This window comes from Mastomys coucha, unplaced genomic scaffold (assembly GCF_008632895.1).
Source record: "Mastomys coucha isolate ucsf_1 unplaced genomic scaffold, UCSF_Mcou_1 pScaffold8, whole genome shotgun sequence".
NCBI lineage: Eukaryota > Metazoa > Chordata > Mammalia > Rodentia > Muridae > Mastomys > Mastomys coucha.
The window spans coordinates 23,711,869-23,783,957 of NW_022196914.1; the positions used below are offsets into that span (position 1 = coordinate 23,711,869).

The 72,089-nt window shown below is 41.7% G+C and overlaps 1 long non-coding RNA gene and 2 pseudogenes across 1 annotated transcript; 1 reads left to right on the forward strand and 2 right to left on the reverse strand.

Annotated features, from left to right (window-relative positions):
* Positions 1-6,007: 6,007 nt before the first annotated feature.
* On the reverse strand, positions 6,008-6,375 carry LOC116083763 (annotated as a pseudogene).
* A 27,638-nt stretch (positions 6,376-34,013) lies between these two features.
* On the forward strand, positions 34,014-34,489 carry LOC116083416 (annotated as a pseudogene).
* A 4,035-nt stretch (positions 34,490-38,524) lies between these two features.
* On the reverse strand, positions 38,525-55,444 carry LOC116083501. Its single transcript, XR_004115751.1, has 4 exons — positions 55,386-55,444; positions 52,525-52,600; positions 47,392-47,576; positions 38,525-38,579 (listed from the first exon to the last, which is right to left on the reverse strand). It is a non-coding gene; the product is annotated as an uncharacterized LOC116083501 (long non-coding RNA).
* Positions 55,445-72,089: the final 16,645 nt, after the last annotated feature.

Here is a 72,089-nt window from a genome sequence, read left to right on the forward strand (position 1 = left end):
TATGTTTCCCTTTCTCTTTTTTCCTCAGCCCAATTGCTTTTCTCCCAACACAATAAGATATTTAATCCTTTTCCTAAGTTCTGTGACAGATATTTGTAAACATTATGCTTCTAAGAAGAGTTCTTTGGCATTTAAAATAAATTATTCTATAAGATATTTATTTCTTTGTATGTGCAAGTGTTGTATTCACAGTCAATTATGTCTGCTATGTCATGGGATGTTTGTATAATATATATTTTTAATTTTACTTTTTAATTATAAATAAATAAATATATATTTCATCAAATATATAAATATATAGTCCTTTAAATACATAAATATATAAATAAAATATATATAAATAAAATAATAATTTTATATTTTATGCTATTTGTACTGTAGAAAAATAACCTTTTTCTAACAAATGTCTAACTTCATTTTTATTTTATTTTTTACTATCACAATTTATTAAATATTTTCTTTATTTACATTTCAAATGTTATTATCCCCTTTCCTGATTTCCCCTATTAAAACCCGCTATCTCTTGCCCCCTCCCCCTTCTCACCAACCCACCCACTCCTAATTCCCTATCCTGACATTCCTATACACTGGGGCATCAAGCCTTCACAGGACCAAAGGCCTCTCCTCTTACTGATATCCCACAAGGCCATTCTCTGCTACATATGCAGCTGGAGTCATGGATCCTCCCCATGTGTACTCTTTAGTTGGTGGTTTAGTCCCTGGGAGCTCTGGGGGTACTGGTTGGTTCGTATTGTTGTTCCTTCTATGGAGTCCCAAACCCCTTCAGCTTCTTTCTCTAGCTCCTCCTTTGGGGACCTTGTGCTCAGTCCAATGGTTGGCTGAGAACATCCACCTCTGTATTTGTCAGGCTCTGGCAGAGCCTCTCAAGAGACAGTTATATCAGGCTCCTGTCAGCAAGCACTTGTTGGCATCCACAATAGTGTCTGGGTTTGGTAACTGTATATGGGATGGATCCCCAGGTGAGGCAGTCTCTGGATGGCCTTTCCTTCCGTCTCTGCTCCACACTTTGTCTCTGTAACTCCTTCCATGGGTATTTTGTTCCCCCTTTTAAGAAGGACTGAAGCATCCACACTTTGGCCTTCCTTCTCCTTGAGCTTCATGTGGTTTGTGAATTATCTTGGGTATTCCAAGTTTCTGGACTAATATCCACTTATAATGTGTGTTCTTTTGTGATTGGGTTACATCTCTCAGGATGATATTTTCTAATTCTATCTATCTACCTAAGAATTTCATGAATTTACTCCATTGTGTAAATGTTCCACATTTTCTGAATCCATTCCTCTGTTGAGGGGTATCTGGGTTCTTTCCAGCTTCTAGCTATTATAAATAAGGCTGCTATGAACATAGTGGAGCTTGTGTCCTTATTACATGTTGGAGCATCTTCTGGGTATATGTCCAGGAGTGATATAGCTGGGTCCTCACGTAGTACTATGTCCAATTTTCTGAAGAACTGCCAGACTGATTTCCAGAGTGGTTGTATCCATTGCAATCCCACCAGCAATGGAGGAGTGTTTAGCGGACAGTTAAGCCAGCACCATTTGTTGAAAATGCTATCATTTTTCCACTGGATGGTTTTAGCTCATTTGTTAAAGACCAAGTGACCATAGGTGTGTGGGTTCATTTCTGGGTCCTCAATTCTATTCCATTGATATACTTGCCTGTCACTGTACAAATACTGTTAGCATGTAAAAGAATGCAAATTGATCCATTCTTACCTCCTTGTACAAAGCTCAAGTCCAAGTGGATCAAGGACCTCCACATAAAACCAGATACAGTGAAACTAATAGAAGAGAAAGTGGGGAAGAGCCTTGAATACATGGGCACAGGGGAAATTTTCCTGAACAGAACAGTTTTTATCACAATTGCTCTGTAGTACAGCTTGAGATCAGGGATGGTGATTCCACCAGAAGTTATTTTATTGTTGAATAAAGAATTATCAACTATCCTAGGTATTTTGTTATTCCAGATGAATTTGCAAATTGCTCTTTCCTGTGAAGAATTGAGTTGGAATTTTGAATCTGTAGATTACTTTCAGCAAGATGGACATTTTTACTATATTAATCCTGCCAATACATGAGTATGGGAGATCTTTCCATCTTCTGAGATCTTCTTCAATTTCCTTCTTCAGAGACTTGAAGTTCTTATCATACATATCTTTTACTTGCTTAGTTAGAGTCACACCAAGGTATTTTATATTACTTGTGACTATTGTGAAGGGTGTTGTTTCCCTAATTTCTTTCCCATCCTGTTTATCTTTTGTGTAGAGGAAGGTCACTGATTTGTTTGAGTTAATTTTATAACCAGCCACTTGGCTGAAGTTGTTTATCAGGTTTAGGAGCTCTCTGGTGGAATTTTTGGTGTCACTTACATATACTATCACATCATCTTCAAATAGTGGTATTTTGACTTCTTCCTTTCCAATTTGTATGCATTTGATCTCCGTTTGTTGTCTAATTGTTCTGCCTGGGACTTTAAGTACTAACTTGAATAGGTAGGGAGAGAGTGGGCAGCCTTGTCTAGTCCCTGATTTTAGTGGGATTGTTTCAAGTTTCTCTCCATTTAGTTTGATGTTGGCTACTGGCTTGCTGTATATTACTTTTACTATATTTAGGTATGGGCCTTGAGTTCCTGATCTTTCCAAGACTTTTATCATGAAGGGGTGTTAGATTTTGTCAAATGCTTTCTCAGCATCTAATGAAATGATCATGTGATTTTTTCTTTGAGTTTGTTCATATAGTGGATTATGTTGATGGATTTCTGTGTATTGAACCATCCCTACATCCCTGGGATGAAGCCTACTTGATCACGTTGGATGATCATTTTTGATGTGTTCTTGGATTTGGTTTGTGAGAATTTTATTGAGTATTTTTGCCTTGGTTTTCATAAGGGAAATTGGTCTGAAGTTCTCTTTTTTGTTGGGTCTTTGTATGGTTTAGGTATCAGAGTAATTGTGGCTTCATAGAACAAATTGGTTGGAGTACATTCTGCATCTATTTTGTGGAATAGTTTGAGGAGTATTGGTATTAGGTCTTCTATGAAGGTCCTATAGAACTCTGCACTAAACCCATCTATATCTGGTCCTGGGCTTCTTTTGGTTGGAAGACTATTAATGACTGCTTCTATTTCTTTAGGGGTTGTGGGATTATTTAGACCATTTATCTAATCCTGACTTAACTTTGGTACCTGGTATCTGTCTAAAAAATTGTCCATTTTATTCAGGTTTTCCAGTTTTGTTGATCATAGGCTTTGGTAGTAGGCTGATGATTTTTGGATTTCCTCAGTTTCTGTTGTTATGTCTCCCTTTTCATTTCTGATGCTGTTGATTTGGATACTGACTCTGTGTCCTCTGATTAGTCTGGCTCAAAGTTTATCTATCTTGTTGATTTTCTCAAAGAACCAGCTCTTGGTTTGGTTGATTCTTTGTATAGTTCTTTTTGTTTCTACTTGTTTGATTTCAGCCCTGAGTTTTTTCCTTCATTCTAATCCTCTTGTGTGTTTTTGCTTACTTTTGTTCTAGAGCTTTCAGATGTGCTGTCAAGTTGCTAGTTTATGCTCTCTCCAGTTTCTTTTTGGAAGCACTCAGAGCTATGACTTTTCCTTTTAGTACTGATTTCATTGTGTCCCATAAGTTTGGGCATGTTGTGGCTTCATTTTCATTAAAAAAGTCTTTAATTTCTTTCTTTATTTCTTCCTTGACCAAGTTATCATTGAGTAGAGTGTTTTTCGGTTTCCACTTGTACGTGGGCTTTTATTGTTTTTGTTGTTATTGAAGACCAGCCTTAGTCTGTGGTGATCTGTTAGGATGCGTGGGATCATTTCAATCTTCTTGTATCTGTTGAGGCCTGTTTTGTGACCAATTATAATGGTCAGTTTTGGAGAAGGTACCATGAGGTGGTGAGAAGAAGGTATATTTTTTGTTTTAGGATAAAATGTTCTATAGCTATCTGTTAAATTCATTTTGTTCATAACTTCTGCTAGTTTCACTTTGTCTCTGTTTAGTTTCTGTTTATATGATCTGTCCATAGCTGAAAGTGGGGTGTTGAAGTCCCCACTATTATTGTGTGCAGTGCTATGTGTGTTTTGAGCTTTAGTAAAGTTTCTTTCATGAATGTGGGTGCCCTTGCATTCAGAGGATAGATATTCAGAATTGAGAGTTCTTGATAGATTTTTCCTTTGATGAGTATGAAGGGTCCTTCCTTATCTTTTTTTGAAAACTTTAGGTTGAAAGTCAATTTTATTTGATATTAGAATGGCTACTCCAGCTTGTTTCTTGAGACCATTTGCTTGAAAACTTGTTTTCCAGCATTTTACTCTGAGGTAGTGTCTGTCTTTGTTACTAAGGTGGGTTTCTTGTAGGCAGCAAAATGTTGGGTCCTGTTTGCTTATCCAGTCTGTTAGTCTATGTCTTTTTATTGGGGAATTGAGTCTATTGATATTAAGAGATATTAAGGAAAAGTGATTGTTACTTCCTGTTATTTTTGTTGTTATACGTGGAATTATGTTTATGTGACTATATTCTTTTTGGTTTGTTAAAAGAAGATTTTTTTTCTTGCTTTCTTTAGGGTATAGTTTCCTTCCTTGTGTTGAAGTTTTCTATTCATTATCCTGGTGGGAGCAAATTCTTTTCTGGTCCAGTCTATTTGGAATTCTGTTGGCTTCTTGTATGTTCATGAGCATCTCTTTCTTTAGGTTAGGGAAGTTTTCCTCTATAATTTTTTAAAGATATTTATTGGCCCTTTAAGTTTGGAATCTTCACTCTCTTATATACCTGCTATCCTTAGGTTTGGTCTTCTCATTGTGTTCTGAATTTCCTGGATGCTTTGGGTTAGGACTTGTTTGCATTTTACATTTTCTTTGACTGTTGCATCAACGTTTTCTAAGGTATCTTCTGCACATGAGATTCTCTTGTATTCTGTTGGTGATGCTTGCATCTATGACTCCTGATCTCTTTCCTAAGTTTTGTATCTCCAGAGTTGTCTCCCTTTGTGATTTCTTTATTGTTTCTACTTCCATTTTTAGATCCTGGATGATTTTGTTCAATTCCGACACCTATTTGGTTGTGTTTTCCTGTAACTCTTTTTTTTTTTTTTTTCTTGGTTTTTTGAGACAGGGTTTCTCTGTATAGCCCTGGCTGTCCTGGAACTCACTCTGTAGACCAGGCTGGCCTCGAACTCAGAAATCCACCTGCCTCTGCCTCCCAAGTGCTGGGATTAAAGGCATGCGCCACCACCGCCCGGCTCCTGTAACTCTTTAAGAGATTTTTGTGTTTCCTCTATAAGGGCAGAGAGAATAGCGGTCCAAGAAGGGTGCCTTTGGAAAAGCCATGTTCTCCTTCTTATATTAATTGCTTTCTTGACTTTGAGTTACTGGAGTCATAAAAATCATGCAAAATTTAAACCTTAAGTAACCATGAGGACAACCCCAATTAAAATTTGTTTTAGAAACTCTCACTATTCTTTCATAAGTCTAAATTATGCAATAAGTTTCTTTATCATTTTTCCGAGACACTGGCTCTATTTTTTCTTAGACTACTTCAGAGACATACAAAATTCTCTGTCTGGGACAAACTAAATTCTTACTGTCTTCTCCACATGTAGACACTAAAGCAAATTCTTTTTTTCCCCCCACATCTTGTTTCCTCTCCCATTCCCACAGGGCATGGCCCATATCAGCTCATGTTGAACTCTGTGATTTATGAGTTCTGATTTTATTTTTTATGCTTAGAGTTTGCTATGATTTCTTAAACACTTGGCTATGACTAAAACAATCATTTTTCACAAATAATTCAGCACTTTTTGGAGCATGGTTGAGAGGATGTGCTTAAGATTTTCTCTTTCCTGTGCAGCCAGGTTTCCATATTTCTCCTCTTGATTTCATGATCCATTATACAGCTTGGAGTTTTTTCTATTTATTTATTTATTTATTTATTTATTTATTTATTTTTATTTATTTTACTAGTCAGTCTTGCACTTTATTGTCATTGTCATCAGGCCTTGACTACATACTTGCCTAGTAGGTACAGCGCTCCTTCTACTGCTGCTTCTTGGTCTTCAGTTTCTCTTTGTGTTTGGTGAGGCGGCGGCACATGGTTCAAGTCTTCTTGGGTCACAGGTCCAGGAACTTGTACTTCTTGCCCTTGTAGAATTTCCTGAGGTTTTCTTTTTGAGTTTAGTTAATGAGAGTGAGACACAGGCAATGAATTTGTGTAATACTCATATTTTGGAGAGCTTGGATGCAATGCCCTGTCACTTTGGAGATGCGAAGCTGGGACAGTTCCACCTTCAGATAGTCCAGTTATTTCCAGAGTTCTTCCTTCTTCTTACAGAGCAGGTCCTGAGCCTTAATCTTGCTCATTGCTGTGGTGCTCATTGCTGAGGGTGATTGGTTTCAGAGAAAGAGGGAGTTTTGTCCTCTTACATGTGATTCTTTTACATAGCCTGTTACTAACAGCTGGGAGTATTTTGTATCATCCCTGGCTTTTAATAACTCAGTTAGATTATGATCATTTAAAATGCAAACTAGGGTATGCTATGCTGACTAAATAGCTTCCTCCTACATGGAACTGTAAAGTCTCTGGAACCTGAGGCCAGTCTTTTTGGCTAAAAGGTTTTGCTGGTGTGATTAGGGATCTTATGAAGAGAGGCTGACCAAAGAGCTTAGAGGATGAATGAACCTGTTTGAAGCCCAATGAACTGAGTTTGTCCTTGTGACCCTAATGGAAGAAGGAGAGAACCAACTCCTGTAAAATTTCCTCTGACCTCCACATGTGCATTGTGTGCCTACATATATATCTGCATGTACATATTCACACAGATAAATTAAATAAACATAATAATTTTTATTTAGTAATGTTTAAACATCTTTTGTTGGGGTAATTTTGGCTGAAACCACGGGACTCTTTTTGTTTGTTTGTTTGCTTGGAGTTTTTGAGACAGGGTTTCTCTGTGTAGTCCTGGCTCTCCTGGGACTCTGTACATTAAACTGACCTCAAATGCAAAGATTCATTTCCTTCTGCTCCTTGCATGTTGGGATTAAAGGCATGTGTCACCAGTGTCCATCCCATAGGGCTCTTGTAAGGAAAAGAATATATGAAGAGTCAATGGAAGAGAGAGAAGCCTCTAATGATAGATACCATATTGGGAAAATGTACTCTGAGGATAAAGAAAAAGGTCACAGGGAAAGAGATACAAGTAGCCACTAAAGGAAAATCATAAAGTAAAGTAAAGTAAAATAAAATAAAAGGAAACAAATTCTTGTTCAGATTCTCCAGAAAGACTTTAGATCTGAGGCAGACTTGATTACAGTCCAGTGAAACTGATTTCAAATTGTCATCATGACATGAACGGCACAATAATGTATTTGTCTTATTTGAAATGATTAATTGCACAAATTTGTGATGGCAGCAATAGGAACCGAATAAATAGAAAAGGGCTCATGAAACCCACTTCTAGATGAGAGCTATTGTGAACTGATGGCTAGGTTGGGAGAGGAAGTTGGTGTTCTACAGGGGTGTAGCTTTATTCCAGGGGTATTGCCTTTGTTCCAATGGATGGCTCTACATACCCAAGTGCACATGGATAGCTGCTATCATACCTAGTGGGTTATAAAGAAAACAAAGGGAGGATATGAAGTCAAGAGGGATGTCTTGGAGAAGTTTGAGAGTGAGGGAGGTGGATATGTTCAAAATACATTGTATCCATATGGAAAATTCTCAAAGGATAGATGGATTTTTATTTTATTTTATTTTAAAAATAAAGACAATGTATGGGAAAGTAATATACAGGAGATATAGGTCAACTAGATGTGGCTCTGGGGCCTCATTCCTTTATGTTTGTTGTACTGGACAGTACAAAGGAAGTGGTTGGATGTTGTTGGGTAGGTTCTTCTTGGTCTGCAAAGTCAGCAGGACTAGGACCCTGGTGTATGTATGTATTTCATTCACTAAGGTACAAAGAACAAGACCCACAAGACCTGGTGGAAGAGGCAGAATGAGGGTCTCCCCCACATTGTTGTGACCAACTAGAACTAACGGTGTGGACCACCAGATGCTAGTTTGCCCTCTCCAGTGTTTTTACAGTACAAATGTTACCCTCTGGGAGGGTAACATGAGCTGCCTAACTCTTGTGGTTTGAATGAGAACCATTCCCAATAGGCTCATGAATACTTGATTCCTAGATTAGAGCTGATGTTGTGGAACCTTTAGGAGGCACAGCATCTGTGGAGGACGTGGGTCAATGAAACACATCTTGAGGTTTCACATCTTAGCCCTCTTTCCTGTCTGCTCTCTAATTCTTAATTCACCAAAGTGTCAGGGGAGAGGAGTCTCACTTGCTATGTTTCTTTTGGTGATGGATTTTAGACTTTCCTTATCCTTCAAACCTTGTGTGTTACCAGGCAGTAGTTACATCAAGTATCCAAATACATTTGTGAAGATTTCTCATTAAAAACTGTTAGTATTGTCCAATTAGTAACAAATAAGTCTTTATTCTCTCCTTTTCTCCCTTTGTCTGAGCTCAGAGAGTAACCAGGAGCTGCATTTTTCAGTCCCTAACTCTTATTTCTCTTTTACATATTTTATATAAAATCTGTCATGACAATCCCATGGCAGTAGCTGACACACCACTGAGACACTTGAATGTGGTTGATTTCTAAAAGGCTGTGGTAAAAAGAAACGTCATTGTTAGTGGCTGTAATTGTCCTTCTAAAGCTATAAGAAAGAATTTGCCTCACAATTCTGTATCTGTGGTTATGTTAGCGAGATTCAGGTGACAGCTGGAGACAAGAAGATGGGTTAAGAATGGCTGAAGATGAGAGGAATGATTATACTCATCACATGGTGTGACTTCAGGGTGGCTGTGAGAGGTGAGGTGCCAGTAAGACTTCTATAGTGTTCCTCCACAAAAGTCCAATGCAATAATACGAACTCACCTGCTGATATCTCCTGCTTTTATTTAAGACTCTTTTTTATAACTAATGTGGGGGTCCTGGACCACCATCAAGATAACAGAAGAAGAGCCAAAGAAAGTCTTCTAAAAGATAGCATGGAGGCCCATCATGAATGAAGGAAACCCCCAGAGTTTTCACCAGGGATACAAATATTCTCATGCTCTGATACCACCATCTCAGCACGACTATTTTCACATTCAGCTTTCTTCTCTCAAACTTACAAGACCTCATAGGATTGTGACTCCATACAGAAACTTTGTTTTCCTTTGTGTTTCATAAAATCAAGGCCTCACATAACTTATTTGGGAGCTAATCCTGAAAGAGAAGTGAATATCTAGAGGGCATGAACTATTAAACAAGAAAAAGGCAAGATAAAGGTGACATTGAGGCATTCCTGTGGCTGCCAGGAGCTATGCCTGCCTGGATCTGCTAGAATCCAGGTTGAGGCCAGAGTCATCCACCTGGAAGATGGAGCTCCTCAAGTCTTTACTGCTGTTCCTCTCCTGAGTTGCTAGAAGGGTTGTGAATGCAGGCATAGAGTGTGGAAAGAGAGAACTGTGGGATTCGGAAGCAGACATGAAATGACAGTTGGTGTTGGGGTTGGTTGGCATGCTGTCTTTTCAGAGTGAGTCTGAGCTCTCTAAGAATGCCCATCTTTGTGGTAGAAGATCCAAAATTAAGGTTCAATGTTATCTGCTGCCTTGATGTCTAAAATAGAGAGAGGTAGTGCTTCTGCCTGCTCTGCCTCGTATGTAAACTCTTTGAGCCAAGCATCCTTTATTATTATGGGTGGTGACTGCTCCTGATGATCCTTGAGTAAGAGAGGTTCTAGTTCTTTGTCAGACCACAGAAGAGAACTCCATTCTCATCTGGGCACCAGGGTCAACCCACCTTCTTGGTGCTACAAAGCTGCCACCTACAGCCTCTCCTTCACTGTTCCAGACCAGAGCTCTTATCCCCCTTCTTTGGCTTATGGTGTTCTTTCCCCTGAGAATGTGAGGATATGCCTAACAAGTTGTATCAATCTCATCCATTTAGAGTCAGACCTAAGAATTCAGCCACATGGCCCCCAAACAAGAATCTCCTCCCTCCCTACTAGGCCGAAGAAGACAATCAAGATAACTAGGAATCTTATTCAGATATCTGTAATAATTCAGATATCTGAGTAATGTTCTGCAGGCAATGAGAGGCTTTGAAACCAGTAGGGATGGTGTTCAGATCCATTGGGAAGTGTTCTTGGTGTTAGAGATATTCCTCTAGATGTTCCCAGTATATGTCTTTCATGTCTCATTAGAGAGCATTGAACCTGTTGCTGGCAAATAGCATGAGGAGGACTAACTTGGGGTCAATCACAGTTAGTCCCCCCAAACTGGTTAATGGAGTTCACCTTTCTATGAACACTTTCTCTCCTCACTGACTGAATGAAATCAATATGAGACAAAGAAGGGGTGGATGCTGGGTAGGTAATCAATGGTGCTGATTTTTTGACAGAGGAGAATCCATAAAAGGCAGAAAGACTGACATTCTTCCTATGTCTTAGCTCTGGTGACAGTATGAGAAGGTGAATAGAGAGGAAGACACTGGGGCATGATGATCAATTTCCTGACTGAGTTGAGGACAGTGGCTATTGCCAATAGCCCATACTGTAAGATGCTCACAGTAGCCAATAGCCTGTACTGGGAGATGCTCATGGTTGAAAAGGAGCAGACTTGTACTCTTCATCCTAAGAAGAGCTTGTGTTTCTTTAGTCTCTGAGCTTTAGTGTTCTCAGAGGTCAGAATGTCAGAGGATCTGAGAAGAGCTTGTCAGGAACAGGAAGATCTGAGAAGGAATCTCTGGGACTCTGGTTTAGGTGTAAGGGCCAAGAGTGTGCATCTTTGATTCACACAACCTAGGTGACTCTGAATTAGGTGGTCAAGCCTCTCTCCTCCAGCAAGACAAAAGCCTGAGTTGGGGTTGCAACAGACAATGTCATCATCCCAGCAGGAAACTCATGGCAAGATTAAGTCTTCCTAAAGCTTCCAGGCTCTTGGTTTAGAAAATGCCCTCACTGAAGATTAGATGTATGCCATTGAACTGTCCTGTCAGGAATCCATTAATACAAAACTCTCAAGCATGACTGACCACTCCTCAGGCTGCCTGGTACCTTCATGCATAATTGGTAAAATGTGTTGTGTGACTTTCCTGGAGAGACAAGAACAAACGTCTGTTCACCTAAGATAGGGCATTGATTACAAACCAAAAAAGTGATTTCACCCAAGAAGTGCTTAAGAGAGTCACCTTCCTGCCTCTAACTCAACTGCTGGTAATCAGCAATGATACAAGGTAGTTAACTCAGAACCAATTAGGGCCCACAATGAGTCTATAACAGTTATCTACAGGAACATAGATAACAACAAAGGCCCACTTTGGCCTGAGTGATGACAATGAAACTCCAACTCAGGGGTGTAGGGTTAGTTATAGTTTTCAAAACCTACTCTAATCATGGTTCTTTAATGCTTCAACCTCCCTTCTAGGCCACCACCCAAGAGAGGTAGGGGGTAAGAAAAGATAATATAAAATGAGAGTTGTGGACCTGTTTAGAAGCAGTTCTTTGGGGGCAATTCCAATCTTTGTTGTCAACAGTTCAGTCCACTTAGCAAACACCAAACATGAATCAGTAGCAGTGGCTGGATCCAGATGAAACTGTGAGGCTCTGACAATCGAAGCACAAAGTCTCTTCAAAGTCACGACAACTGAAGATCAGTGAAGAAAGCAAGGTGAACCAATGCAGGAGCATTGTCAGCGAAGAGCAGCATCAATGCAGCCCAAAGCAGCAAAGAGTTTCACCAACAAGAGCATGCTCTACTGTCTGTTGGGTTATACTTACACACTTTCCAAACATCATATGCCTCTCAAGCATCTGCTCCAGCAAAACATTACACGTCCTCTGACCAGGCAACTTCCAGGAAAACACCATGTATCTATTCTCAGCAAAACATCCTCTCACATGTCTGTTTCAACAAAACACTCTCTTATAAAATAGTTTTCAGTAAGACATCACATGACCCAACGGAGTCTCCAATGAAACCAGAAATTTCCACTTCACAGGGGTTCCCAGCCCTACTTGCAGGTACTCACTAAAGAGTCTCCTCTCCCTCAACAATTATTCCCAATATATGCAAACTCTTGGGGGGTAGGACTTGTGAGTCCTGTTCTTTAGTGAACCTTGTAAGTTTTGTTAGTTTCCCAATTTTTCTGAGCCTCCCTCCTCCTTCCACAAGGAAGTTCCCATTTGGAAACAATAAATGGACAACAATCCATGATATTCATCCTTGCCTTAGCTGAACTGGATTGCTGTCATTGTGCCTTCTTGGATCAGTCATTGGCTGACTTGACTTGAGCCCACTATGCTTCTAAGTACACATTCCCATTCTTCATTTGGAAGGATTTGTTGAGCACCCACCTATGGGGCCTTGTTTAGGGGGAGCCAACATGAAATCAGATGGCTAAGTCTCAACTTCCATGTCACACACCAATGTGACCAGCAAATAATTATCATATTAGGATATATTTAAAAATGTCTATGTTCCAACATCTGCTTGTGAATATGATTTTATTTGAAAACACTATTATGGATTTAATTAAAGATCTCTGCAAGAGATTATCCTGGGTTTAGGGTAAGCCCTAAAACCCAATGTTTCATGTCCTTAGAAGAAAAAGGAGAGAGAGAGAGAGAGAGAGAGAGAGAGAGAGAGAGAGAGAGAGAGAGAGAGAGAGAGAGAGAGGATTTAAGACACAGAGACAGAAGGAAACCACAGGAAGATGGAGGCAGAGATTGGTAAGCTGATGCCACAGGTCAAGACATGCCTACCTGAAAACTGAAAGGTCTCAGAATTCTGCTCTCTGGGAACCTTTAGAGAGCACATTGCCCCAATGACACCTTCATCTTGATTTCCTGCCTCCAACATTAGATTTCTGTTTAATCCATCTTGTGATGATTTGGTAAGAATGCCTAAGCAACAAATATACACAGTAAGTCAGGGTGTAGGAAGAATGGAAAAGGGAAGCAAAGGCAGAGAACAGTGAAGAGAAGAGGGAACTGGAGGGCACTACTCTAGGCATTCAGACATGAGCATATAAGTCTCATACCATATCTGTGACTCAGTCTGTTGGCCTCTTGGCCTCTTCACCTTCATTTTGTACCGGCTATTCTCAAATCTTAATCTGTGGTATTGCCTTATATTCTTCTAAAGGCAGTAGTCTGTGGGGACTCTGTTAATTCCCTGGAGTAAATAAAGTGTCTTTCTTATAGGTGGAACCGAAGTCAGAAGCTCCAAGGGTGGAAGGCAACATGGACAACAAATGCCCCTTCTTCAGAAGATGGCTATTTTCAACATCAGCTGAAGGTTATCACACCATGAGGTGAGCTTAGCAATGTGAGTCTTCCAGTTTCTCAAGACGAGCCAGGAAGATGGTAGTTGAAACCTCCAATTTTTTTAAAAAAATTAAAAGTAATTTTTTTTTTTTTACAAAAATGGGAGGCTAAGGCAGGGGGAACAAGAGTTCAAGGGTAACCTTGTCTATGTAGCAAACCTTGTTTTAAAAAAGATAAAGGTAGAATAATATAATATTTACCACTTTGAAGTGAGCCATTCATTAGTGGGATTGCTATAAAAGCACACAGTTCCTTAACACATTTCATTGCCCTGAGAACAACACTTCATCTCTCTTAAAAACTCTCCCTATTCTTTCCTATCCTCAGAGCCTGTAGCCACAAACCTTTATTTATATGACTACTAGTTATTTTATATAAATAACCGTCCTGTTCAATGTATCAACCTAAATACCAAGTGGAAAATGATCTCTCAAAATAGTAGGATGGATATTGCAATGGAAATTCAGGTGCAGTCATAACTCTTGTTCCCATTCAAGGGATTTGAGGCAAGGTAGATTATTTGAGGGCAAGATGACAGAGGCTACATGTTTTGATACAATAGCCCTTGATTCATACAATCAATTTATAAGGGCAGCATCTGTTCAAGGTAGAGCAGGCAGTCTGGCAGACATTGTTACAAAAATATGTTCCATGTGAGGTTGTAGTGGCTGCGGAAGGTTGCGGTCTTAGTGGCCTTCTGTTCTTTTGGTTTCCCTCTCTTCATGGTCCTGGGAATTGAACTCAGAGCCTCATCAATGCTTGGTCACCCTGTCTCTATGATACTTCTCATTATCAGGCATACCTATATATACATTTCCATCTTCCTTGGTCCCCTTGTTCTATTATTATATTTTTTTTTTGGAACTTTTCATATGTGATCCACCTTAATTCTGACAACTTTCAAATATCAACAACAGACAAAAAATAACATGGAATAAATAAGCAGTCCTTTGGACTTGCAACTTTCTGACCTTGGCCATGGGGAGAATGCCCTCTCGTATCAATATGGTAGGTGTCTGTCTCTGGCTATCTGGTTGCTGAAGGTGCCCGTGTGGTAGATGCCTGGAAGGTGTGTCCTGGGTAAATGACTCTGGCGACTGTTCTGGGGAGTCATACTTCTTCCTAAGAGGAAAGAGTGGCAGCCTCTTTGCTGTGGCAGAGGGTACTCTAACAAATAAGAATGCATGCTTCGCTTCCCAACGGTCACTCTCTCTTGTGCTAGATAAGATAGTGTCCAGACAGGAAACAAGGACAGAGTGATGGCCCAGCCTGGGACTCTGATCTCATAGCCAGGAGCCCCATGCTTTCAGAATTTCTTTTTTATCAACCAGGAATTCTGCCCTAAAGAGTATCGAGTCAGCTGGTCGGTTGATTTCCCCCAGGGGAGGTGAAGTCACCGCCATCTTTTCATTTTAAAGGCACGGAAACATTAGGTGTTGGTGGTCTATGGCTGTGTTCATTTTCTCCAAAAGTCTTTCATTCTGCCAGTGAATGGTTATTGAGCACCTGCCAGGTATCTGGCAGAATAAAGATATATTACCTGTCAGCAGTAGGTTTATTAGTGAAGGGTGACAGATTAAATTAAAAAAAAAAAACCACCAAAAAAACCCCCAAAACCCAGTGTTACACACAGTCAGCAGTAATAAACAACAGGGGCAACGGAAGGAAAAAAAGTAGATTTTTAAAAAAGTCAAACTGAGGAGGAAGTTTCATGTAGAAGGTAACAGCTCTCTTTCAGGTCACTGCATATGGGCCTGCGATCCCTCCTCTGCACAAAGGAGAGGTGTGGAAGGCAGAACGACCAGATGGCCAACCCATCTATCTGCTCTTCCACAAGCTGTATACACTGTCTCTGAGCAGCCGTTTCCCCAGGGAATGGCTTTTCCCTACATCTTTCGGTTCAAGGAGCCACCTTTTTAAAACTTGGCCCTAAAGCCAAGGTTCTGGCTCTGTTGTCAGTGTGTTGGGTCCAACTCTGTAATGCCTTTGTTGGTTCATTTTGAGCACAGTTATATATAGAAATGGGATTTAGTCATAATGTTCGTGACTGCATTATTAAAAAATGTGATTACTTCTCCTTTGGCTCGAATGAGCTAGGTGTGGTGCTGCTAAGAGGCAGGGGCAGGATACACTGACTCATTTAGGTTCTTTTCCAAGGTTTAGTTTAATGAATTAGATTTTCGTTAGAGCCTTGAGTCATTTTCCCTGTTCAGTGACTTGCATGGCAGACTGGTGAGATAACCAAGGACCTAGGGAGCCAACTATAGGTTTTCATGAAGGACTCTATCTGAATGTGAACTGTCAACAAGCTGAGGAAACGCAGAACTGTGGGTGACCTAGTCATTTGTGAGTATGGTTCCCCCAAACAAGGACAAACCTCTTCCAACAGCGCCGTGTTTTCACCTTCTCACATTTCACTGTTTAAGAAAAGAGTCTGACATCATCAGTGTGATGTGCCTTGTCAGAAATACTGCGGTGCTGCGGCAGACAGCTGCAGCGTTTGTGCTGTGCTAATTGTGCAGTTTGGGTAACTGTTCGGTCCACTGAGGTTACAGAAATCTCCTCCCTATCCTTCCTTAGCTACCCTGCATTCCTGGCCTGCACTGTTAGATGGCTATAGAAAATACCATTTTTGTCTTAGGATCACCAGAAGGTGAGCTTGAATAACAGGAACCTCCAGGGAAATGAACTTGTATATCTGGGTGCTATTAAATGCATAGAAGGACAGCGGAGGAAACGGATGTTATCTTGTTTCCTTTCAAAGTTGACTTGAATAGTGAAAGGCTCTGTGTGTCAAAAATGGAAATGGGAAAATTATCAACGGAATGTCTGTCCAAGGGCTTTCTGGCTGGATTCTCACAGACAGCTCCTTACTGTCAGGGCTTATAAATTGCAAGAGGAAAATTATTTTATGACTGACATTTCAGATAGATCCACAGATAGGCTATTTGCTTGAAATTAAAAATTGCTGTCATTGTCTGTGTGTGGGGATTGCCTATAAAAGAGAAGGGAGCTTGTTTTGTTAATTACTATAGTTTATTAGCTTGCCCATTTGGCAGTTTGTTTGGCACTGCTAAGCGAGAGAGTCTGTAAAATGAACTTGTGGCATGCGGTTGATCGCTGGCTATCTATCTCTCGAATTCCAAGCTTAAAACAGCAGCCATTTTTATGCCTCATGATTTTGTGGGTGAGGAATTCAGGTCAGGCTCAGCTGCTCAATTATTCTGTGCCATGTGGTGTGGTCTGAAGTCACTTGTGGTATCTGGATGGCAGATGGGCTGGTTTGGTCTGAAGGGTCCAGAGACAGCTTCACTCAAAAGTCTAGCACCTCATAGTGGGATGGAGGCAAGTCTGGGCTCAGCTGGGAGTTGACTGAGTGCCAAAAGTGGGCTCACAAGGAGAGAGAGAGAGAAAGAGAGAGAGAGAGAGAGAGAGAGAGAGAGAGAGAGAGAGAGAGAGAGAGAGACAGACAGACACAGAGACACAGAGAGACACATAGAGAGGAACAGAGAGACAAAGACAGAGACAGAGACAGAGATAGACAGAGACAGAGAAGGTGGACAAGGGAGAGAGGAAAGGAAAGGGGATGGATAGGGGAGGGGAAGAGAGGCATCAAGGGTTCAAGCTATAATATTAGGTTGAGTCACCTGCTTTTGAAAGAGACTCTGAGGCTACTGTTTGTCATTCTCTCCCTTTCTTGTCTCAAGCCTTCAAGCCTAGCACTTCATAACTGCCAGAAGCCTTTATACTGAATTTCCTGACAAAAATGCATCATTAGGAATAAACTAAGTCTAGTGTAAAGGCCCAAGTTATTGAGCCAAAGGACCTCATTCAAAAGTCATCATTTACTAACTCTGAGAAGCTTGACTGAATTAACTTAACCTTTCTGACCACCCTCTCTATATGTTTCCTATTTTAAAAAAAAATCAAAATTTCTAAGTGCAGAAGAAGGCAAGCTTAGGAACAGAAGCTTTTTTGAGGATGGGAACAAACAGCAGACAGCAACCATAACTTTGTAGTCTAAGCATATGTGTAATTCATGATTATAATGAAATAAAACTCAACCAAGTGGAGCCGCCACATTTAATGATATACTATGCACAGTCTTTGCTTGCACTGAATGGTAATCAGGCATTAAAGTAAGACTTTACATACATAACTGTAATTAGTAGCACTTGACTGTTATCACAGCAAAATTTTTAATTTATTTTATTTTTGTTATCTTTTCTAGTATCCACAGTTAGCAACAATGTTCTCACCACAACCTTAACAGTGTGGGTTACTGTTGTGAGCAATCCATATTGGTTTTGTTCTATTCATTCATTCATTCATTCATTCATTCATTCATGAGGCAATTACAGGGTACTGGCTATATACCAACCAGAATCTGTGGACTATAGATTCAAATGGTTCTCTGGTGACACTGAGACGATAGAGGGCTTATTTCAGCTTTAGTCCCCCCAGTAGGAGGACATTTCAGGCAGCATAAAAGCATACAAAGGAGATTATAATGTTTTAAGGTTTAAATCAGAGGAAATATAAGCATAGCTTACTGTGTATTTGCCAGTTCTGTATCCTCTCTATATCTTCAGAGTCCATTGACAACTGATTTAAAATAAAATGTGAAAGATTGTGTCTGCATAGAGCCCAGACCTGTTTGTAACTTGTTGTTACTCCATAACCAATATAGTATCATTCAACTGCTTATGTAGTATTTAATTTTAATCACATATCATGAGCAATCTAGAGACAATGTAAAGCACATAGAAGAATGTGTCTAGGATACTTACAAGTAGTACATGATTTTACGTAGTAGATTCATCCACAATGAGTGGATCACATGTTGCCAAATGTGTCTGTTATTAAAAGTACAGCAGCTCTTATCTAGTTCATAATGACAAACTGATCATATCTACAGTTTGGAGAACCTGTTTCCAAATAAGATCCCACTCACAGGTGTGAGAGTTTATGACCTGCACAAGTCTCTTGGGGAACACCACTCAGTTTGTAATAACCACAGAATTGTATTGAATACATTGCAGGAAGTCTGGAGGAGAGAAGGAAGCAGAAAGCACTAGGATGGATGAGATTACTCAAGAGCAGGCATGGGAAGGAGGGGCTCAAGCCGTGATTCTCAACCTGCTGAGTGTGTAGACCCTTAAACAGAGTTCATGTTATGGTGTACCAACTATAAATTATTTTGTTGCTACTTCCTAATTGTAATTTTGCTATTGTTATAAATCCTAATATAACTATAAAATTATTTTGTCACTACTTCCTAACTGTAATTTTGCTATTGTTATGAATCCTAATATAAATGTCTTATATGCAGGATATCTGATATGTGACCCCTGTGAAAGGGTCATTCGACCCCAAAAGGATTATGGCCCAGAGATTGAGAATCATTGGCTTAGAGGGTTGTAAGAATATCAGGAATGGTCACTGGAAGAGAAACCTATACAGGGACTAGGAAGGGAAAGTTGAGGGAAACAGATGAAAAACTGGCATATGGAGCCAAGGAAAACATCCCAGGATGACCAGTATGGCCAACAGCGAAGACAGAGAGGCTGAGCTGAAAGGAATCCCTCCAGAATCAGCAGCAAGGAGACTGTAGGCAATTATCTTCTCAGTGGAGTCGAAGGGCAGAAATCAAGCTTGGTACGCTGGTGTGTGTCTGTGATTCCAGTCACCTGGGAGGCCGAAGTGCTACAATCACTTGAGCTTAGGAGTTTGAGACTACCTTGGGCAGTGTAGGAAAAAAAAAAACAATCAACCAACCAACCAACCAACCAACCAACCAACCAACCAATCCATTAGAAGGGTTAAAGTCCTAAGGGGCTGCAAACCCCTTCATCTCCTTGGGTCCTTTCTCTAGCTCCTTCATTGGCGACCCTGTGCTCAGTTCAATGGATAACTGTGAGGCTCTACTTCTGTATTAGTCGGGCACTGGCAGAGCCTCTCAGGAGATAGCTATATCAGGCTCCTGTTAGCCAGCACTTGCTGGCATCCACAATAGTGTCTGGGTTTGGTGATTGAATATGGGAAGGATTCCCAGGTGGAGCAGTCTCTGGATTGTCCTTCCTTCAGTCTCTGTTCCATAGTTTGTCTCTGCAACTCCTTCCATGGGTATTTTGTTCCCCATTTTAAGAAGGATCGAAGTGTCCACATGTTGGTCTTCCTTCTTCTTGAGTCTCTTGTGGTTTGTGGATTGTATTTTGGGTATTCTGAGCTTCTGGGCTAATCCACTTATTAGTAAATGCATACCATGTGTGTTCTTTTGTGATTGAGTTACCTCACTCAGGATGATATTCTCCAGATCCATCCATTTCCCTATGAATTTCATAAATTCATTGTTTTTAATAGCTAAGTTGTACTCCATTATGTAAATGTACCACATTTTCTGTATCTATTCCTCTGTTGAAGGACATCTGGGTTGTTTCCAACTTCTGGGTATTATAAATAAGGCTGCTATGAACATAATGGAGCATGTGTCCTTATTACATGTTGGAGCATCTTCTGGGTATATGCCCAGGAGTGGTATAGCTGGGTCCTCCGTTGTACTATGCCCAATTTCCTTAGGAACCTCCAAACTGATTTCCAGAGTGGTTTTAGGAGCTTGCAATCCCACTGGCACAATGAAGGAGTGAGTGTTCCTCTTTCTCCACAACCTCTCTAGAATCTGCTGTCACCTGAGTTTTGATCTTAGCCATTCTGACTGGTGTGAGGTGGAATCTCAGCAGTGCCATAGGAGGAACAACAATATGAACTAACTAGTACCCCCAGAGCTCCCAGGGACTAAACCACCAACCAAAGAGTACTCAGGGTGGGACACATGGCTCCAGCTACATATGTAGCAGAGGATGGCCTAGTCAGTCATCAATGGGAGGAGAGGCCCTTGGTCCTGTGAAGGTTTTATGCCCCAGTGTAGGGGAATGCAAGGGCCAGGAAGCAGGAGAGGGTAGGTTGGTGAGCAGGGAGAGTGTGGAAGGAATAGGTTTTTTTTTTTTTCAGAAGGGAAACTGGGAAATGGGATATCATTTGAAATGTAAATAAAGAAAATATCTAATACAAAATTTAAAAAAAAAGAAAAAAGAAAAAACATAAAAAGGGGTTCAAGTCAGATTGGGTAAAAAGTAAACGATAGGTGGGAAGTTAGAGACAATATTTAATGAAATGAAAAAGAGAACATAAATTCAAGGGGCGAGTGGCCCAGCTTCTTCACTAAATGCTCATACATTTAGGAGACATAGGTTGGGGAGGGGCTTTGAGATGAAAGGCCTAGACACACCCTGATGTTTTACTGTCTCTTAAACAAAAGAGCTGTTCTTGTTTGGATCTTCCTGGCTGAGTCCTGGGCCTGGGCCCCTGGCTATTCCAGAAACTGGCAACTATCTATGTTCCACAGGATGAAGTGAAGCTGTGACTTCTAAGTTACCTTCAAACATCTGCTGCTTCCCTTGTGTCTCCTGTCCTGATCAATGTTTTTGGCTTCTACATCCTTTCTGTTTCCCCAGACTCTGCTGCGAGTGACTCTATCTGCCTCTTCCCTGTATCCACAGCACCACATCTCCCCATCACAGAGCCAGACTCACCACCCCTGATGCTCAATCCCGTGCCCTGCTCTAGGTGCCACCTTAACTGCCACTTTCTCGGGAAAGTGTCTCCCATCCCATTTGTGGTACACTCCTGTCATTTTCTTCATAGCCTCTCTTTCCATGAACAATCAGATATCTAAGAGTCACATGTTGTCTTATGGTCTTCCCACCTATACCTCAAACTCTGTGAAGGTAGGCAGCGTTTTCTTTTTCCTGTGCAATCCCAATTGCTTGGTATGGTAGCTGTTTAGGAAGTAATTGGTGATTCAGAGTCAGTAGCTTTGGCTGTGTCTTCCATGCCTCAATATTTTATTTTGAAATATTTCAAACCCAAAACAAAGGTCTGAGATGATGTCCTTACACCTGTGTTATGAGATAGGTACTCAGCCTACTTTAGTAGCAGTGAAACGGAGGCGTGTGCATGTGCATCCATGCTTGTGTGTGTCATGTATGTGTTTGTGTGCTCACCTGTGTGCAGGTGTACTTACCCAGGGTGGATGTGTAGAGGACAGGGGTTGACATTGGAGATCTTCCGTCTATTGTTCATCTTAGCACATGGTCTGTCATTGAACTTGGAGCTTACTATTTCACCAGTACCCAGGATCCACTGCTCTCTCCTTACCAAGCGCTGAGGTTACGTGCAAATGCCACCACTCCCAGCTTTTACATACGTTATATATATCCTATATATATATCCTACCAGAGGTGGAGGGGTGATTATTAGGGATCTTCATTAGAACCTTCTCTGAGAGAAAACAAGAGAAAGGATGACCCAAGACAGAGCAGAGAAAAGGACAAGGGACACTGGTGGTGGCTGCAGCCTGTGGTGTCTCTCTTACACTAAAGATGGCATCCTCTGTGAAGGAGACAGGAGGGCAGGGTGGAGGCGGAGAGGTTCATAACAGCTGCAAGGGGATAGAAAGAAAATCATGTGGTAATTAGGAGAGTGATTGTCAAGAAGTATTCAGAACCCAGCTGTGGGATGGAGAGTGGGAATTTGTAGTGGAATCATTCAGCTTAGTTGATTTTTTTTTTTTTTTTTTTTGGTCATCAGCACTTAGGCAGTTACAAAGCAGAATCAGTCGTCTTGGCTGCAACTCTTCTCTCTCCCTGTGCATTATGGGTATCAGGTATTAGTGCCCTATTAGCTTCTCAGGCCCATGTTCTCTCTCACCTTCCTTCTGGTTACTAGTATGGCATTTAGTTCTCTGCTCCTATCCCAAAGCCTGAAGACGAAGGGAGGAAATCTGAGTTGTGAATTTACTACTTACTTTGTCACCTGTGGTGCCGGGAGCTAGTATGGTGGCTCTTTTATTTTCCCTTTGTGTATGTGTGTGTACATGTGTGCACATGTGTATGGGTGTGGGGGTGTATGTGTAGGGATGTGCCTGATTTATTTGGAGAAAAAAGGACTGGGTAGTAGTTTATGTCCACCCTTCTCTGCTTCCTGATAGTGAGTGTGCTATGTCCGAAGGTCTGGCTTCCCACTATGAAGGACTCTTGAGTTGTAGGCTAAAATAAATCTTTCTCCCCTTAAATTGCTTCTGTCAGTTTTTTTTTTTTGGTTGTTATTTTTAAATCATAGCAACAGGAAAAACAAAACTAGGATTGTAACAGGCTGGTTGCCAAAAAGAGACTGCATCTACCTCTGTGAACCTGGAGATACATATTGTGGTATTCTAAAGAAAGACAGAAACTGAATAAACCAGTAACTCCAAGGGGCTGGTTATGGCTTCAGTAATTGACCAAACACCACATCGCCAGACTTGGCTGTTGAATGGTGTTATTAGAAATATTCTCTAGCATGAATAGTGAAAGGCTACTGAATTTCTCACACGTTAAACTCTTACACAAGGAAGAATTGCAAGCAGAGAAGATGAGTCCTTCACAAAATAATGGATCTATTGTTGAGAGGCAGTGTCATCTGCGTTAACTTTTGGTTGCAGAGTAAGCATGGCAACTGCACAGCGAGTGATAGCCCAACTGCTACTTGATTTTATAATTGGGCTCAGCATCCCAATATGATCTTCCATCCATCATAATTCTCTACTTGATCAACCATCTGTGCTTCTCAGAGTTTTAAGCCACATCTTGTTAAAATATGCACACTCAAAGCAGCATGAGCATTAACCTTTTCATTACATCCCTGTGGTGGTTTAGATATGTCTGGCTCCTATGAGTTCATGTGTTTGGTCATAGGGTGTGGCACTATTAGGAGGGGTGGCCCTATTGGAGGAAGTGTGTCCCTGTGGAGGTGGGCTTTGAGGTTTTGTGCTTAATCTCCACCCAGTATGATATTTGAGCCTCCTCCTGGCTGCCTTTGAAAACTTTTGGCTCCTCCTGCACCCATCTCCCTGGACACTGCCATGCTTCCTGCCATGACAGTAAGGGACTGAGCTGAAACTAAGCCAGCCCAGTTAAATGCTTTCTTCCATAAGAGTTGCCTTGGCCATGGTGTCTCTCTTCTCAGCAATAAAACCTTAACTTAGACAATACCCCTATTCTGGCACAGCTCTAAGCAAACAGAAATCATGCTGCAATAAATCGAGAACCCTGTACCTTCCAGTACTTTCTGCCCATGTAATCCATGAAGTAGACAATGCTACATTGTAGGGAAACAAGTGTCATTTGATATTAATGAGATTGTTTTTGATAGACACAGAATCATGCTTAAAACTTTTAAAACACCCACTTAATAAAATCTACCTGTGAGAAGAGTAATATAATCATTGTGCTCTTTAACCTGAACCAAATTTGCTGCTTTCCCAAGATCTTACTCTCACCATTAACTTCAACAAAGATATAGCTATTTCTATAACAAAAAAACCTCACAGCCACCATTTTAAGGACTTGGAGGAACAGAAATAAACATTTTAGAAACCGGAAAGAGCATGGTGTGCTTGGTTGTTGGCAGAAAGTTTTCCTAAACAATGACTTCATTCATAAATGATTTACTCAAGACATGCTGGAGAACAAAAGTAAAATGAGTAAGAGTACCTAACGTAGAAAGAAACAGTCCCTTGCTGACCATTCTTCAGACAAGACTAGGGAAAGGCGTGGTTAGTGTGAACTGGAGACAGAGGTGGATGCCGTAGCTAAGGGTCCACACTAGACTGTTCCTTCACCTGCTCACACAGTGTGGATACCAAACAATCAAGCTCCCTAGAAGGAACAACTTGGCTGCTTACATGTAACCCTCACGATAAGGTGAGGGTTACTGGGGTTTGTTAGCTGTGAGGGGCCCCCACTATCTTCATTCTTATAAAATTATTGGGGAGAGGCAAGAGGAAGTCTGACAAAGGAAACATATTTTAAAACATTTACATGTATATATATATATGCACATATCAACATATGTATATATACGCATACATACACACACACACATATTTATCACTGATTCAGGGGACGAAATTTAAGCTTGTTAAGAAAAGAGATACTGTATTTATTACTTTTAAATAAATACAGCAATCTCCCCAGGATAGCAAAGCTCTGCTTAGCAGGAGACCATAGGGATCCTCATTTGATGAATACATAAGAATGCTTTCCAATTAACTTATCAATGATTTATGAATGCATCGTTCTCTAGAGTGCTTACAAATATTTGGAAAACATAATTACTTACAGAAGGATTCAACAAGCTAAATTTTTGTCTGTTCAAATAAATGTTGTAGATATCGTTTGTTTACTTAGCAAATCCGTTCTTTACAAATGAGGGAAAGACACACTTGAGCACAGCTCCTGCCTGTCTTTTTATCATACCTAGTTTCTGTGAAGTTGGAATTATGGGGCTTTGTACAGCTTGAGCCGATCTGTCCTGGGTTTATCTGAAAACAGCGGATTTACAGAGTCACCCCAGGAGAAAAGGGTTTCCCACTGACCTTTTCAGACTACTCTTATCCCAGTAAACAAAACCAAGAGAATGAACTGTACTTGTTTGGCTCATTAGGAATTATGACAAGACCATAAGATGGTACCAGTCCAAGCTGTCACCTGCCACAGTGTGCATGTGCAGGTCAGAGGGCAACACTCAGGATTCTGTTCTCTCTTTCTGTAGTAAATTCAAACTAAGGTCGTAGTCCTGATACCAAGTACTTTTACCCACTGAACTGTCTCACCGGCCTAAGATTAATGTACATTTAAAAAACAGAATTAAAATAAAATATTATTTTAAGTCTTTATGTACTGCTTAAGATTCCCTTAAGTTCTAACCCGATAATTAAATTACTTAAATGTTCTTTTCTGCTCTGATTGCCCTTGAGCCCCTTAATCTGAGAGTCTTGGGGATAAAGACACAGTGGCAGCTTGATTTTCTGTTGCAAGCTGATGGATTGAGTAGGGAATTGTTTGGAGAGAAATTTTAAGTGTAGGCATGTTTGGGCTTAAGGAAAAGGGACATGTTCTCTGACCTGAAGGGCTTTTACTTGCTTGCAGTGTTTAGTGGGATTTACAGTGTTCTTTCTTACAGAGTCAAATGGAATACATCATGCAAACAGGTCGAAGAGGTTTTTCAATTTACCCAAAACAAACCATAACTAATGACAACACAGTTTCTTTAGGGGACTAAAGAAATGTGAAGTGGGAAGTTGTGGTTCCACGTTCTGCTGGGGTGTGTGAACTCTGCTTAGGCAGAGGAAATATGGTACACTAGACTGCATTTTACCTAACTTCGCTTTCTGGTGCTGGGTTTGGGGGAAGCGCTCAGGGAATGGGGAAACAGCCTAAGATGGGGACCCCAGCCTGGGTAAGGAACGTCATCACAGGCTGAGGCTGAAGCTGAAGCTGAAGCTGGGGTTCCCTAACGCCCTGGAAACTGTAGAGTTCGGAACTGATGGGGCTGCATGGGCACTGTTCATTGTGGAAAATGGGTGCATACCACTCCCTCAGGGTGGACTAGAGATTAATACCTTTTTGCAAGAATGAATGTTGGAGAAGGGAAGCTTATTGACTAAGCCCTCAAGGCTCATCTAGATACCTCATTAGCATGGAGTGCTCTGTGTTCTGTGCTATTTGACCACTAGTCACTTTCTTTATGTGGGGAGTTTTGGTCACATGTTCCAGGCCAGGAATCTAGTCGGGAGTAGGCAAAACACCTACCGTCATCATGTATGAGGTTCTGAGGTTCCTGAAGCCACTCAACCTTACCAAGTTTCCTGGCACAGTCCACTGCCCCACAAGAGGTTGGTCTTAACTCATCGTGAAGATTTTCTAGAAGGGTCTGTGTGGCATCTGGTCCCTGCATATCTGGTGGCATCGTGGTGGCATCCCCACACCCAGGAAATGTTGCACAGTTTATTATGTCACAGTGTTGCATTCTTTCTTCATCTTTTCCCAGCTCCTGTCTGTTTAAGCCAGGGCACTCATAAGGACAGAGGTCATATCTATTTCATTTTCTGTTCCATGTTCAGTGTCTTGTGCTGGTTGATTGAGGAGTGAATGAATAATAAAAATCTTGCAGTATGAAGCTGAGATCAAAAGCCAGAGAAGACAGTTCTTATATTCTCACATTGCCTCCTTCACTTGGGTTGCAATAGACAGCTGCTTGGATGGTTAATGTGAATTGTCAAGTATACAGGATCTAGAATGGTCTGAGAGACGAACCTCTGAGGACTTTTGTGAGGGGTTATCAAGATATATTAAGTGACATGGAAAGACCTGTCTACTGCAGGTGGCACCATCCCCTGGCTGGGATCCTTCACTTGTATAAATGAAGAAAGGTCATTGAACAGTATGCATGTATTCCTTCCTTCTTCTTCTTCTTATTGGGGATACAATATGGCCTGTTCCTTCAAGTTCTTGATGACATAACTTCCTTAAAATGACAGTACATTTAATATTGAGCTAAAATATATCCCTCCGTCCATTAAGTTGCTTTGGTCAGGGTATTTTATCTCAGAAACAGAAAAGAAACTAGAGCACCTGCCATTAAGCCACGTGCCACTGAATGGACTGTGTCCTACTTAAATTCATCTTTGAACTTCTAACCCTCTTCTAGCATAACAGTATTTGGAGACAGAAGCTGCAGAGTGCAATTCAGGGTAAGCAAGGTCATAAACATAGGGCTGTAATCTACTAGGACTGGAGTAGTAGCTTTGTTAAAGAAAACGAGGAGAGAAACGTATTGAGTACGTGAACATGAACTGGGGGAAACAACATGGAGATGTTCCGCGAGGGCATCTGTGAGCTGGGAAGATGGCCCTCTTCAGAACTCACTATAGTGACACCACCCTGTGAGAAAATGAACATCATTGCTTACTCCCTCGTCTGTGGCGTCCTGTCTGGCCAGCGTGGATATACCAGGACACCACCTTCTCATGCTTGTTCCTAATTGTTCTTCCTCACACAGGCATGTGTCTGTCCTTGTCGCTGGCCTTACAGGTCAAAGCTGATGTAACCAAGCAGACTACTAGACCCAAGATTATCTCTTCGTGTGGTTAATGACATTTGAAAGTCTGACTCTCTTGTCTGCTCAAAACTAAGGTTTTGTCAGCACGGATGGCACAGAGCAGCACCCCTTCCCCTTGTGCAGAGGTAAGCAAGAGCCTGCAGAGAGCTGCACAGGAAGAGCTGGGGCTCAAAGCAGGTCACATCTGGGTGTTGAAAGGTGCCAGTTGGTGCTTGTGCCTTGCCACTAGAACTTAAGCCTGTCTATGAGAGGCACATCTCTTTCTTACTGTACCTGCTCTTTCCATTGCCAGACTGGGTGGCCTTTGCTTTCTTTTCATGAAAACATCTTTGAAGGCCACTTTCCCTTTCCGGGTGGGGTTTTTCGTAATGAGGATATAGACTACGAAACACAAACAATATGGATAGAGTCTCCTCTTGATAGGCAGGATATATTTTTCTAAGTGCCCAATTCGAGTCTTCCACTGGCATATTCTCTTCCTGATATTCCTCTCCCAGTCTAATCCTATGATGGACTATTTCTACAGTTGTTTCTGTCAAGTGGTGGTAAATGATATACATAGTTTCTAAATTTGAAATGGCAAAACTGAGAAAGAAAACTGTCCCAAACAAGGTCTGGCAACAATTTAAAAACAACAACAACAACAACAACAAAAAACACCAAAACAAAACAAAACATGTATTCATTATATATAGTGCTGTGTGTGAAAGTACTTCTCATACAAGCATAGATTGTACATTGAGCACATTCCCTGTCTCCTTCCTTCCTTCCCTCCCTCTTTCCTTCCCTCCTTCCTCCCTCCCTCCCTCCCTCCCCCTTCCTTCTTTCCTTCCTTCCTTCCTTCCTTCCTTCCTTCCTTCCTTCCTTCCTTCCTCTTCCTCCAGTTAGTTTCCTTAGTTCCCCTATCCAAGTTTGCTTCTAATTCATCTTATGTAAACACACAGGAGTTTATATGTCTATACAAAGTCAAGGAATCACATGTGAGAGAAAGCCTATTTGCCTTCCTGGGATTGACTTAATATTATCTCCAGCCGTGTCTGCTTTCCTGCAGATGACATATCTTTGCTCTTTTTCCTTTTATTTTGAGTTTATAATTATACCATTTCTCCCTTCTGATAACTCCATCCTTTCTGGCAGAGAAGAATATCCCATTATGTATCTCCACCATGCTTTTCCTTACCTACTTCTCGCTGCTGAGCACCAAGTTGTCTCCACAAACGATTGGCTGTGAGTGCTGCTTCAATAAACGTCGGCAAGAGAAGTGTCTTTGTCACATCTTGACTTGGAGTTATTTAGCGAAAAACGCAGCTATGATATAACTTGTTCACAGGGTAGACGTATTTTCAGTCATCTGAGGAACCCTCATGCTAATTTCCACTGTAGCTGGATTAGCTAAAGTTCTCAGCAGCCCTGGGTAAGGGCTCCATCCCACCTGCATCCTCACCAGCTTTTGTTAATGACAACCATGCTGACTGAGGTGAGATGGGATCTCAGTGCCCTTTTAATCTGCATCTCTCTCATTGGGAAAGACGTTGCCCTTTTCCACATGCTTATCGGCCTTCTACGAATCAGTCATTCGAGAGCACTGCTCATTTCACAGCCGTTTATTATTTGTTTGAGCTTTGCTTTGTGTTTTGAGTTCTTTGTATATTCTGGCTATTACTCCTCAGCTAGATAAATACCAGGCTAGCAAAGATATTCCACCATTCTATAGGCTGTCTCTTCACTTGATTATTGTGTTTGTTGTGCAGGAGATTTTTTAATTTTTTGATGTCCAGTTTGTCAAGGTTGACATTATTCCTGAGCAACTTCAGTCCTATCCAGAATGTCCTTGTGTATGCCTATGTCCTAAAGTATTCGTCCTGATTTTTGTCCTCTCATATCTTCTAAATTTTAGATCTTACATTGAGTTTTATTTACATTAGTCTTTTATTGAGTTTGTACATGGTTGTTTTTTTTGTTTTGTTTTTGTTTTTGTTTTTTTGTTTGTTTTTTTGAGACAGGGTTTCTCTGTATAGCCCTGGCTGTCCTGGAACTCACTCTGTAGACCAGGCTGGCCTCGAACTCAGAAATCCACCTGCCTCTGCCTCCCAAGTGCTGGGATTAAAGGCGTGCGCCACCACCGCCTGGCGAGTTTGTACATGGTTGATGAAGGGGGTCTGGTTTATATGTGGATATGGATTTTTTTCTAGCACCATTTAAGGATAAGGCTGTCGTCTTTCCTATATTTTATGTCTTAGCAAACATTTGCATGGCTGCTGCCCTATGGGTCTATTGTATCGTACTGATCTGTGTTATCTATTGTTGTGTGTGGCTGGAACAGAAGTTCCCTGAAGATAGAAAGCCTGTTACTTTTTGGGGTTGGGTATACTTGAAGAAAGTTAAGAAATCTTTCTGTGATGTTGTATGTACCTGAGTACCTTCCTACCTGACTTCTGCCTTTGGGGAGTCTAACACCACTAGACATATTTGATTGAGCATGATAATAATGTATGGTTTTAAAAATAACATGGTACTTTTGTAAACATTAAATAATGTATGAATGACTTTTAACAGTTAATGAAGATCCAGCTAGGGTAAGAATTACAGAGATGTCCAAGTATTTTCATCAATGGTGTAAGGTAATGTTAGCATCAAACTGGTTGATGCTTTCCAAGACAGTGAAGTTTTGGAACTCCCTATTTCAGCAGGCAGAAATCACTTCCATCTTTACTGGACAGATGCTGTGCTACTACTACAAGGGAATGCCTGAGTGATATTAGGTTACAAGGCAACATCCCAGAAAAGCCAGCCTTTCTGTCCCACCAAGATTTCCTACTCAACTCCAAGGCTCAGAAATCATGAGTGTTCTTTCTTATTTCTAAAATTTGGAACTTATTTTTTAATAAAGTGTCAATTTTTTGCTTTTCTATAAATATCTCTAACAGAAGGAAGGAACATTTTTGAATTGGCTGCCTTTTCTCCTACAGAGAATTCAAAATAAAAGTTTGACACAAGACTTTTTTTTTCTCAATTTGGCTGAGAGATTGTTTTAATATTCCAATTCTAAAATTTATTAACAAGGTCATCCAAGAACTAGCAAGCAGCTGGTGGATAGATTATTCGACTTGTATCTTTGTTAATCTGAGACTGGACCTTGAAGGCACAAACTAAAGCATACAATGTAAAGATAATTTACATAACAAAAACCATGCACTTATTCCCTACTGAAAAATAAATCAACCCGGGGCTATGAGGAGACAACTCTATTGGTAAAGTGTCTATAGTACAAGATAGAGAACTGACGCTGAATCCCCAGAACCCATGTAAAAGATCTGGGTGCACGGGCATGTGTGTTTTCTTTGTTTGTTTGGTTTTATAGTGTTTTGTTCTGTTTTATTTTGTTTGTTTTGTTTTGTTTGAGACAGGGTTTCTTTGTGTAGCTCTGGCTCTCCTGGAACTAGCTCTGTAGACCAGTCTAGCCTCAGATTCACAAAGATCCACCTGCTTCTGCCTCCCGTGTACTGGGATTAAAGTTGTGTACCACCTCATTCCTGACAATAATGGACCTTTGTAATCTGAAAACTAAGGAGGAAGACTTCTGGAACTCAGGAGCCAGTTAGCCTTCCTGAATTAATGAATTAATTTGAGACCCTTTCTCAAAATCTAAGGTGGAGAGCAACTGAAAAAGATACTGACATCAGTTCTCTGGGTGCCTCATGCACACATGTGGAAACACATAAGTACACAAACACAGGTTACACAAAATGAAAACAAATCACTAAACATCCCTAACTATTTGAATGAATGCTTATATATATATATGGAAAAATAACATTTGATAAAGAGTCAATGTTAATAGTAAATTCAGCTTTGATATTTTTAAAAAGAATTTTTATCATAATGTATTTTTATTTCATGTGCATTGATATCTTGCCTGCAAGTATGTCTGTGTGAGGGTGTGAATAACAGATAGTGTGAACTCTCTGTTGGTTCTGAGAATTGAACCCAGGTCCTCTGGAAGAGCAGTCAGTGCTCTTAATCTCTGAGCCATCTCTCCAGCCCTATAATTTTCATTAAAATATTACAACTTTAGATAAAGCTCTCTCTCTCTTTCACACACACATACACACACACACACACACACACATTCTGACACACTCTCTTCAAATTACTTGTTAGCAGTTTTCTATTAGACATTTTAAATTTTGACACCCTTTGCAGATAATACATTTTTAGCAAACATATTTTTGGTAATCTGTGATTCTACATACACAACAAGGTGGCAAAGTCCTCGAGCCTCCTCTGTAGATTTCCCTTTAGTTAAATCCTTCTGTGCTAACACTTCCTTGAGTCCGATGAAGAAGTCATCTTGTTTCTTTAGCTTTCTGTAACATAAGATTTTATTTTGGGTGTCAAGTACACATTTTAGTTATAAGAATACTTTATATTAAATTTAGAGATGTCTTATCAGTTAAGGTTGCTTCCTACTCTTACAGAGGAGCAGAGTTTGATTCTGATCATCCACATCTGGAGGCTTACAGCCACCTCTCACTCAAGTTCCAGAGGAAATGAGGCTTCTGAAGTGGGGCGGGGCTACAATTGGGATGTAAAATTAATGAATAAATAAATAAATAAAATGGAAGTAAAAATGGAGATTAATCATTATAGATGGAAACAAAAAAGACAAAAAGGCCAAAAAATAAAAATAAAGAATGTAACAAAATGACAAGGCTATGAGGTAGCTCATGGTAGCTGAGAAAGTGGTTCCTGTAAGACATTGTGACCACACTGGTTGGCTCCTGAATATGCAAATATGGGGCCTCCATAACAACAACAACAACAGCATCAAAAACAAAACAATACAAAAAATGAGAAACCCCTTTTCTCTTGTTTTTGAGATTATAATTATATAATTTCTTCCTGTCCTTTCTTCCCTCCTGAACCCTGCCATATAACCTATTTCTTTCAAATTCATGGCATAGTTTTTTCATTTATTGATGTTATTTTACATGCCTATATGTAAACACACACACATATATGTATATATACATATACATACATATGTGTATGTAATATACACACACATATATATACGTACATATATATATATACACACATACATATATATATATATACAACTTGCATAGTTTGTGTAATGTTACTTGTGTGTATGTTTCCAGGGCTGACCACTGGGTACGGGATAACCAGTTAATGTGCTCTTCCCTGAGGAAGACTATTTCTTCTGCTCTCAGTACTCCTTAGTTACCTGTAGTTCTTTGGGTTTCCTGCCAACCACTTGAACCTACCTGTTGGTATTGCCCTTGTTTTCCTCATGCTTGGGCAATCGTGATTAGCTTCTGATTGAAGTGCAAGGTTGATGTGTCCGATTGAACATGTTTGGTTGCCCTGTTGGGAGAACAGTGGGTACTTTAACTTCTGTAGAGGACAGAAGGCTTTCGTTGGTAGGAAAGTCTTCAAACATAAAAACATGGAGCTTAGTGAAAGAAGATAAATACCCCAGATCACGTGACTACATTCCCGCTAAGGTGTGAAAGGGATGGATGACTTTTTTTCTTTCACTAGAAAAGTGGAAAGATTCCTAGGATGCTAACAGACTGTCATGATGGCTTCCTGCATAATAGAGTAGATTAATTTCTTCAGTGTAAAGGTGTTGGACTTAATAAGACAACTGGCCTAGCCAGTCAAACTTTGCCTTCCAGTGACAGCATCAGCTTAAGTGATGCAATGCTGGCTCAAGAGGGATGGAGGAGGATGCTAGGGATGCAGCAAATCCTCAGCTCTTGTCTTCCTTGATTCTGGCTGCAGATCATGGCACCATCCAGGGAACTACACTACTTGCTTCAAGAAAGCAGCTTATTTCTTTTCTTAAAAGTTTGGAAGTAAACCGAAATCTAACCCTGAATCCTTGGACCTTTCATCAATAGACTCCTATTTGGTGCTTTTGTGGCCCAGCATAAATTTGGTTTGCAAAAACCAGCTCTTAAATTTAGGACAAACAACTTTATGAACAATGCATCATAGGTGTTAAGACCAATTACACAGAGTTGCAACATTTCAGATCTGAGAAGAGCTGATCTAGACAATGACTTCATTTTTATAAAAAAGATAGGTATTTTATGGGAATAAAAACAATGACAGACTCATTAAAAGCCACATAACTGTTTACTGGAACAGTGCTAGACACCAGGTCTTTTGTATTATGTTTTAACATATTATAAAAATTATATATAATTTTTCCTGTGAATCTGATTTTCAGAACATAAATACTTAACACTCCTATGTTAGCTCCCTGGAGTTCCATGAATTTTCTTAGTTTGGGACATCATTTCAGTTCTAAAGTAATACCATTTTTCTATTTTACAGAGGAATAGGAGGGTAATAGAAAGAAAAGAGATAACAGATAGGTAAAAAAAGACAAACAGACAAATAGATACTACCCAACAGAATTTTGTTTGCTGTGTTGCTTACATCACTTTTAGGTGAAATTTCTGTTGCTTCTCATAAATGATGAGCTGACAAGTATAAAAAAAAAACCAGAAAGGAAATAACAGTTTACAAATCATTAAATTTACGGTATAAAACTTTGGAGTGGCTTTCCCATCTGCCATCGTGGGGTGGAGCCCCTGCCACGATGCAGATTTTTGTGAAGACCATTACGGGGAAGACCATCACGCTCGAGGTTGAACCCTCGGACACTATAGAAAATGTAAGGGCCAAGATCCAGGATAAGGAAGGAATTCCTTCTGACCAGCAGAGGTTGGTCTTTGCTGGTAAGCAGCTGGAAGATGGCTGTACTTTGTCTGACTACAACATTCAAAAGGAGTCCACCCTTCATCTTGTGTCGAGAGACTTCGAGGTGGTGCTAAGAAAAGGAAGAAGTCCTACACCACTCCCAAGAAGAATAAGCATAAGAGGAAGAAGGTTAAGTTGGCTGTGCTGAAATACTATAAGGTGGATGAAAATGGCAAAATTAGCTGACTTCGTTGAGAGTATCCTTCTGATGAATGTGGTGCTGGGGTTTTCATGGGTAGCCACTTTGACAGGCATTACTGCAGCAAGTGTTGTCTGATTTACTGCTTCAACAAACCAGAAGACAAGTAGTTGTATATGAGTTACTAAAAAAAAGGAACTCAAAAACAAAACAAAACAAAACAAAACAAACAAACAAACAAACAAAAAAAACTTTTGGAGTGGCAGAAGTCACTGTCTTCTGTAGAGCTCACTCACTTCATCTTCAGCTCTGCTTCTACTAGAGAGACAGAAACTGCAATACTTTCCAGCCTCCCTTGGAGCCATGGGTGGCCATTGACATGATTCTTTAAAGTGTGGTACCCAAGAGAGTGAAGAGTTAAGTATTAATGGCAGACAGGTATGACTAATGAAGGTTGGGGGCTTAGTATACAATCAAGGGGGTTTGCTCTAGTTTGGAGAATCCTGTCTCACACCACTCTCACGCCACAAGCACATATTCTTTTTTTGAAGGGAACATCAAAGACAACAATACCTACTACACAATTTTACCTAAGATGATGCAAATCAGGGAACTGTATGACTGTAGTAGCCCAGCTGTAGCTGTACCTTCTTTCTGGATTTAGTCAGACTGGTGCTGATGCACCACTCTCCTGTAGACACTTTATTTCCATGCCCAGCTTCCTACATCTTCTTTCAGTATAGACTAGAGGCCAGGCAGCAGCTGAGGTAAATTGCCAAGGCTCAGTGCTCATTCTCTTCTACTGGTATAGCTGCGGGCAAGCTACTTCCTCTCACTGAGTCTTTACAAGAGAGGTGATGCTGGCAACTGACAGACTCAGGCATTTTAAGATGAATCAAGTCAGTGTGAGATGATCACGTGGAGTGGGGTGGCTTTTTACCCCTTTTTCTCAGGCATAGCATCCGATGCTCTAGTCCTGATACTGTTCTCATCTCTACGAAGATGACTGGTAAATCCCAGAGTAATGGTGCAGACCTTTAATCGCAGCACTTGGGAGACAGAGGCAGGAAGATCTCTGAGTTTGAGGCCAGCCTGGACTACAGAGTGAGTTCCTGGACAGCCAGAACTACAAAGAGAAACCCCATCTTGAAAAACAGATAAACAAAGGTGGCTGGGTTTAAATGTTTCTAAGGAAATTGTAGGATGCTAACTTTAACGCTAATGTAATGAGAAAGACTGGACAATGACATATAGAGCCTTGTGGACAAACTTAATGACCTTTACCCTCATTTCAGCATCTTCTGTACCTGAATCTGAAAGGTATTATGTAGCAAAGATGCTGTTCTTAGGCACAAATTGTCTACAAGTTCTGATGGTTGGAATGTCATTATTTTTACATTTATACACACACACACACACACACACACACACACACACACACACACACACACCAGCAACCACACCAACCCCTTAACTGTTATTTTTACATTTTGTTTGTTTCTGGAGAGTGTTATGATGCTTAAGGACTTTTCTTTTTGGTGGAAATCAGGTTAATCAGGCCACATTTCTTTGTTCATCAGGATATGGGTTGGCCATCATAGCCTTGATAGCCTTAGGAGATCTGTCCTGTCCAGGATAGTGGCAATCATTCTCTTGGTATTCCAGCAACCTGAAATGTGGCCCTGGAACCAAGCTATGTTATAAGTATCAAACACACCTCAGAGTTCTGGATTCTGTAACAGAGATTGTAAAAGGTGCCTTAGGAATTTTATTTTAAATATGTTGTTTACATTGAACCAATCTAGTGGGGTAAATGAAACGTACTATTAATTTTGCATACTTTTTACTCTCAGAAGTAGTATTTCTAGAAAATGCAAGCCCACATGTGTGACATGTTCCCTTCGTATTGAACAGCTCTGGCCCAGATGAGTGTTGGCACATTTGAAATGTATCTACTTAAATTTCTTTGGATAGTCCCTTGGAATTCTCATATGCCACTGTTGTTCTTACTAAGGGGGGGGGGGGTGCAGCATGTAGGATCAGCTTTGTTACCTGCCAATTAAAAGTCAAGTTTAAACATTTCCACTGAGGTCTTAGACCAGTAAATGGTTGTGATGGAAATGATTGACCAGGAAGCAAGGGAAGTTAAAAATGATTCCAAGCTGTGGGAAACTGCACATTAGTCTTAGAACCTTCCAATATGGTTTAAATATCTTTTCTCCTGAAGCTAGAAACACTTAAAACGTCTGCATTTAAACAAATTACAAATATGTGAATTTGGCTATAGATGATGCTGAGTATAACGTTGATGAGAGTTCTAAAAGAATATGGTTAACTGTCAAGAAATGACTTTGTTTTTGACTTCTGTTCCCCAGTGTGGAGCCTGGTGTCCTGGAGCAGAAGCCAGGAATGTGCTCTGCTAGGAGCAGGCAGGAGGAGGGAGCCGGTGCAGGAGGAGGGAGCCGGTCCAGGAGGAGCATTGCTTGTCGTCATGGCAACCCCGGGAGCCCCAAACAGCCCTGCACACCGGACAACAGGCAGCCTGAGGCGTCCATAGAGGAAGGCTGTGGCTGAGGACTACAGAGGAAGGGTCTTTGCACCAGGTTGTGGGCACTGCACAGTCTCTGGAGCGCCGCGTCATGGACAAACTGGTATTGAGCGCGTTTCGTGCGTGCGTGGCTCCCTTGCCCAGACAACCTAGGGCTCCCGGCTCTGAGGGTGGCATAAAAGAGAGGGGTCTGACAGGTTTTGAGGCTTGAGATTACTTTCATGATCCTTTTATGGCAAGAGCCAAGAGCTGCCTTTTTTTTTTTTCCCCTGCCTTCCCTGGGCAGCACAGGGCAGCTCTGCTTGTTGGGGACACTCACTGCAAACGTGGGGGCCTCAGGGATCACCTCCTCCCCACCCAGTATCTTCATCCTCTTTTTACCCCGCCTACTCTCATTGCTAAATGACCGCTGTTGGTCAGAGCTTTACACTCAAGACTTGTTCTGTAGTTCCCATAACGAGCATCACAGATACCCAGGTGTGGCAAAGGTCGCTTTTGAGTCGAGTTTGTTGGTTGTTACCAGCTCTCGCTAGTCCTTTGTGTTTGGGCAAAAGCAAATGTTTAGTTCCCTTGGAGAGAGAGAGGGTAGAGCTATAGGGTAGGGCTCCTGTAGAGTAAGGGTTAGGGTTAGGTTGGGTTAAGGATAAAAGCCCCACTGGGCGGTTTTCTAACCTTTGCACAGCAGACAAGAGGCACAGGGCAAGAGGTGTAAGCAAACCAGCGCTCTTTTCATTTAGTTTTGCTCCTTTTAAGTTGTAGGTCTTTTATTTGTTTTTCTTTTTTAGCCAAGGATCCAACTTAGGGCTTTGTGCATGAAGGCGGGCAAGATCTCTTCCAGTGAAGTGCATCTTAGCCCTAGTCCTTCCTCTCAGTAACCATTTTAGGGTAACAATAGAATTTAGGTAAACTATAAGATTTCAAGGGAGATTGTATATGTGTGTACTTATATATGTTTCATTTAACCATAATATATACAGCTACATTACTATAAAAAATCTGTTAATCCATAAAACATGTGGTTTGTTATGGTTTAATAAATGTGAATGCATACGTAATGGAGAATGGTGTATATGTAAGTTCATCTACTTGGGCATTTCCTTCTCTGTAGAATTCTTGATTTATTTTAGTTAAGGACATATTTATCAGGCACAAATGTAAGGTAAGTACTCTAGTCCTGAGTTACAGTCCCAGACTAACAGAAAGCATTGGAGTAGTAGCTATTGTGGAATGGCTAAATGAAGCTAAGTGAACGACATATTTTCTCATGTGAGTATCTTTTCTTGGTTAAGAGAACACAAAGTCTGTAACAATGCATTGTATTCAGGAAAGCCGGTAGGAACAAACACTAGTCATCAGTCATCGTCTTACAGAATAGATGCCTTAACCTTACTACTATGTCGAATTGGAATTTTCTAACCTTCCCTTGACCTCTTTCAAAACTCCGGTGAGCTCCCTGTCTCCGGAGGGTTCTACCCATTCAACATTTTTAGATTCTGCTTGTGAAATGATGCAGAATTTCTCTGTAAATATTTAATAACTTGTTTAAAAGCTGCTGTTTTGTATTGTGAGCATCTCATTGTGGGAAGCATGTTAACACTGTCATTGTATAATTTATATATCATAAATACCTGCCATTTCTAATAAGTCTGCTTCAGCAAAAGTGAATGCTTGGTTCATTTTAATCTTCTCAATGACCCTCTGGTTTTCATTGTCTGTCAAAGGAAATAGAGACCCTGAAGTGGCAAATGAGGTGGATGCTAGACTCAACAAATGACTCTTAACCTAAATCAGCATACTATGAGATCACAAATGCTTTCCAAGTGTTATCGTTTAAGGGTGTGCTAGTTCATACTGGGCTCTTCTGCGTTGACAATTGCTTGCTTCAAAATTTCGCTGCTGCATCCTTTGCCTCTAATTTTCTCTTGGTGTGAAACTGTTGGTGCTAGAGCATTTAAAGTGATCAGGGGTGCTATTTTAGGTTTGGGTGGTGCTGGGGATCTAATCAAGGGCCTCAAACATTCTAGGACTCTTACAACTGAGCTACATTGCCAACTGTTGGATTTTGTTACTTCTGGTTTTGTTTTTGTTCTCTGGAGGTGTGTCTTATGTGTATCCCAAGCTAGTGTGTCTTACTGTGTAGCCCAGGCTAGTGTGTCTTACTGTGTACCCCAGGCTAGTGTATCTCACTGTGTAGCCCAAGCTAGTGTGTCTTACTGTGTAGCCCAGGCTAGTGTGTCTTACTGTGTACTCTAGGCTGCCCTCAGACTCTTTTTTTGTCCTGCCTCAACCTCCAGACAAGAACCTCCATGCACCACAAATGTTTCTTGTTCAACTTCAACAGTACAACAAAAGAGGCAACTTGATATATGTCTTTTTAACCTATCAAGTTTGCAAACTCTTCAGCTCCCAAAATATTGTTGAAAATTATGTTTATGGGCTGGTAAAAAGGCTATGTGGGTAGAGGCACTTAGTACTGTGCCTGAAGACCTGAGTTCAGTTTTTCAGGACTCACATGGTGGAAGAAGAGAACCAATTTCTGAAAGTTCTCCTCTGCCCTCCACGTATGCACTGTGGTATGTGTGCACTGCATGCACAGAATAGACAAAACCAACCAAATAAATAGATGTAATAAAAAGTTAAAGTGTATCTTTACAAATTAATGAGTGAAAAAATAGGTTTTTAAAGGGATACATTTCTATGAGTATACATAGAGTGCAAAATTAACAGCATACTACAAAGTATTGATATCATCTCTCACTAGTAACTTTAAAGGAGGATTTTAATTTTTTTCCTTTATTTAAAAACTTTCTTTAATTGCCAGGTGAAGTGGCTCATGCCTTTAATCTCTATAATCAGGAAGCAGAGATAGGTGGATTTCTCTGAGTTTGAGGCCTTCTTGGTGTACGTAGTGAGTTTTAGGACAGCCAGGCTATGGAGAGAAACCCTGTCTTTTTTTTTTTCTGTAATAAATTCATGTATATACAATTTTGTACCTAGAAAAAGTACAGAGAATAATGTTTCTAGATTGAAAAGACACCTCTCTAATCTCTGTGTTTAGGAATGGAGGCAAAAGGGGCTTAAGTTTTTGGTCAGCTTGGGAATCTTTGTTTTAAAAAACAAAAACAAATAAGAAACATAATATTGCTTCTAGAAATTTACATCACATGCCAGTATCTTGTGGTAAATACGATGGGTCACATCTTTGTAAACACTCTCTGCAATTCTTTGTCTCCCCAGCCAGGCAAGCAGCTCCTAGTTTACAAAAGTTGTAGGTGGGAAATGTTTGCAGGTCAGTGTGAAGAACATCGAGAGAGAAACAAAATCAGGGCTCAGTTGTTTTGTTGCCCACACAGCATCATGCCGTCATTGCTATTCCCTGTTAACACTGACCCTAAGCCAAGGTGGACAGGGACAAGATTTTGGCAGCCCTGGAGAATTATCATCAATACTGCAAAAGGCGTGTTTCTGTGGTTACAGACATCTAAGTAAAAATATAATGCATAAGGTGTCCTGTTGCTGAAAGCTGATCTCATAGAACTTAACCTTCCCCAGGGAGGGGAGACTCCTGTCTCCCTCACGTCTGGGTAATGGAATTCATGAAGCCGGTCTCAGAATCAGAGAGAAGAGCCTGCAAACATGGCTATTTCGAAGAACCGCATCTTCTTGGCTGCTTTAAGACCCCAGGAGGAAGCTCACCTGTTACATTTTCCCATTTTGTCATGCTTAGTTCTTTCCTGGATCGGGGCCACCCGGGAGTGTATTTATACCTCTATGCTGTTTGCTTTTGGCTTCGTGTCTTGTGGCCTTCAACAAACAGGTTTAAAAAAAAAAAGGTGGAACAGCTCTAGGTTACTTTATTTAGGAATGAAAACCAGCGGCTGAACTCGAGCGTAAATCATCTGCCAAGGATATTTTTATCTCCCGGATTGCTTCACCTCCAGGGAACCAGCCTGGGGAGCTGTGTGGCTGCTTTTGTCTGCTACAGCCAGGGCAGGCCCGGCCTCCAGCCCCGCCCCACCTGTGCTGTGAAGGACGAGTTGGATGACTGCGTGTTTTTCTTTTGCTTTCACTTCTCTCTAGAGAAAATACTTAGAAAGTGAGGCTGGAACGGGGAAGGTATTAACTACACTTGAGCAGTTCGGTTCAATTTAGCAAACACTTGTTAAGTGCCGACTGTGTTTAAAGTACAACAAGCTCATTCTGAAGATGGCTTCTCTCCTTCATTTTCTTTCCCTCCCTCCCTTCTGTTTTAGTAATTTCTCCATTCCTTTCTCCCTTTCTCTTTTTTCTCTCTCCCCCTCCCTCTTTCTCTCCCTCTCTTCATCCCTTCATCTTTACCTCCCTCTCCCCCTCCCTTCCCCATTTCCCCCTCCTTCTTCCTCCCTCCCCCTCCCTCCTTCACTCTGTCTTCCTTTCCTTCCCATTTTGCTTTTGTCATCTTATTTTTTCCTCTTTCCCTTTCTCTCTCCTCCTTCCTTCATTTCTTTGTCTCTCTTTCCTCGCTCTCTTCCTTCATATAGATTGTTTTTTCTTCTCTCTGTGTGTGCAGGATTACTTTGCATGCACATTATGCACAGCCAGAGTCCGCTTGTCTCTTCCTGTTGTGTTTCTGTAGTTTTAATTTGCATACGTGTGTAGTGGCAACAGTCTGTCTTTCTGTTTATCTCTTCCCCCCTTTGTCTCCTCTCTGTCTCTCTGTCTGTCTGTCTCTCTTTGTGTGTGAGCATGCATAGATTTACTTTGCATGTTTGTATATTGGCCAGAACCTCTCCTCTCTCTATGGAAATTTACTTTGCATGTATGTGTACTGGCCAGAGTGTGTGTGTGTGTGAGTGTGTGTTTGTCTGTGTCTGTGTGAGTGTGTGTGTATGTGTGTGTGGTGTGTGTGTGTGTTTCTTTCCTCTATTAGTCTACACCTTATATTTTGTGACTGGATTCCTCAAGGAGCCTGTAGCCCAGGGGTAGTTCAGGTAGGCAAGCTGATCTGAGAGCCTCTAGGCTCTTGCTGCCTCTTCCTGCTGCTGCTGGGTTTGGGTTTATAGATGTGAACCTCTGCCCTCCAGTTTTCCATGGGTACCAGGGGGTCTGAATTCACGTCCCTAGCTTGTGCAGCCAGCACTTTCCCCATTGACACATGCCTGCAGCCTGCACATGTTCTTATAAGCCCTTTTCTTAAGTTTCCTTCATGACTCCAACGCGCCTCAGAGGCTCACTATGAAACTAATGATATTTTACTTCACTTTCCTTTTAAATAAATAAGAAGCAGTTACGGAGCCTGCTTGCTGTTTATGACTAACTTACAGTGAGTCAGTCTTCAGGAGATGGGATTTGAAGTGGTATGGTACTTGTCAAACCCTGCATGAGGTATCTGTCCAGAGTTAATACTCTATATTGGCTTAATAGTGAAAGCTGGAGGTGAAAGCTACCCCAGACTGGGTAACAGTATTATGATGAAATTCCCACAGGCCAGCATTTCTGCCCTGAGATCAGAGGTGAAGGATCAGCTCTTTTCAACCAGCTTCCAGGTGGGGCCAGTAGGGTGAGACTGTGGGCCATGGGCTGAGTCTTCTGATAGCACCAACCACAGGATGTAGTCCTGGACTTCTGGACATAGGAACAAAATTAAAAATCTTCCTCTTGGAAGTCTGTGGTCTTAGTGGGTCATGTCTGAGCCTCCTGCTCTGGATGGGGATGCCCACTGACTGTTTATTCAGAAACACAAAACAAGGCCTACCTCTGAGAAAGAAACTGTCATTGACTGGAGAGTCTTCTCCCAGAGGACCAACTCAGGAACTGCACAGAGACTAGAGATCACCAAAGACCAGGCCTCTGTGTGTTACGCTGACAGTGCTGAGGAGATGCCTGAAGACGGGGCCTTGTCTATAGCCAGTAGTGGATCAGAAGGAGGCTGAGGCCCGAGCAGTCCAGCCAGCAAACATGGCCTCATGAGGAGCTGAGGCCCAGTGGAGACACGAGGAGGGCCCTCTGGAGGGAGGCAGCAGGCGAAGCTGCAGCAGTGGATAAGGATCTGGCAAGGGTTTCGAAGAACAGCAGTGAGAGGGAGGGAACCATGCCAAGTCCTGCAGTAAGCAGTGCTTTCTACTTAGAACAAAGACATCAGTACTGTAGCCAACAAGGCAGGTGCTGAGGAGACTCTAGCTCAGATCCCCACTGTGTTCCAGACCCACTCACTCCTATCCTTGCACTCACAAGCTGAAGTCTAACTTCCCAGTCCTCTGGTACCCCAAGATGCAACTGTATTTGGACATGGTGTCTTTTTAGAAAGAGATCAAATGAGGCTGTAAGCATGAGCCCTGGTCCTATCTGATTGCTCACCTTTGTAAAGAGAGATGATCAGAACATGGACACACACAGAATGAGGGAAGGATTGACCACATGAGGTCCTAGTGTGAAAATAGCCGTCTGTATGCCAAGGGGAGAGGCCTCAAATAAACCACCCTGCACACACCTTTGATCTTGCGGCTTCAGGTCTTCAAATCCATGGGAAGATTAGCTCCTATATTATATAGTTCAAGGCACCTCTTTTGGTAGGAAAAGGGATGAAAATTGCCATGTTGATAAACTTCCCTGAAGCCAAACTGCTGTTATTTGGTGATAAAGAGCCCCCAGGGTAGGGCTGCCTCCACATTGCTTGGATCTCAGAATAGCTCTGTGGTTTATCATTCTCAGCCTTCTCTCCCAACCTGCTCTCTCTGTATTTGGCAATAGAGGCCTTTAATTAGCTTGCTCAGAGTCCACCAGAGTAAGCTGCCTGTCACTGGTCTCTCCTTTGTCTTCCATATGGCCTGGTGTTCCTCAGGGTCCTCTATTCTTCCCCTTATAGGTAAGGGTGGCTGAGTTAGGACATCTAGCTTAGACCTAGACCGGTAGACAGTAGCAGATATTTAAACAAACAGCAAGGCAGCAATGTTAGGGGTATTTCTGTGCAGGTGTTGCAGCTCTGAAGTAGAGGCTTGCTTAGCATACACAAGGCTCAGTTCCACATTTCCTCCTCACCCGTAGAGAGTTTTTACTTTCAAATAAAAGCAACGTACATTCTTGAAACCCAGAGGGTACTCTGGTTATCCTTGCAACAGAGTAGATCAAACACAAACTCAGTGACTTAAAAATGGTAGTTGTCTTATTGCCTCCTGTTACTGAATGCCAGCTGCGTGGTCTTGGCTTGGGGAGTCTACCATGTAGCTCCTGGAGGCTGGAGTATCTGTGCCTGGCAGCCTAGCAGCCTAGCAGCTGGCTCTTCCCATTATCCATATAGCTTCATGTAGTTTCTTTTCAGGGAGTGCTCCTTACAGCAGGGTGGTGCTTCAGGCAGGGGCAGCTCTCAAGGTGGTTGAAAACTACAGGAAGTAATCTGCAGAGTGAGGTGGCAGCTGTGTCACTTTTGTTACCAGGCCATGAAAGTTACTTCTGGTCTACCATATTGGTTAAAGCAGTGGCAGGCTCCCTGTCTTAGTCCGTGTTCTATTGCTGTGAAGAGACACCATGACCAAGGAAACTCTTATACAAGAAAACATTTAGTTGGGGCTGGCTTACAGTTTTGGAGGGTGAGTTCATTGTCATCATGGTGGGTGTGAAGCAGACAATCATGGCTCTGGAGCAGTAGCTGAGAGATTTACATACATATCTACAGACAACAGAGAGTGGAGTTGATGGTGGGTGTGAGGAGGTGGAGGTAGGGTGGTGGGGGTGGAGGACCACCGTTTGGGCTTTTGAAACCTCCAAGCCTACTGTCAACAACAAACCTTCAACAAGGTCCCACCTCCTAATCCTGGTCAAACAGTTCATCAGCGGGGGCCGGGGAGGGAAGGGCTAAGCATGCAAACATGTGAGCCTGTGGAAGTCATTCTTATTGAAAAACCACACTATAACTTTTAAACAGGGCTGGCGGCCGTTTTCCTTCCCACCTAGTTTGCTTCCTGGTCTCATTCACCAAGCTTGAACTTTTTTCTACCCCTACCACATTTCATCTCAATGGAAGGAATATGTGGGATGAGACGAGTTTGGAGGTCTTTGTAACCCCAAATCACGGAATGAGCATGGGAACGAGGATCAGGGTTAGCAGTCATCTCTTGGATGAGCTTTCATCTGCTATTAGTCCTTATCCACTGTCTTGGTTAGGTTTGTATTGCTGGGAAGAGACACCATGACCATAAAGGAAGACATTTAATTGGGTCTGGTTTACAGTTCAGAGGTTTACTACATTATTGCCATGGTTGGGAGGCATGGCAGTGTGTGGGCCGATATGGTGCTGGAGAAGTTGCTGAGAGTTCTACGTCCAGATCAACAGACATCAGAAAGTGTAAATCACATTAGGCCTGGCTTGAGCATTTGAGGCTTCACAGCCCAGCTTCCAGTGCTATACCTCCTTCAACAAAACCACACGTACTCCAACAAAGCCACACTTCTAAGAGTGGCAATCCCTATGTGTCTATAGGGGCCATTTTTTTATTCAAATCACCACACCCACCAGAGTGTTGCTCACAGTAAAGGAAGATTCTGTGAGTTCAAGTCAATATGAATGATGACTATGAAGAAAGTTTATAAAGACTGAAATTCTGACCACTGTCACCACCCAATATTTGTGGGGAGGGGGACAGGGAAATTGATGGTTGTGAGGGAGAAAGGCTCTAGAATTTCACATATAATTCTATTTTTTTCAGATGTATAATCTGTGGATTAAGAGGTAATTTGTAGAACTAGACAAGTTAGATTAACACACTGTCATTAAGACAAAAAAGAGAACAGTGGGTGGAATGTGCTGCTGTATTGGATTGCTGTCACAAGGGCTGTGGAAATGCCACAGTCAGTCAAATACACCTCTATGTTTGCAAGCACCCAGGTGCTGTACCAGTTGCAAATTTTATTTTTAAAATGATCTTATTTATCACAACTGACATCTATGGGCCGAAGAGATGCTCAATAGTTAAGAATGCTTGATGCTCAAGAATAGAGCTCCGTTTCCAGCAACCACAGGGGCAGCTAACAATCACCTTGAATTCTACCCTCAAGAGATCTGACATACTAGTCAGATGTCCACAGGTATGTTTACATACATATACATACATATAAGAGAGCAACATAAATGAAAAAATCCAAACCAGACATTTATTGCTTGCTTTTAGTTACTATCACATTTCTCTGTTTCTTGAGAAGGGATCTCATGTAGCCCAGGCTAGTCTTGAACTTACTATATAGCTGAGGATGACTTTGAACTCTTGATTTCCTACTTCCACTTCCCAAGTGCTCTTACAGGTGGTGTGTGTGTGTGTCTGTGTGTGTGTGTGTGTGTGTGTGTGTGCCATCTCTTTATTTTTTACATTCTTTTTTGGTGACCCTCCTGCCTCTGTTGTTAGACTACTAGGAGTGTAGATTTGTACCATCATGCCTGACGTATGCTTTGTGATTTAAAACAGTTTTATTCTAAACACAACTCAGTAACCCTTGCCCAGTAACCTTTGCCTCATGTGTCATTTTCTTTTTGTGAACATGTAAATTTATCAGCTATTTTTTATTTCTCTTAAGTTCATGTGTTTTGAAGGACTACATTAAGAAACTAAAGGTAGAATAAATTAAACAAATAATAAAAGGACATTTTTGAAACACGAGGATAATTTCATTGTCATGTAAGAGAAAAACAACACAGTGGGAAACAGAGAATATTGACAGCTGCCAGAGGAGGGAGATGGAGAAGAGGAGGGGAAATCACCTTTAGAGCTGGAGGCCAGGAACCAGGCAGGCTCAGCTATCTAATCTGTGAGAAGCTGAATTTAGGAGGTGGAGAAAGTTTCCATGGGGGAGTATGAGGATGCCCTGATTTAAGACGCAGGCCAGGGAAATCGGAAAGGAAAAGAAAGCATGGTAGTAGTTTGAGTTAGAGTTCAGGAACGTGAGGCTTAGACATGAATGTCCAGCATCAGGGAAATGCTTCTGTCACACTAACGCAAGTTCCTCATCACAGGGATAATTATTCCTCTCCTTTTTAAAAAAGAGTAAATTTGAACTCTTCTGTCTGTCTGATCAACATCATAAATTTTAGCTGTAATAAACAAGTCTTACTCACTCTATAAAAATAAATGCTCAAATTGCTCAGTAGAAAGCATTCGCTAATACAGACTTGTCTATAGGAATAGTATCTTGATGATAAGTGTGGTTTATAAAACACTAACGGTTAAACTCGTATCTTTTGGTCAGATCAACCCAGTAAGCTTGCTCGATCTCTTTACCGCCTTGAAGTAAAATCCAGTCAAACTGCTTTTGTTTTCCAACTTTCAGTATTATCAACTCTAAAGTATGCTTATATGTTTAATTTTAATTTTATAAACATAAAAATATATTAGTCGAGAAAACTCTTAAGCCTGTGATATTTTAAATTTGTACATGTCAGAAGATAAATCCACACACCTGTCTGCAGCGAGCACCTGAAATTTCCTTTCTCAAATTATTTCTTTTTTAGCTGATGTTCTTTTCAGCATCGCATTGATGGACAAAGAAATTAAAACTCACCTCAGTATGTAGGTGTGGCGTGGGTTCGTCGCTTACTTGCTGGTGGGTTTGATATTGCCAGATGTCTCTGAAGGGCCAAGTGGGCGGCATGCCTGCTTTACATGGGCACACTTGGCAGTCTGTTTCTTCTGATTTAACACACTGATGCCATCCATTTGAGATGCACAGTATCTTTAAAAAGTTACCTAATCAGGGGAAGGCATTGTTATTAGTTTTCTAAAGCTACAATAGCAAAGTGCTACAAACTAGGTACCTTTTTGACAGAAATCTGTACTCCTGTAAGTCTGAGAAGTCGGAATGAAGGTGTCAGCAAAGGGCATACCTTTTCTGGGAGCTCGTTCAGTGTCTCTCCCTGGCTTCTGGTGGCCCTCTGTGGAGGTTTGGTGCACACCTCGCTTCCTGTCCTGGTGGCCGTGGGTGTTTGGAGGATGGTAGCTGCATCATTCCAGTCATGTGATTGACTTCTTCCCTTGTGCCTCCTCATCCCCATCCCTCAGTGCATGTCTATCTGCATATTTCCATTCTATGATATTACTCATATTAGAATTGAGCCCACCCTGATAACTTTTTTTAAAATTTTTATTAGATATTTTCTTTATTTACATGTAAATTTCTCCCTTCCCAGTTTCCCCTCTAAGAAACAAAGAAACAAACAAAAACAACAAAAACAAACCCCAGTTGCCTCCCCACTCCCCATGCCTGCCACCCCACCCTCTCCACTTATTGGCCCTGGAATTCCCCCACACTGGGGCACAGAACCTTCACAGGGCTGAGGTCCTCTCCTCCCATTGATGATTGAATTTGCAATCCTCCACTATACACGCGCTGCCAGAACTATCAGTCCTACCATGTGCAGACCTTGGTTGGTGGTTGAGACTCTGGGAGCTCTGAGGTTACTAGTAAGTTCATATTGTTGTTCGTCCTAAGGGGCTGCAAACCCCTCAGCTCCATTGGTCCTTTCTCTAACTCCTTCACTGGGGATCCTGTACTCAGTTCAATGGAAGGCTGTGAGCCTCTACATCTGTATTAGTCAGGTGCTGTCAGAGTCTCTCAGGAGATAACTATATTTAGGCTGGCTTGTCTTTCCTTCAGTCTCTGCTCCATAGTTAATCTCTGCCACTTCTTCCATGGGTACTTGGTTCCCCCTTTTAAGAAGGAATGAAATGTCCACCTTTGGTCTTCCTTCTTCTTGAGTTCCTTGTGGTTTGTGGGTTGTTCTTGTACTCCAAACTTCTGAGCTAATAACCACTTATCAGAGAGTGCATACCGTGTTTGTTCTTTTGTAATTGGGTTACCTCACTCAGGATGATATTCTCCAGATCCATCCATTTACCTAAGAATTTCATAAATTTATTGTTTTTAGTAGCTGAGTAGTACTCCATTGTGTAGATGTACCACAATTTCTGTATCCACTCCTCTGTTGAGGGACATCTGGGTTGTTTCCAGGTTCTGGCTATTATAAATAAGGCTGCTATGAACATGGTGGAGCATGTGTCCTTCTTACATGTTGCAGTATCTTTTGGGTATATGCCCAGGAGTGGTATAGCTGGGTCCTCTGGTAGAACTATGTCCAATTTCCGGAGGAACCGCCAAACTGATTTCCAGAGTGGTTGTACCAGTTTGCAATCCCACCAACAATGAAGTAATGTTCCTCTTTCTCCACAACCTCTCCAGCATCTGCTGTCACCTGAGTTTTTTATCCTAGCTATTCTGACAGGTGTGACCATCCTGATAACTTTATTACAATGTTGTTAGTCTGCAAGACGTGTTTTCCAAATAAGATAACCTCAAATCCTGGGCTTTAGGAATTCAATATCTTTTTTGAGGTAATAAATTCAACCCACAAGAAGAGTATAACTCATAAGCTTCTTAACAATAATTTTCTCCTCTGTATTTTTTTTTTTGCCTTAAAATCTGTTGGGAATTATTTTTAACATGAAAAACAACAACCACAAAGCTGGTACAGGGTGCATACCTTCAATCCCAGTACTCAAGAGGCCATCCCTGCCCACAAAACTGGACATGGTGGCACATGTTTGGAATCTAAGCACATGAGAAGTCAGCTACACCCACTCACTAACTGTCTTACTCAATACAACCATTACAACAGTTTTTTTTTTTTTAACTAGCATCTCATAAACCTGCTACAAACCTAGTTTTTCATGTATATAATGGAACTGTTATCATAGTTATAAGATAGTCGAACAGACCAACAATAAACATAAAATGGAAAGTCCTTAATCAATGTTATTCCCTTTTCCAGTTCAGAATGGGCAGGCTCTAAGTTGGGTTCACAGTGAAGCTTGGGGTTCAGGGAGAGCCCCGGTAGTGTGCTCCATGGACACATGTTTTCACAGAATTGGTTAAAGAAGGGTGCTATGGATTCAAAACTCATGTTGGATTTAATGCCCAATGCATTGGGTGGGGCCTCTGGGAAGTGAGCAGGTAACAATGATGAGATTAGTGTCTTTATAAAAGGCTTGAAGAAGTCTGCTGCCCCTTCTATTTCACCATCTAAGGATGTAGCAGCAGATGCATATTTAGAGCAAAGTGAGAGATTCCCAGACTCAAAAGCTACCTGGAGCTTGGATTCCATAGCCACCAAAACGATGAAGTACATTTTTAACATTTCCTTTTCTTTTCTTTTCTCTTCTTTTCTTTTTGTTTTTGTTTTTGTTTTTGTTTTGTTTTGTTTTGTTTTGTTTTGTTTTGAGATAGGGTTTCTCTGTGTAACTCTGGCTATATTGAACTTCTTCTGTAGACCAGAATGGCCTCAAACTCAAGAGATCTGCCTGCCTTCGTCTCCCAAGTGCAGGGATTGAAGGGGCGCATCACCGTTACACAGCTCACTTGTAACATTTCTAACACTGCCCAATATAAGACATTTTCTTAGAGAATCACTAAAGGACCAAGACACGAGGCATGTCCATCATACTGTCTCTTCCTATGCTGACTTCCCTTTACTGTTTTCCCCTGTGTGGAACAGTGATGGTAGTCATAGACCTTTCAGGCTCAGCCAAGAAAGAGAATTCTATTTTGGGTTTGTGGGATATATTTAGATGTTTCACACACACACAAAATGTATTTGTAGATGCGTTTCTCTGTTCTGCTATAATCATACATCCAGAGACTTAATCTGAAGGTCCATGGCTAAGGTCTTATTCCTGTGACTGTGCGCTTATACACAGCATCTAGGTTTTTGTTCCGTGAAAGACAGACTGTCTTAGTTAAGGTTACTGTTGCTGTGATAAAACAGCATGACCAGAGCAAGTTTGAGGGGAAAGGATTTATTTGACTTCCATATCACCGTTCATCAATGAAGGAAATCAGGACAGGAACCGAAACAGGGCAAGGTGTTGCTTGTGTCCTGGACTACTCACTGCGCAACCCTACCTGCCCTTGGGGGTGGGAGGTGAGGTAGCCTAGAAACAATGACATAGATACCAGGAGCAGGTGAGAATGCTGCAAGCTCCTTTAATACTCCATCCACAGCCCATTGGTCCCAAGAAAGCATCTCTTCTAAATAACAGTTTCCCTGATTGGCTGGCATTGTCTGTGTCAGCAATCCTTGGTCTCTCAGGCAGTCTTCAATTAGGTCCTCCTGCAGGAGGTGCCTTTGCATTTGTGCAAGCCTCCCCCCCACCCACCCCCAGCATTTACATTGAGGTGACCTGACCAGAGCTGTTCCTCCTACAGGCAGGAGCTGACAGTGCCATGAAGGAATGCTGCTCACTGCTCATTATGGCTTGCTCAGGTTGCTTTCTTATACAATCCAGGACCACCAGCCCAGGGATGGCCCTACCCACAATGCACTGGGCCCTCCCCCATCAATCACTAATTAAGAAAATGCCCTACAAACTTGCCTGCAGCCTGATCTTACGGAGGCATTTTCTTGGTTGAGGTTCCCTCCTCTCAGATGACTCTAGCTTGTGTCAAGTTAACATAAAAATACTCAGCCCATAGACTAACTTATTTATTATATAATTTTTTTGAGAATTTTGTATGTATGGTCAATGAACTATGATTATATCCTGTCCCCATTTACCCTTGTAACTTCTGTATTCCTTCAACATGTACCAAAACATCTCGTCTTCTTTCTTTTTAGATTTGTTTTTATTACTTTTAATTGTGTGATCATATGCGATCGCTTGTGCATGTGCTCCTGTGCGCATGTGTGCACGCACACGTGTGTGTGTGTGTGTGTGTGTGTGTGTGTGTGTGTGTGTGTTTGTGTGTGTGCTGTGAGCAGAATTCTGTAGGTGCTGGGAACTGAACTCAGTTCCTCTGCAAGACCAGTGTGTACCACTAACTGCTGTGCCATCTCTTTAGCCCTTTTTTTTTTCCTATTATAAGTCATCAATCCAGTTACTGCTGTCCATATGTATATGGGTATGGGTTCACTCCCTGGAGCCTAGGAAACCTACCAGTGACCCCTCTTTCAAAGATGAATGCTTCTTCCTCCTCCAGCAGCTAGCAGCTGCCAATAGCTCCTTAGTGGTGAATGGGCCTGGAAAACACCTTCCCCTTCTATGCTAGACATTTGGCTGGCTAGATCTCGTGTAGGTCTTGTGCTCATAACCAGCTAACCACAGATACTGTGAGTTCACAAGCTCGATAGCCGTTTAGAGAGACTGGTTTTTAAGTAGTTTATGGGCAACTTTTTCAGTCATTAGATGTGACCGGAGGAGCGGAAAATTGGATTCTCATTGATCAAAATTGGAGATCTTCTCCTTTAAGACTATTCTTATGATTTGTTTTTAATAATCCCCATTTATATTTTTGTGTGTAGGTATGTACATGAGCGTGCAGGTATATGTGGAGGGGCAGAAGAGAATTTTTGATCCCTTGGAGCTTGAGTTACCTAAAATGGTCCTCTGCAAGAAGAGTATGTGCTCTTAAGCCTGGAGACACCTCTCAGCCCCAAGACTATTCCTCATAATGTAACTACACCATTATAGACATGCTGCTATGGTTGGGTGGGACCCCAAAAGCTCATACACTGGAAACTTGGTCTCCAGTGGGGAGTGTTAAGGTGATACAACCATTGAGAGTTGGGGGTCTAGAGAGACATAAGCATGAGGGACTGGGTTCAATCCCCATGTCCCTGTGAAAATCGGGCATGAAGATGCTTACCTGCAACCTCAGTGCTAAGGAGGCAGCACTGAGTGATTCTTTCACCAGACAGCCTAGCTCAATTCAGTAGGAAACTCTGTCTCAAAAAAGAAAAAAAAAATCAGTATATAATTGAGCAACACAGCAAACCCAGCCTGTGTCCTCTATATGCACATGTAAGGATGCTCATACCTACATCCTCACATATGTATGCCCTTACACAAACACACACACACACACACACACAAATTAAAGAGATAAATGATGAGGGTCTTAGCTTTTGAAAAGGTTTAGCCTTCTCACTGGGAATACCACTATGGTAATCAGTACTGAAAACCACAAGCAAGTCAAAACCAGCTGAGAACAAATTGTCCTGGTTATCATGGCATGAACACACAGGAGGGATCAGTGAGTGGTGAAGCCTCACACTGGTCTCTGTCAGAGATGGTGGGTCGTGTCTGTGAAGCTTCGTGCCGGTAAGCTCCTGAGTGTGGTCCTATGGCCTGCATGGATCCCGGTTCTCAGCAGCCCCTACGTGATGGACAGCTGCTACTGAAGGTGAACTATGGCAGAGACCCCAAGCAGCTGTTATCACTGACCCTAAGCAAGCAGCCAGCCAGCCATGTGACAGAACATTGACAGGCAAAGGCAGTAATGGCAGCAGACAGACAATTAGGGGAGCAGCCATTTGAATGCTTCTCTGGCGCAGGAAGGGAGAGGTGGGCGAGGGGCTCTCAGACCAAGGTCTGCCATAGTTAGCCAAGTGTAGTTTCCTTGCCCTTTAAATGCATCTGCATAGGAGACCCTGTCCACCTGTGGTCTGACTCCTTGACAATCAGTAAGACCACTTTGCTTTCCTGTTCTATCAGGGATGGTCATATGCAGCTGTTGTGCCAGTGGCTAGCCATTGTTTTGCATTTGAGTGCAGTCAGTCATGTCTAACAGGGTTTGAATGTTTTGTGTGTGTTCTTCATGTTGTGACTATTTTTGCTGGGGTCTTATTTTAAGTCGTCTGTAGTCATTTTTTTGGTTCATCACAAAATGACGCCATGACTTGTCTGGAAATGTCAATGTCACTGATGACTTGGAAGGCACTATTTATTTTGGAAGAAAGTTATCCTTGGATGTGGAGGAGATCTTGGGGCATGTAACTAGATGTAAGAGATAGGAGCTGAGGGGTAGCGTGACAAAAGAAGAATGGCTTCCTGAAGCTTTTTGGGGTTGGGCAGTAGTGGCTAAATGGTAGGGGGGTAAATGGAGGGATCTGGGCACAGGATAGGAAGGACAGCTTGGGCTTAGTGCATGAATGATGAGAGACCCAGGGGAGGATCCCCCAGGACTGAGGTGAGCAGGAGGTAGCCCGAGAGTGGGGACATGTAACTCACTTGGGCATTGTTTTCTCCCTTTGAACTTCTGAGGAGATGCCTTCCTTCCAAGGCCCTTTGCCATTCTTGTGAGATTTGGGCAATGGGCTGTATTGTATACCCCGCATCCCAGGTGCAGCACATGAGAGCTAGAGGAGCTCTTGAGCCTCTTGGTCTCCAGGATCTGATCTTGTTTTGCAAGGGATTAATGTGGCTCTCAAGAGGCTCAGAAGGAAAAGCTTAGGGTTCCACATCATTCTGCATGCAGCAAGGCGGATCCCAGAGTCACTCAAGAAGAAATCTGTTTTCCTATTCATGTTTCTGCTCCTTGTGGGTTGTTTCCTGAAGATGCTCTACAGGATTCACTTCGTGTTCTTCTACTCCCTGGGAAAACACTTGTTTCTGTCCATATCAGTGGTAAGAATCCTGTGCAAATAAAAACCTTCCTGACCCAATTCTTTCACGACTCTAAATGCTATGCGATCTATATTTGGTTATATTTACAATCGATAATACAGGTGCCAGAGTATTGATTTTCTTTGTGCTCAGAGAATTGATTTCAGAACCTTTGTGTATAAACAAAGCCTTTTGCCCAGGCTTGTATAGACCAAGGCAGTTTAAAGTGAAAAACTACCCAGTCAATTCATTTACCTTGAAAATATGTTCCACCTGCTTAAAGAGAAAATTTAGAGCATAATAAAGACACCGGGTATTTAACTCCTTTCCTAACGTGTGTTGGCATCTGCCTCATAATCACACTTGTTCATTAACTTCATGATGGTTTTAGAATCTAATTTTATCCTAGCTGGAATTCTCCATTTCTTGTATAAGCTAAGCATGCACACACAAGGCTCACTCAGGAAGAAGGGGTCCTACAGGCCCCGTGGAGGACATTTATCATGCTCTGTGTTTGTGACATCCTATTGCCTGGCCATTGAATTGCATCTAATACCTGCAGAAATGCTTTTAGGGTGCTAATGGATAACAGAAATAGATTTCCACTTCTCAAAAAAGGAGCTTTGGTGTTTCTGGGACTAATTAAAGTACCTGGAGGAGTAAATGGGTCATTGCCCAGCCATCTCCTTACTCCACTGGTTTATAATGAAGGAAACTACTTAAGCTTTACTGTGGGGCTTTTAATTATGTCCTGGCAGCTATGCAGATGTATACCCAGTAAGCTAATGGTTTAAATCTTATTATAAAGATTTTTAAAAGGTCAATAATATATTTTCACCTTCTTGACCTCCTTTTAGTCTTAGGAAACGGTAATGTTGCTGAGAGTGGATACAGTCACTTCAAAGGCCTTCATGCCATATGTTGCATCTGTACAGCTCCATCATAGGAAATCTCCTGGATAGGAATGTGTTCTTGGTGCGCTTTCTTCCTTTCAGTATATATGTATATGTGTGTATGTGTATATGTGTATGCGTGTTTGTTGCAAATGCATTTGTTTGTTGATAATTCGTGTGAATGAGTATGTTTGGTGTGTGTGTGTGTGTGTGTGTGTGAAAAGCCTACCTTGAGCTCCATGTTCCTCTTGATGAATGTTTTACTTTATCTGCATTAACTCTCCTGCATTTAGGTTGTGCTTTATTGGTGACAAGCTGATTCTAATTATCTTGTAGCAATAGGAAACTCCTGGGACAAGAGAGAAACGACACATCATCTGTATTCCTTATTTTGTGTAGAAGAGTTCATAGTGGAACTAAAAATTATGTGTAGGTTGCACATAATTTATAATAAGCACTTCCTATTGAATTCTAGGCTCTGGTGACTGTAGTGTGTCCTATGTGGGCCAGGATTACTTCAGATGCAGAAAAGAAGTAGAGGAGGTACACTAGGGCCAGGGTGGCACCATGACACCACAGCATAGGTAGTAATGATGCTGAGAAGAGAGGAAGGAGAGAGATGCAGAACTGTCAAGAAATAAGACCTCCCCCCCCACACACACATTGGGCTGCTTAGGCTAGCCCCAATAAGAGAAATGCACCCAGTCTTGCAGCAATTTGATATGCAGCAACTTGATGTGGGAGGCATCCCCTTTTCTGAAGAGAAAGAGAGAGCAGAAGATGGGGGAGCAGATGTGAGGGAAGGACTGGAAAGAGGAGAGGGAGGGAAACTGCAATTGGGATGTAAAATAAATAAATAAATAAGCAAATAAATAAATAAAAATAAAAATTTTTAAATGAAAAAATTAAATTTAAAAAACACTTATGTGTTCTTGCAGTGTCTGTATCTTCTTGTCTCTCTTTTTGAAGGATGCTTTGTTTGTGCCCAAGGTTTCCCTGTAGGCAGAGATGGCCAGCTCATAACTTAAGGAGCTCTCATGTTTGCAGCCACGGAAAACTTGCCTTTATTCTTAGCTCCAATCCTGAATTGCAGGGATTTGTCTAGCTTGGTCACATGTTTTCCTCTGATCTGTTCAGATTTGTGGGATGAGAAAGCTGGCTATGGTACTCTGTAACCTATGAGGGGAAATTATAAGGAATGAAAGGAGAGCACAGAACTTTGGCTAGTATACCCACTGTGGTGGTTTGAATGAGAATGGTCTCCAATGGCTCAGGTGTTTGAATGGTTGGTCCCCTGTAAGTGCAACTGTTTGGGAAGGATTAGGAGGTGTGTCACAGGGAGTGGACTTTGAGGCTTCAAAAGCTTGTGGTAGGCCCAGTCTCGCTCTCTCCCTACCTATATCCTTTGGATCAAATGTAAGCTGTCAGCTACTACTCCAGGAAGATGCTGGCCTGCCTACTGCTTTGCTCCCCACCATGATGATAATGAACTAACTCTCTGAAACTGTAAGCAAGCCTCCAATTTTGCTTTCTTTCAAAAGTTGTCCAGTCATGGTGTCCTCACGGCAATAGAAGAATAACTAAGACACACATTGACACTGCTTTTATTCAGGTGGACATCCTGATGGTGACAGGGTTGTATGAATTACCTAATTGCTAGTGGCCTACCAAACTCTGATCACAGAAAAGCATTCTCTGGGTGAGGTTCTAGAACGTTCCCTGTCAGGGTCAGGGTTCAAGTGCTGTACAACTTAACATATATTTTAATTTCAGGAGGTTATTGATCTGACATGGGTCTTGTGGGGCTAAGATTGGGCCTGCACGAGCTGCATAGTTCTTCCTTGAGACTCAGGGGAGGATCTATTTCCTGCTTTTTTCAGAGCCCAGAAGCCACTGAGTTCCCTGGGTCTCATCAAGGACAGCAGCCTTGTGTTGTCTTTGTTTATACTTAGTATGCCTTTCACTGGCCCTTTCTTGTCTCTCTCTTTTTCTCTTATAAAGACCCCCCCCACAATTACTCTGAGCTCATCTAGATAATCTAGAACATTCTTTTCATGTTGACACCAGTTGATGAGCAATTTTACTTCTACCTTCAACTTAAATCTTCTATGTGATGGGACATACCTGCAGTTTCTGGGAGTTGGGACAAAGTGCTCCAGCCAGGCGGTGGTGGTGCACTCCTTTAATCCCAGCACTTGGGAGGCAGAGGCAGGCAGATTTCTGAGTTCGAGGCCAGCCTGGTCTACAGAGTGAGTTCCAGGATAGCCAAGGCTACACAGAGAAACCCTGTCTCGAAAAATTAAAAAAAAAAAAAAAAAAAGACAAAGTACTCCTGAAACCCATTACTGTATTTCATACTACAGGTACCTGTTGATACCAGAAATCTGCCTCTGAAAGTGTCCTGAGGGTTTGAGACGGATGTCAGCTCATAGGATTTCAGGCTTGCCATCTTCTGCAAAACCTTCGCTGGTTTCCTTGAAAGTAGTTTTTGATGGCTTTTTTCCCCTTTCAATGATATACAGAATGATCTAGAGGAAGCCTGGAGATGTATTATTCCCATAGCCCAGAGCTATGAAAATATGGTTCAGAACCCTGGTGCAGCCTCAGAACCTCTTAGGGGATCCTTGAGGTACAAACTGTGGTCAAACCTACATGACACCTCCCTAGGAAGCTTTACCAGTGCTTTGATGGTTGACGAAGGAATGTGTTTGTGTGTCCTTGTATTTTCAATGTGTCTGTTTTAACCTCTGTATAGTAAGTATCAATAGTTATAAATCCATGCACATAAATGTATTTTAGCACCTACGTCAAATTTTAGGAGCAAGAAATGTTCTGAGATCTAAAATATTGGGACCATTGTCTCAGTGTTTAATAACCTCAGCCTGCAGGCTTGTGTGGGGGCTAGAAGGTTGGGACATTGCCTATAGGGATGTAGTCACCTATAAGCTCAGTTAAAGAAAAATAAGTTGTACTTTGGAAGGTTCCATTGGTCCTGAATTCACCAAGGTTGAGCCCTTGTGTCTACTCTGATGTTGTCCTCAAACCCCGGTTCTGTTAGAGTTTTCTAAAAAAAAATAAAAAATAAAAAAATTGTATTCATTCACTGAAAATTTCATAGAATCTATTTTGATTACATTCACCTCAGCACCTCCCCTTACTTCAGTCAGATCGCTCCCAACTTCGTACTCCAATATCTTCATATGCTTCAAGTTGCAGGGCATTATACAGGAATGTGGTCCATCTACCAGGAGCATTGCTCCTAAAGAAACTGACTCTCCCTTCACTAGACGCCATCAACTATCCATTTCCTTTTCCCATGTCCTTCCCAACCCTTGTTAGAGTGTGTGTGAACATGAGCATGAGCTGGGAATCAGACAAACTCTAAGTTGTTGAGCTCTTGGTGCAGTAGTTAGAGGTTGGTTCCCCCCCCCTCTACTCCACTTATACCAAATAATCCACAGACATACCAGCTAGGCTTATGCATTGATGCCTAGTTCACAGGAAATGGACACACTAGTTAGGCTTATGCATGGATGCCTAGTCCACAGAAAATGGAGATTGCAGAGGCATTTCAAATTCACTGAGAAATGTAAAGATAAGGGTGGGATGCTGGACCGACCCCTAAAGACTGTGCCCACCATGAGTCTTCACCACAGTTGCCCTCCTACAGAGGGGCGTGGTCTGCTACTTTGTCTCTACCCTGTGCAGAAGGACAGTCAGCGCACTCTCCTAAGTACAGGTGTGCCTTTCTGTACATTTTTTCCAAAGCCTAAATAAAGATGGCGTAAGATGATCACAGAGAGATTAAGACAATGGATCTTGGATCAAGAGGCTAACAAATAATCCTTGTCAAAAACCAAATCAGATCAAGTTAGGAAAAAATCAACATGTTCATTGTTACACAATGAGATACAGGTTGTGGTCCTAAGGACTTCCGACCAAGTGGTGGGAAGCTTACCCATAGCACAGGGGAGGAAGTAACTTGTTCTTTTCAGTATTAACTGTTATTCCCGATTGTTTTTCTGTGTGTGGTGGATAGGTGGAGGACTGCTTATTACACTGGTCTATAACAGGCAGCTTTATCTTCACTAAGTCATGCCGGGAAGAATGACTTAGAGTCATATATTTATATTTCAGTTATGTTTAGGATTCAATCATATTGAGGGAAGTAAGGTAAGTTTTGTTTACATGGCTATAGCAATTGGCTTGAGAATTTCCAACCATAACATCTGGCTTTATTTTTTTCTTCCTTTTATTTTTTGTTTTTGTTTTTTTTGTTTTTGTTTTTTTGTTTTTGTTTTTTGAGACAGGGTTTCTCTGTGTATCCCTGGCTGTCCTGGAACTCACTCTGTAGACCAGGCTGGCCTCAAACTCAGAAATCTGCCTGCCTCTGCCTCCCAAGTGCTGGGATTAAAGGCGTGCGCCACCACCGCCCGGCCATTTTTTTTTTTTTTTTTTTTTTTTTTTTTAGATTTATTTATTACATATAAGTACACTGTCGCTGTCTTCAGACACACCAGAAGAGGGCATCAGATCTCATTACAGATGGCTGTGAGCCACCATGTGGTTGCTGGGATTTGAACTCTGGACCTCTGGAAGAGCAGTCAGTGATCTTAACCACTGTGCCATCTTGCCAGCCACTGATAGTTAATCTTGATGGTCAGTTTTATGAGATTTGTTATTATCATGGAAACATATTTCTGAATACATCTATGAGGGTTTGGTTTTCTTTTCCTTAGGTTAGGTTAAATAGTGCTCTTAACCGCTGAGCCATCTCTCCAGCCCCTTTTATTTTTTTAAAGTATATGTATATATGTATGTATATGCATATATATGTATATATAAATATATATTGTATATATTGTATATGTATATATGTATGTGTGTATATATTGTATATGTATATATATATATATGTATATATATTTTCCCTTAAAGCTTATATTTCTTTTCCTATAGTTAGTGGAGCTGTTGGACCTTATCAGAGAAATTTCTATGAGTGTTGAATGGTGGTTAGCACAGATGCTCAGAATGAACCCAAGTGTAGCAGATAAGTGTCTGTGGAATACTCAGTCACAAATGGGGCATCAATATCATAGCCCATCCCCCAAGGCTCAGAGACCATAGAGAAAGAGGGGAAAGGATATGAGAGACAGAGGTCAGGAAGAACCAGATTAAAGTCCTGTCTTCTGGCTAAGGTGGGGCTCATGAATGCCCAGACTCGCAAACTCCTAGCAGCTGTGGTTGCTTGCACAAGATCTGCACAAGATCAAGCTGATAACATTCCAGCAGAGAGTAGGAAAGACCTCACAAGTTCACGTCCCTATTCGAGGAACTCTTGACTACTGGTGGCTTCTGGGAGAGGAAGACTCAGTTTTTAAGATGTGGCCTCTGGTAGGTTGACCATGTTCCAATGGATGGCCATAAGTATATAGGAGAAAGTCCTAGAGAAGGAGAGAAAAGAACAAGAAAAATTAAAATGTCTGATTATCTTATACAGAAAAAAATAAGCTTATAGCACTGGAGAGTACGAAGCTTTCTCCCTGCTGACCCACAGTTCTAGTTCAGGAAGCTAATATGCAAGCAGCTGTGGAAGAAATTTCGCCAGTGGTCTTTCTTAGTTTTGGACCTTGCAGGCTGCACTACCAACTTGGGGAGGCAAGAGGTACTTACTGGTACAACATGGCATGACTGTATGGAAATAACTGACTTCTAATTGAGTCCCACTCCACAGGATGTAGTTCCTACCTACTACTACAGGCCTGGTCCAAGGCCCCATGTCTAGGTACTAAGTATGAACCTACTAGAATTGTTTGGCTAAGTAATAGATACATTGTCAAACTGTCCCCTAAATATTTGTGTTTATGTCCATAAACTAGATCAAAGCCTTGATCAAAGGAGCTTTTCATTGCAGCAAATGTGGTTTTCTACAAATATTAATTGTAGGGCATTTGAGACTGTGCTGTCACACAACCTGCTGAAGTGGGGTGTGCTTGAACCTTGGGAATCTCAGAGACTTGTGGCAGAAGGAGCAGAGCTGCCCCCTCCGAGCCTCTGAGACCACCAACTGAGAGGACAGAGGGTACCCTGTCACTTAGCATAGCACTTGGAGTTCTCCATGCTGAAGATGTAACCTTGAGCTTTCAGCCAATGACCTTCCCTTCCTGGGTATTTTCATGCCCTTCCCCCAAGTGGTATATGCATCCACACCCACTCCCAATAATGTAATATAAACAAACAAGGATCGCGTAAACGAGCAGCACCTGAGACTCCTCCAGAAGAAAGCCTTCTCTCTTTTCCTACTTGCTGGTTGGTACTCAGCACTTGTTCCCAATTAGACTGGGTCCTGCTTATTTTGGGCTCAGCTATCCTCTTCCTGCCTAGCATTCAGACACTCAGGGTAAAAACGTGGGCTACAGACCCCTCCAGGGTCTGACCCTGACTTCCTCTCCAGGTGGTACGCCATTGGTGGTGGCTGGGTATCCAGAGAGGAGACTGGGAACCACAGCATTTCTCCCAGAATCTGTTTTCCCCTTCCGGTCCAGCGTTTTGATGCCCCGGAGGGAAACACGGACTACTGTGGATTTCCCTTCCAGCCTTTGCTCTGCCCTTTCCAGTCTGGTCTGTGGCAGCGTCTATAATCCTGCACCCCATGAAAGGATTCAGAATGCAGTACTACTGGTCAAGATGTTGAGAATAGTTAACAGTTGAGTGCTCAGTCTTAAATAGGACAACTATAAGATCTCTTTAAAGGCTCAGGGAATATTATAGAAGAGAATATATAAAATACAGACGATGGTAGATGGGCTGTGAAATGCTGTCTTAGGGTCATGACATGGTCATGATACTCCTGAATTCACAGCAGCCATGTTGCCTGCATAGGGCCTGCACAAGACCAAACCTATTGACAGTCATAGATGGGTCATAGGGTCCCATCTCATTCACAGGAGATATTGGTAGTCTAGGGCTGCTGGGAGAGAGGAAACCATTGTCTTTGGTGACATAGCCACTGGTGAGTTACTCATGCTTAGCCTCTGAGATGATCTTTACTTGTTTAGTTTATTAAAGACCCATGTCTATGTGAGAGTCCCTGGTTAATTTCTTGAGCCACAGGGAAGAACAAAATAAAACAAAAATGACATAGAAATGGGGTGGGGACCTGGTGGGAGGAGGGAGGGGCTCCCAGGAGTGAGAGTAAGATAGTAGAGGAGGATATTGAAGGAGTACGTGTGACCAGATTGTGTCATCTACACATGTAAAACTGTCAAAGAATAAATTAAGAAAAAGGCATATATCAACTTAGGTAGATATAACATGAGAAGTAAAGAAAATTAACAAAGATGATAAAGGCATGGTCAAAGCAAGGGAAAGGTGGGAGTGACTGCTTTCTGGGTCCTCGAAAGCTGCCCTGTCAAGGAGTGTGTGTGAAGTTGAAACTGAAGACTCTTGTATTTTCTACCATTAAGAATATTAGTAACTGGACCGGCCGCGTGTCAAATGTCTCTTTCTTTTAGAAGTGCCCTTCTTTTACATTTAGAAGCTGCAACTGACTGCCCTTAGGAATGTATTCCATGGCCCAGGCAGGTTCTTCCACATTCCTAGACTTCCAGTTCACACTGCTCCAGGTAGGGAATGTGTCTTGAGGGCATGGTGGGTGGGAGAAACAGACAGAACACTGACATCTCATATATGAGAGCTACTTCCTGTGATTTTAAAACCCACTCAGCATTCATTACCTCCACTGGGGAGGAACAAGTCTGCAGAATTTAACTATTCAGAGTTCTCTGTCTCAATGATGGAGTGCTGGCTCCAGAGGTTGGTTTGTCTTCTGATCTCAGGCTCCAGCTCTATCAGCCTCTGTAATAAGCCTCAGGTGATAGGCAGAGCTATTTGACCTTGAGGTCAGGGCTACTACAGTAGACTCTTCTCTAGTATCCAACATATGACAATGGGGAAAAGAACCTTCAGAATCCTATATATGCCCACTCTTGGCACTTTCCCTCTCCGAGTACCTAACAGCTTACTGCACGTCTATGTGTGTCCAGTCTGTGTTGAGTCCCTTTGACTTGGGAAGCAGCTGAGAGAACTATGAAGACCCCCCTTCGCTCTGCATGAAGAATCTGGAGTTGCCAGTGTAGTGTGCTATAGAATAGAGGTAAAGGAGGGTCAGAATTGAATCAAAGACAGGAAGGAGGAAGAAGGGGGCAAGTTTGCAAGATTCTTATAGCAACAGCTTCTAGAAAAGTCTTAAGATATGAGTAGGGCCAGAAGCCAGGGATTTTGAGACATGTTGCTACAAACTATGTGTTGAGTTCTTTTAGATAGTCTTGGAGGTAATACTAGTAATAGCTAAAACTTAAAACAAGCAAGTAAGCAGTGAAGGAAGGAAGGAAGCAAACATTTTAGTTTCAGAATTCTGATCCTTTATATATGAATGCAAGAACGATGCAGCTTACTGATAGAGTAATTGTCTAGCATATGTGAGACCCTGGGGGAATGCCCATTTGGTAGTTTGAATAATATGATCCCATGGGATCATATATTTGAATGCTAAGTCACCGGTTAGTGGAATTCTTTGAAAGGATTAGAAGGATTAGGAGGTGTGGCCTTGTTGGAAGAAGGTGTGTCATGGAGAGCCCATGCCAGACTCATTCTGTCTCTCTCTGCCTGCAGACCAGGATGTAGCTATCAGCTACTTCTCTAGTACCATGCCTGCCATGTCTGCTACTATGATCCCTGCCATGATAAATAATGGACTAATCCCCTGAAACTGTAAGGAAGCCCTCAACTAAATGCTTTCTCTAATAAGAGCTGCCATGAACATGTTGTCTCTTTCCAGCAATAGAACAGCGACCAAGACATCCAGCAACACACAAAAAAATCAAAGCAAAGCAAACCCCAACAAAAGCCAAACAATAACAAGGGGCGCCATGTTGAGACTGGGCCATGTGTACCCCAGCTCTCTCAGTAAGGCTACAGATATCCCCCTTGAGCATGGAATGGAAAAAGTGTGAAGGCTTTGCTCTCAGACTGACCCTTCCTGTTAGCTTCATGATCTACAGTCAGATGCGTTTTCAAGTTGTGAGTTCTCTTCCCTGTAAGATGAGGTCCAGCTGCAATGCTGGGTAGCTGTGGGGCTCCAAGAAGATGAAGCAGGCATTTTCCCTGGCACAGATACTTGTGGAGCCAGGGTTACTGCCTCTCCGCCGATCCTGTGGTGCTTTTTACCCACCAGACCTGCGGAGACTTACTGCATCCGCTGAGCTAATGGGACGCATGTTCCCAAGATCAGTGTCCCATGGCACAGAGTTTCTTAGGAAGGAGTCAGAGTGCTGTAGACTGCATGTTTGTATCTTCCACAAATTAATTGGATTAAAACCCTCTCCGCCAGGGTATTAGCGAGTGGGGCCTTTCGCTAGTGATAAGTCACGAGGGCTGAGTCCTCAAGAATGGGATCCTGTCCTTTTAACGGAGAGCTCAGAGGCATCGTTTATGAGCAAAGAAACAGCCTTTATGACACAGAGTTGGTAACACCTTTTGTTTATAAGATACTCTGTTTATGGTGATAAGTTATAGCATCTTACAGGACTAAGACAAGGGCTGGAGAGGGGACAGACAGTGGGCATCTTACATCCTTCACGCTGGAAAGCCTGGGTGACGTCATAGGCAAGCTTCCGGATAAGCCTCCCTTGCTCTACGGAATGAGAAGCTGTAGTTCTTAAGATGGTTCTAGAAGTCTTGCCATTTTACATTCATTTATAACTCTCAAACTGATGAGCCACCCTGTCCACATTCTAATGTGAGTGACACCAAACGTCCGAAATTAGTACCTAAGCATTGCGTCTTAATCACACAATAGCTTGGAGAGCAGCGCCCTCTTGTGGAGAAATCTAAAATATTCTAGTGACATCTCAGACTTAAAGAACTGATGAAAAACGTTTGAATTTTGATATTATAACTTTTTTTTTTGGAAAACACCTCATCTTTAGGTTTTATATGATTGGATGCATAGATATTATGTATCAAGTTATGTATTTACACAGGACAGTATAATTTATGTGAAATTTATGCATTTTTTTCAAGTATAGGAAATCATTGAAATCTCAATACCTTAAAGGAAAATGCTCTCATGCCCAATTTTTTGGACAAAGAATTGCATTATACAGCATTTCTATGAATCAATGTGAACTGAAAACAGCCAAACATTGGTTGGAACTTGAGGAGTCTCATGGAAGAGTTGGGGGAAGAACAGAGGGCCTTGAAAGGGATAGCAACTCCACAGGAAGACCAACAAAGTCAACTAACCTGGACCTTTGGGGATCCCAGAGACTGAACCACCACTAAAGAGCATAGACAGGCTGGACCTAGGCCCCTGCACACATGTACTAGATGTGCAGCTTGGTCTTCATGAGTGTCCCCAAACAAGAGGAGCACTGTTGCCCATCTGTAGATCCTGTCTTTTTGGCCTTCAATGGGAGAGGAGAGGATGTGCCTAGACCTGCAGTGACTTGAAGTGCCAGGTTGGACTGGTACCCAGGGGAGATCTACCTCCCACTTCTCAGAAGTGAAGGGGGTGGGAGTATGGGGAGGAGGGGTCATATGAGAGGAGGACTGGGAGGAGAGGAAGCTGCAATAGGGATGTAAAGTGAATAAATAAATTAGTGGGAAAAAATAAAATTGAAGACAAGGAGTGCTCATGATCATTTAGAATTGAATAAGGATTTCTATTACGTCAGATACTTGGATACCCAGGATAGGGCAATGTACCAGGCATGGGCTCATGAGAAGACTTTGTTTAATTAATGGAGTAAGAAACTAGGATATTTGCTTCTGTCAATTTGAAGATTGATATAGGGATGGTTTTTGATTTTTAATTTGATTCCTGGTAATTCAAAAACCTACAAACTCCACAAGTCATTCCTATATTGCTAACATTTCAAACTATTAAAGGCTTTAGGATTCCCCACCCTTTTCTTCTCTTTCTCCTCTTCCTACTTTCTTCCTCTTCTTTCTTCCTTCTTCCTCTTTCCCTTCCCCTTCCTCCTCTTCCTCCTGCTCCTCCTGCTCCTCTTGCTCCTCCTCCTCCTCTTCATCTTCCTCCTTCTCCTCTTCCTCCTTCTCCTCTTCCTCCTTCTCCTCTTCCTCCTTCTCCTCTTCCTCCTTCTCCTCTTCCTCCTTCTCGTTCTTTATTCCTCTTCTTCCTCCCTTCTTCCCCTTCCTCCTCCTTCCCTTCCTCCTCCTTCTAGACTGGCTGGCCAACAAGCTCCAACGTTTCACTTGTTTTTGTGCTCTCAGCTTCGACTTTTAGGTGGCTGCTAGGATCCAAACTCATGGCCTCATGTTTCTGTGGCAGTCACTTCCTCCCACCCCCAAGAACCTTGCTATCAGAACATGATTTGTCATTGCCAGTTGGAGTAATGGAAATAAAATGATAGATATCTTTGCTACTTTGATTGGATGGTGGCTTCATGAGTGTGAATTCATGTGTTAAATATGTGTAGTTTTAAAATATGAATCATACTTCAATGAAAGTGTACTTCAATGAAAGAAAATAGTAGAGAAAAATCCAAAATAAAAAATTCCTATCATCTGCACATAGTAGTACCTTATTTGAACTTGAAGTAAAGAATAAACATATACATAAAAGGATACCAACAAATATGAATTCAAGGCATCTGAATCTACCCAGGGAGCATTTAGGGTCCTGGGCTGAATTAAAAGATTAAAAGGAACCTGCATTTGGGCACTAAGAATGAGAGCCAGTTTCTGAATTGCAGATGCTGTTAGCCACTCAGACCGACAAAGGCAGCCATCCAGACCCATGCCACCTGCCATTTCTTGGCCCTGGCTGTTCCTTTACTTTTCCTCTTAGGGCCCTCTTGAACGGGCTATGTTCACAGGTCTAAGATGTGTGATGTTTGCAACCTCCAGCTCCTTAAGGATATGTTAGTGATTTACCGGAAATACTTAACCGAGATGAGTCCTGGTGAGAATCTAAAATTGATACTGCAGCAGAAGCCAGAGGCCTCCAATGAGACCAATGACTCCTTGCAATGAACATTTATCAGTAAAGCTGTTTGGGCGAAAGGGTACACTGTGTGACACACTGTGACACACTGCAGCTTCCACGGTGAGATGTCTAGTCTTTGTTTTTTAATTTATATTTGTTTATTTATTGTTTTCTTTTTTGGAGGGGGCTGCAAGAGCAGAGGGTGGATACGGAGGGACAGGGAAATGAGTGGGATTGGGGTGCATGATGTGAAATTCATAGAGAATCAATAAAAAAGAAGAAATATTTAACTAAATGCTAGCTATTTGATTAAGTTATGCTCAAAATACACATCAAGGGTCTGGAATGAAATTTAGTTTCTCTGGTATGATGTAGAAGTATCAAGGAAGGAAGAGGGAAGGACAGATTACTTAAGAGGTGAGCACATGCCCACTAGAGTGCCTCCATAGTGACAGCCTATCTATCACCTTTACAGAGGAAAACACCACACAAGAAGCATGGGGTTTCCATAGCGGGAATGACTGTGCCCACCCCCAAACAATGACCTTTAGTTAAACAGAAAGCCGTAATCACAGACTAACACACATAATGCATGGATATAAATTGTTTTCAGGTTACAAGCATAGACATTTAGTGACTATCCTGTCTACTGTAGGGAATGCCTCATTGCAGTGTTCCCTAGAGAGGAGAAACAGAAAGAGAAGGAGATGTAATACTGCTTTGTGATTAATTTCCACCTTATAACATTCTGAGAAGATGGGAACCCATGTGACTTTTGTGTTTTAAAAATGCACTGACATTTTCTGTGTTCTAATGATCGATTTTATTAACCACCCATGGCACTATAAAGGAAAAAGATTAGTCTAGATAATATAAAGTTTAACATTGTTAAATTAAGACATCTTGTCAGCACATCCTTTCTCATGGCTCTGTTGATGTTGCCTATGTTTCTGTTTTACCCATTTTATTTTGACACAGCCTTTAAGCATACAGTTATTCCATACTCACAGTAGATTATGCCTTGTCTAAGTTAGGCTTTCCTCTTTCTAAAAAAGATTTATTTATTTAATGTATATGAGTACACTGTAGCTATCTTCAGTCACATCAGAAGAGGGCATCAGATTCCATTACAGATAGTTGTGAGCCACCATGTGGTTGCTAGGAATTGAACTCAGGACCTCAGGAAGAGCAGTCAGTGCTCTTCACCGCTATGCCACTTCTCCAGCCCTAAGTGAGGGTTTCTATTGCTGTAATAAACACTATGATCCAAGCAACTTGGGAAAGAACAGGTTTATTACCTTATAACACTCAGGCCAGGCTTCACCACTTCCAGAAGTCAGGGCAGGAACCTGGGGCCCAAAATTGAAGCCCAGGTCATGGAGGAACATGGCTTGTTCCTCATGGCTGGCTCAGTATGCTTTCCTATATGCCTCAGGGCCACCTGCCCAGGAATGGCACTGCACACAGTGGCTGGGCTCTGCCACGTTACCACTAATAGGAAAATATCCCACAGGCTTGTCTGCAGGCCCATCTTAAGGAGACCTTTTTCTCAATAATGGCTCCCTCTTCTTAGCTATGTCTAACTTATGTCAAGTTGACATTCCACTAGCCAGGGACATAGTTTATAAGAATAAAAGGATGTCTTGCTTCAAAATTTTGTAGGGGCCAGGGAATACATGACATCTTGGTCTACTCCTTATAAGAGTTGCAGATGAAAGACTGGTGAACGAGAGAAAGAATAGTGAATTTATTCAGTAAGAGAAGTTTGATGTGAAGCAGGAACTTTCAGAAGTAATGACCCAAAGATTCAGGAACGTTCCTGTTTTGGGAGGCTGAGGAGACAATTTAGTCAGTCACAGGTTTCCTTTGTGAACAGGAGGACCTGAGTTCAACCCTTAGAATCCATGTAAAAGGGCCGGCCATGACAGTGCATACCTGTAATGCCACTGCTAGCGAACTGGAGGTATGAAGTCCCTTGGGGATCATTGGTCATAGCAGTGAACTGAACTGGAGACAGGTAGACCCTTGGGGCTCTCTGGTCAGCCTGCCCGTCCTAGTCAGTGAGACTCTGACACCAAAGAGGTGGATGGTGTTCCATAGAAAGACTCCTGAGAATGTCTTCTGGTCTTCATGTATACATGCCTACTCATACATACTCACCTGTATGTATGTGTTTGTACACACACATACATGAACATGCATCCACACATCCCTAAAAACAACTTCCTGTTTTTTTGTTTAGGTTTGATTGTAAGAAAGAAGGGTGGGGAACAATTGGGTGGAAATGTGATTGAACAAAACAGATATGAGCTAATTAATGCAATAGCCCAAGGGGACCCCTGTCCTGTCTGTGCAACAGCTCCGTTCTCCTGGGTGCTGGCAAGGCCTTCTTGGAATGAGGATCTCATGACTTATTAAACAAGAGCAGGTCAGAGACTTCTTCATGGTTAGAGACTAGATAGGGAGACAGGGAAAGGTTAGAGTAATAATTCTGGATTATTACAGCTGGCTTTGGGGGAAAAATAGTTTCAGTTTTTATGACTTGCTCTTGTCTGGGGAAGAGGAATTCTGCTTTAAATAGTTTGCCCCAGAGAGATGGAGGGGCAAGAGACAGGTAGGCAGTGTAGGACAGAGAGACCTTGACTCTGAGACTGCTTCTAAAGCTGCCCTGTGCCCTCGAATTCAGTGTTTTAGTGTGCCTAGTGCCCTGTTTTGGGGCATCCATTTCTGGGGTCCCAACCTCTTTTTATGTCCTTTGTCTTTCCTCCACTTTGTATGATACTAGCGTGGAAGTAGCTATTTATTTTCTGAACGCATGCTGTGTTTTTACCTTTAAAAAAATCAAATCAGTAGAAAGAAAGTTATCAGGAGGAAAACTGGAAGAGGCACGAATAGGCAATTCACAAAAGTACAAAGGACACAAACTGTAAGAACACAAATGCCCAGTAAATATTTTTAAAATGTTAGCTTCACTGTTGTCAAGAGCTTACACATTAAATTTGCAAGGGGACAATGGTGACATACTGTCTTTCATCTCCCGTTTGGCAAAGATGAAATAAAATCGTATTAAAATGGTTCTCATGGGAGCAAGTGCATAATTTTTAATAAATGATTTTTTTTCTAGCAACTTGCTAAAATAAATAAGCAGAGATGTATGCAAGGATTTGCATACCAGGGTATTTATTATAGTGTTATTTACAATGGTGAGAAATGAGAACCAATCTGAAAGTAAAGTAAATAGTATTGGCTAAATAAATCAAGGCCAGCACAATCTATAGCTACTAATTCACATTGTTAAATATTTAGTGACAAAAAGTTTTCATACTTCTTAAGTTAAAATGTGCGTGTGTGTGTTTATAAACACAATTAAGTTTTATTCAATTAGATACTCATCTTTTATGTTTGCTGGAGATGGGCCTTGTGCATGCTAAGCATGTGTTCTTCTGGCCCACACCCTTGGGTCTGTCTTTCTCTGTCTTCTAAGGAAATGAGAGCCAGTGAACTTTGCACAGATTGGGAGAATATGGTGAAAAATTATAGTTTTTTTTTTTTTTTTTTTTTTTTAAACAACCAAAACAAAATGCCTAAGGACCGGAGAGATGGCTCAGCAGTTAAGAGCACCTATGCTCTTCCAGGACCCAGGTTCAATTCTTAGCACCCACTTGGCAGCTCACAACTGTTTGTAACTCCAGTTTCAGGGAATATGACAACTATACACAAATATATATATATGCAGACAAGACACCAATGGGCAAAAACTAAAATTTAAATTATATTTTAAAAAAAATCTTGTTTTTCAAAAGTGCAATTAAAATTACTGACAGCAAAAAAAGAACAATGTATTACATACAAGAAAACAATCAATTTAACGTTAAACAGTGGGACTGCTGTGGGATTGATTTTTTTTCAAAATAAATTTAAAAAATTTTATGTGTATGGATGTTTTGCCTAAGTACATGTCTGACGATCGTTCGGGTGTTGTGCCAACAGAGGCCAGAAGAGGGTATTGGATTCCTTGGGACTGGAGTTTGAGCTATGGAGTGTGGGCCTCTATGAGGGTGTTGGGAATTGAACCTGCATCCTCTGGATGAGCAGCCAGTGCTTTTTTATTTTTTAAAGATTTTATATATAAACACACACATACACACACACACACACAAACACATGTATATATATTACGAGTACACTGTAGCTGTCTTAAAACACACCAGAAGAGGGCAGCAGATCACATTAGAGATGGTTGTGAGTCAGCATGTGGTTGCTGGGAATTGAACTCAGGACCTTTGGAAGAGGAGTCAGTGGTCTTAATCGCGGAGCCATCCCTCCAGCCCCTCATCCAATGCTTTTAATTTCTAAACCTCTTCTTGAGTCCTGTTTCTTAGCGATTTGTCTCTTTAAAACACCACCTTTTTAATGCACAAAAATGTATTTTATTTATAATTATTATTTATCTTACCCCATTTGATAACGGGCAAAAGTTCTAAACTTGGAATCTCTGAAAAGGAGATCGTTGGAATATAGACAAAGATTTGTTCTCAGATAGGGTCTTCCTACTGGTTTCAAACTTGGGATCCACCTGCCCCTCATTCTAGACTACTAAGATTTACAGGCATGCCCTAACGTGCCACGCATAAAGATGTGTTTCCAGACTTAGAACTGTCAAACAGGAGACTTTGGCTTCTCTTGCATTAAAGGGTTCAGCATCGCTACCTCCTGCTGGGCCATCTCTTTTGTAAATGTGAGAAAGTCGATATAAATCAAGGTTAATCCCCGCAGTGCTCCTGAGAGCTGCCAGGTCTGTTTTCTCCGCTGTAACCACCGTGTTTACCTGCTGTTCTCTCCGCCGCCGCTGGGGGGCAGCTGAGCTCCGTGAGCAGCCCGCTGTCCCGGTGTCCCTTCCCCAGCCCAGACGCTGTCTGCTGT